Below are 62,701 nucleotides of genomic sequence, written 5' to 3'. Positions count from 1 at the left end.
ACATTGAATAGTATTAAATTCCAAGATATCCTCTCTCTCCCAATCTCCCTCTCATTTTGATGTCTGGTGACCGCCCCCGCCCCCGTCAGGGTTTGGCCCACGTGGGGTCCTAGTTCCTCAGCTGTGTGTGGTCAGTGATGGTCATCCTGTGGGGCTGGGGTGAGGGACCAGGGTGAGGAGATGGCCAGGACTGCTGCGTCTGGAGGGCTTGAGTCCCTGTGCCTCCTGACCCTGCCCTCTTCTTGGTGGTGGCCTGTGGCCATGGTGTCTGGGCCATAGTTGTCCCACAAAGGTCTGTCTGTACGGGCCCCCTTCTGACTCCCTTAATAAAATCAAACTCTGGAGCTCAGGCTGGCCTGGGAGAGGATGTGTCCCCAGGAGGTCCATCTCTTGTCCCCCAATGCCCCTTGCCCTTCAGGGAGGGGCAGGCCCTGGAACTTGGCCCACAGGGAAAGGCACTGCTTGTTTCCTTCCTGAAGATGCTGAGGGAGACCCCGTCCCCACCTTGGCGCTCAGAGCATTGCTTCTTTAAGGAAGCCAGCAGATCCTCCAGGGGCTCCCTGTGGGCCACAACTTGCTCTGAACGAGCTGGGGCGCTGGAGCCAAGCAGTGGCGCTTCCAGGGCCTTCTTTCCACGTGCAGTATGAGAAGGACCTGCCATTCGTTTTAATCATCACATCAGTCAGAGAACAGTTTTTCACCAGGTGCGCTTTCCCCCCAGGGGTCAGGCCTTCAGCCAGGCTGCCCCCTCCTGTGTTCAGGGAGATGAAGAAGACACAGCCGGGCACTCCCTTCCTCTCCTCCCACTGCAAACATCCGGCTTTGGAGTCGTTCTTGAAAGGAGCTCCAGGGGGTCCCAGCGTTCTCCTCTGCAGAAGACAGATGGCATCACTGCCCGCCCCGGAGTCACAGTCAGGCCCGGCCCTGGTCGGGGGCGCAATGGAGAAGGTCTCCATGCCCCGTTACAGCTCCCCCAAGGGCTCCCCAAACACCACGCCCAGTGGTCTGGGTGTGGAGAATGAGCTTCCTCTTGTCTTTCCTTATAGGAAACCTGCTTTTCCTGCAGTTCCTCTACCAGGGCCCCGTTGTGGTTTGGGGTCCAGTCCAACAGCGTCCGCAGAGGTTTGTGAGGGTCCATGAAATATTTGAGTCACCAGGATGTTCATTTTGCAACATTTTCAACATTTGTAATCCAGCGAAATATCAATAAAAACCCCACAGGGTTCTGGTAATAGGAAGAGTATGCTTTCCTCCGGAGACCAATCCTTTCTATTCAGACCACTTCCAGACCTGTGAGCTCACCTCTGAGACAGGCCAGCGCTCTCTGCCCAGCTGGGTCACACTGCCCCTGCCTGGTAATGACTCTACCTTCACACCTGCGGCCTTCATACCCCCTGCCCAGCCAGCTCCCTCCTGGTGAACAGCTCACAGCAAGGCCTGAGGCCCCAGCAAGCAGTTCTTTCTCATGGATGCGCTTGCTTTAAATAATTCAGCAAAATTCAGTCTTTTCAGAGATGATTCACCAAAGCTGCTCATTGAGGGGAAAGATCGTGAGCGCGGCGGCTGCACCAATCCCTCCTCTGAATGAGATGTTGGAGACTCGGCCTGGCCACATGGAAGCCGCAACAGGAAGGGCTGACTGCTATGGGCGCCTTGAGAGACGCAGCCCCAGCAGACACAGGCTCTGAGCTCTGAGACCCTCCTGCTGTGCCCCGAGAACCCAATGCCACTGTAGACGATGGCACCAGACAGCCCCCACGCAGGCTGCGAGGCGACGGGCGCTCCTGGGCATACGCAGGCTCCCCTGCAGGGCGGGGAGGTGACGGGCGTTCCTGGGTGTACGCAGGCTCCTCTGCAGGGCGGGGAGGCGCTGGCCCGCTTAGACATCTGGGGCCATCGCCGAATGGAATGCTGAGGGCGGCCTCGAAAATCAGCACAGTGTGTGGACCCCCAGCCTGGCAGAAGGGAGGAAGTGAAATGGGGGGTGCACCCAGTAGAGACACCTCCCCAACCCCAGACCCAATGAGCCCTCTGCAGGCTCCTCTCCTCTAGCCCAGCCAGTGTCCACGGTGGGGACGAGCTTGCTGAGCTCAAATTGCTTTCCCTCCTCTCCCTGTCTGCCAAGTGATACAATGCACACCTTCAACACAGCATGTTCCACCCTGAAACAAGATCACTGCCCATCACGTGTGTCTAAGGGCCTACCACAGCAATTCCATCGCTCCTTCCTCTTCTTGACACTGTTTCTTTTTTGACACCTTTTCTAGTTTCTTTGTTTGTTTGTTTTGAGATGGAGCCTTGCTCTATCGCCCAGGCTGGAGTGCAGTGCCAGAGATTATATGGGTGATAGACACCCACTGACAAAAGGTGCAGCCCGCACAGGAGCCAAAATATGTTCAGCAGGCCGGGTGCCACTCTGAGTTTGCCCATTTGTTTGTCAGGGAACCCTGGATTGATTCCAGCTTTTGGCATTGTGAGTGCCACTCTAAGCCTCCTGGGGCAAGCATCTCTTTGAGTCCCTGATTTCAGTATTCTGGGTCTGTCCTAGGAGCAGAATTGCTGTGTCACGTGACAAGTCCATGTTTCATATGTTTAAGCTTTTGAGGAACTGTCACATGCTTTTTTAAAAAAAAAACCTGGCATCTGGCCAGGCGTGGTGGCTCATGCCTATAATCCCAGCACTTTGGGAAGCCGAGGCAGGCGGATCACGAGGTCAGGAGATCGAGACCATCCTGGCCAACATGGTGAAACCCCATCTCTACTAAAAATACAAAAATTAGCTAGACGTGGTGGTGTGTGCCTGTAATCCCAGCTACTCAGGGGGCTGAGGCAGGAGAATAGCTTGAACCAGGGAGTTGGAGGTTGCAGTGAGCCGACATGGTGCCACTGCACGCCAGTCTGACGACAGAGCAAGACTCCATCTCGAAAAGAAAAAAAAAAAAACCTGGCATCTGATATTTATAAATCACCATTGAAACAGTCATGATGGAAAACTAATGTATGAGTCAAGTGGGAAGGTGGCCGGTGGTCGCTGACATTTCCTGCCAGTCACAGGGAGGCCCCGGGAAGGGGCCATCTCCACTGCCCCAGACACTGTGCAGGGAAGGGCTGTCTGGGGCTATCAGTCAGATCTGGCCCAGAGAGTGGAAGCCACTCCAGGTGTTCCGAGGAGAAGGGTTCAGACGCAGGTGCTCAAAGCCTCTCACAGCTGCTGGACAGGACCCTAAGGAAGGCCAGGAGCGAGGTGACAGCTTTCGAGCACTCTTAGGAACCTTGGGAGTCCCTGCCGCGGTGACTCCCTGGGAGCTGCTGCCAACCTCACATGTCACCTGCTCAGGAGGCCAAGTTGCCTGCCTTCCCCGTTGCCCACAGCTGCCTCATTGGTGACGAGGGACTCAGAGACATAGCCATCTCTGCAAAGTCATAGGGCTACAGGGAGCCATGTGCACTGGGGATAGGGGCGCAGGGAGCATGCAGGCCTGGATGAGGGCAGCCTGGAGGGCAGGTCAGATGCTGGAAACATCGTCCAGGTGGGGCTAGCACGACTTACTGATGGACTTGTGGGGACACAGGGTGAGGGGAGGAGAAGGACCTGGTGTTTTGCTATGGACACGTGTTGGAAACCCTTGGCAGGGCCTTGGATGCCCGAGGAGGGCACCTCATGCAGCATATGGGAAAAGAAGCCTTAAAAATGGAAAGCACATACGCTCTAGGCCCCCCCGAAAATCCTGGGCCTGGAAGGGTCAATGAGAGAGAGGGAAACAGCCACACGGGACAGCTTGAGGCAGAGGGAGGCTGCGTTCTGTGCCTGCAGGAGAGCCGTGCTTTCACGCCCTGCCACTCAGGGCTGTGCTGTGGGGCACTCTCTTTGGAGAAGTGGCTAGCTCCAGGGTGGGGCAGGTGAGGTCCTGGTGTGCCTGACACCTGGTCATGCCAGAGGTGAGGACACTTGCTCACGTCCGGCAGGGTGGACGGCTGGGCCACCAGGGGCTCCCACTGGCCAAGTGTGGGTCATTTGGAACATTAAAAAGAGCAATTGATTATTTTGATCGTAAACTAGTACTAAATAAAAATCTGGCTCGAGCCTGTAATCTCAGCACTTTGGGAGGCCAAGGTGGGTGGATCATCTGAGGTTAGGAGTTCAAAACCAGCCCAGCCAACATGGTGAAACCCCATCTCTAATAAAAATACAAAAATTAGCCAGGCGAGGTGACAGGTGCCTGTAATCTCAGCTACTCGGGAGGCTGAGGCAGGATAATCGCTTGAACCTGGGAGGCAAAAGTTGCAGTGAGCTGAGATTGCGCCACCGCACTCCAGCCTGGGCGACAGAGTGAGACACCACCTCAAAAAAAAAAAAAAAGAAAATATCTGTAAGTCCACAGTGACAGCAAAGAGAGAGCGAGGGGGAAGAAAGCAAATGTCATTTGTCACCCGGAGATGACATCCTGCGAATCCCTCCCTCTGAAGATTGGCTTTGGAAGGAAAGTGATCACCAGTCACCGGCCTTTTCTAGTTAATGAGGAACAGCTTCTCCTTACAGAAAATGCCAGCTAAGAAGTGTGGCAGGAACAGCCGACTGAGAACGTCTCCAGACACCAGCCCCCTCGGGGAACGGCTGATTCAGGCAGGGGTGAACACAGGCTGCCAAAACCCTGGGGGTGTGTGGGAAAGCCGCGTCTGTGGTGCTGCTGAGCCGGCGACTTGCTCACTGCCAAGGACCCTCACAAAAGAGAGCTCTCAAGGTCACCAGCCCCACCAAGCGGTCCATTTGGTGTCCCCGCCCATGGGATGACCCACACCGTGGCCTCACATGAGGGCAGCGTGAACCTCCACAGGACCCTGCACACGTTCTGACCTGGATGGATCCTCCAGACCAAGGTTGTTGGGGTTTGTTTTGTTTTTGTTTTTTGAGACAGGGTCTCGCTCTGTCACCCAGGCTGGAGTGCAGTGGTGCGGTCATAACTCACTGCAGCCTCAAATTCCTGGGCTCAAGCGATCCTCCCGCCTCAGCCACCTAAGTAGCTCGAACTGCAGGCATGCACCACCACACCCAGCTAATTTTTTATTTTTAGTAGAGACAGGGTCTCCTATGTTGTCCAGGCTGGTCTCAACCTCTTGGTCTCAAGCAGTCCTTCCATCTCGGCCTCCCAAAGTGCTGGGATTACAGGCATGAGGCACCGTACCTCACCATACTGACTTCCTAACATTGTTTTAATTTGCTAATCTTCTCTGTATTGTTCCAATTTTAGCACATGTATTGTCTAAGCGAGCACATTCTTCACATTTTTATGCCATGGCCCACCTGGTTATCTGCTGAGCCCTATGTACTTCTTCTCAAATGATGTTGAGAAATCCGTAAGATAAAACACATCTGATTGCAAAGAAAACCAATTAAAGTGAAAAAGTTATCGAAATATTAAAGTAATATGTTGGCGCATTTAATAACAAGACATTGCATGCACACATAGGCAGGTTAGAGTTAAATATTGTTTCCTGAAGGGCAGCTGTGTGAAGGCCGTTGTGTGGCTGGATAAGAACTCTGCACCGTCGGGTGGTCCTTGGTGAGCTCCCTTCGTGTCTGATGAACAAGGGCTGTGACTGAGGACACCGAGAAGCAACGTCGGCTCCTGAGCTGGCGTGGGAAGACAGTGTGGGTTTGCGGTGACCAACCAGCCTGGTGCGGGTGCCCACCCACGGGAAGCCGATCCCGCCACTGGGGCACAGTCCAATGACCACTGAGTGACTCCTGGCGGCGAGGGCAGTGACAAGCGGGGTTTTCTTTCTTTCTTTTTTTTGAGACAGAGTTTCTCTCCGTCGTCCAGGCTGGAGTGCAGTGGCGCCATCTCGGCTCACTGCAAGCTCCGCCTCCCGGGTTCACACCATTCTCCTGCCTCAGCCTCCCGAGTAGCCGGTACTACAGGCGCCCACGACCACGCCCGGCTAATTTTTTGTGTTTTTAGTAGAGACAAGGTTTCACTGTGTTAGCCAGGATGGTCTCGATCTCCTGACCTTGTGATCTGCCCACCTCAGCCTCCCAAAGCACTGGAATTACAGGTGTGAGCCACCACGCCCGGCAGACATGCAGGATTTTCTAACAGCCTTCCTGGCATGTGGAAGCAGCTGCGTTTCACGTTGCCTGAGGGTCACAGGCACCGCCGACAGTGGGGTGGTTCCCTCTCCACGTCCATCACCCAAAGCAGCACCAAATCCGAGAGGGAAGCCGGCAGCCAGGTGACTTCTCTCTCCACGCTGCCGAGACGCCTGCTGTAGACAGCACTGCCTGTTTCAGGAGCACTGGGGAGGGCTGTGCCCTGGGTGTGCCTTCTCTTCTGAGTCAGTGTCCTCAAACTGTCACAGAGGAGGAAAAGTGGGGAGGGCTGGGGGCTTCTGCCCCAACAGGGACAAGAAACCCGCGGCCAAGGAGAGCGTGAGTCTTGGCGCTGGTTTGGAAAAACACCGCGTGTGACACGCTGGCTCAGCTGGGAGCCTGAGTGTGGACTGGATATTGGGCTCCAACAGAAAGACACTGCTGTGAATTTCCTTAGTGTGGCGCCAGCACTGTGGCTTTGTGGAGAACGTTCCCATTTGAGTAGAAGTGTGGTGATAACCTCAGTTGTGTCTGCGGGTAGAGGCCATGGGGTGTGGGGTTCTCCTGTGTGGACTCACTTGATGCCCTGGGGGGTCTGGGAGGTCCGAACTATTTTCATGGCAAGACTAAGATGTTCCTCGAGATGTTTTTTTATAGGACTCACATTTGCACTGTCGATGGTACAGAAGCGATGGCAGGTAAAGCCGGGGGTGCCGGCAATTCTGACATGTGGGGACATTACGCTCAGTCAAAGAAGCCAGGCACAAGAGCCAAATGCTGTGTGACCCCACTTAGGTCCCTAGAGGAGTCTGACCCACACAGACAGCAGGTGAGGCGTAGGTGCCGGCGGGGGGTGGGGAGGGAGTGTTTCACGGGGACGGAGTTCCAGTTTGGAAAGCTGAAGCAGCTCCGGGGTGGTGAAGTTGCACAGCAATGTGGATGCTCTTAGTGCCACCGAATGGGACCCCTAAACATGGGCAGGATGGTGAATGTGTATTTTACCACAGTGTGCTTTTACACTGCTGGTGTCTTAGCACAAATCAAGGCCATGGCCCCAAGCTCTACTAACGGACATCGGATTCTTCATCAGCAAACACCTGACGTGCTTGATGGCCTGGAAGTATCAGTTTTATCAAATCTTGACACTTGAATACGGGCCTTTTGGGGGTGGGGGGGCGTTGTTTGTGGTTTGTTTTTTGAGACAAGGTCTTGCTCTTTCACCCAGGCTGGTGTGATCTCGGCTCACTGCAACCTCCACCTCCTGGGTTCAAGTGATTCTCTTGCCTCAAGCCTGGGATTACAGGCACACGCCACCACGCCCCATCTCTCCATAAAAATTCAGCAGAGCAGTTGCTAGGTTATAGGGTAGTTGTATATTTAGCTTTATAAGAAATTGCCAGATCTTGTATCAAAGGGATTGTACCATTTACACACCCATCTGCAGTGTGCAGCAGGGATTCCAGGGGCCTCCACCACAGCTAAACACCCCATCATTTTAGCTTTAGCCTTTCTGATGACATACCTCATGTGGTTTTAACTTTTATTTCCTCAATGTCTGATGATGTCAAGCACTTTTTCATGTGCTTATTGGCCATCTGTGTGCCATCTTTTGTGACGTGCCTGTTCAGATTGTTTGCCCATTTTTAGTTGCCTTGTTTTTCTTTTTATTGACAAATGTGTATTTTACAAATATTTTTCTCTCAGTCTATGGCTTGTCTATTTATTTTGTAATGATGTCTCTTAATAAGCAGAACTTTTCAATTTTGATGAAGTCCAATATATCCAATTTTCTTTTATGGTTCTTGCTGTGTCCTTTCTTTTGTTCTTTTGAGACAGAGTCTCACTCTCTGGAGTGTAGTGGTTTCATCTCGGCTCACCGCAACCTCCACCTCCCAGGTTCAAGGGAGCCTCCTGCCTCCGCCTCCCGAGTAGCTGGGATTACAGGTATGCGCCACCACGCCCAGCTAATTTTTGTATTTTTAGTAGAGACGGGGTTTCACCATGTTGGCCAGGCTGGTCTTGAGTGCCTGACTTCAACTGATCCACCCACCTCAGCCTCCCAAAGTGCTGGGATTACAGGCGTGAGCCACCACGCCCGGTCATCACTGTATTTTTTTGTTTTGTCTTTAATAATGTTTTAAACTGAGACAGGGTCTGACTCTGTCATGCCCAGGCTGGAATGCAGTGGTACTATCTCAGCTCACTGCAACCTCTGCCTCCCAGGCTCAAGCCATCCTTACACCTAAGCCTCTAGAGTAGCTGAGACCACAGATGAATGCCACCACACCTGCCTAATTTTTGTATTTTTTTTTTTTGCTAGAGATGGGGTCTCGCTATGATGCCCAGGCTAGTCTCGAACTCCTGGGACCAAGCGATCTGCCCGCCTTAGCCTCCCAAAGTGCTGGGATTACAGGCATGAGTCACCGCACCCAGCCAATCACTGTAATTTTTTTTTTTTTTTTTTTTGAGACGGAGAACTGTTCTGTCGCCCAGGCTGGAGTGCAATGACGCGATCTTGGCTCACTGCAGCCTCTGCCTCCGAGGTTCCAGCGACTCATTCTTTCTGTCTCAGCCTCCCGTGTAGCTGGTGCCGGCTGAGCTTGCTGCGGCCCTCCCTGAACTGCTCCTCAACCGAGACCCCACCCCATACCCCACACACCCAGATGCATCTCTCTCGGCTCAAGGGCCCTGTGATGTCCCTCCCGTGGGACAGGCTTCCCGGCTGCTTCTGCTCGCCCCGGGGAAGCCCACCAGGGATGCGTAGGCCTGAGGGCTGCCTTCTCCAGAGGGCAGCTCAGGATCCGGCCCAGGGGTCTGACCCTAGCAGTGGGTGGACATGGCCACCTCACACGGTCACTTCCTGGTCCCCTTCCTGGGCCACCTTGTGCTAATTTGCTGCTTCTCCTTCTCTTCTCCTCTCAGGCTTTAAGCCCCTCCCAACCTTGGACCTCAGCACCCCCAGTTCTGCCCCTCTGTGCAGCCCTAAGTTCGAGGCTGAGGGCAAATGCAGCCCTGTGCCAGGGGAGGGGCGTGGTGGGAGGGCTCCTGTCTCCTCCGGCCTCCCCACGCCCCTTCCTCAGTGTGTCCACAGCGGGTCGGGAGGGTCTGTGCTGGCGCACACAGTGAGCAAACAAGATGAGGGATGGCGGTCACGCTGCAGTCCCCTTAGCACTAGCTTCTGTGATAAAACCCTCTTCTACTAACTGGTGTAGCCTTTCCACATGAGCCGGAACCTGCAGGACTCGCCATCCTGGCCCTGCAGTCAGAGATGTGGCACCGGGCGCTGGATTTCCACGAGCGGGAACGTGCAGGACCCGCCGTCCTGGCCGTGCCGTCAGAGACCTGGCGCTGGGTGCTGGATCATGCTCTCCTTGTGTACGGGGCTGTTGAAATTCCTCTCTTCTCGGGTTACCGTATTTGATACCTGCCTTGGCCGGGTTCTCAGCAAGCCGAGCTGGTGCGGGATCCTGCATGGGGACATCTCACTGTGGCCAAGTGAGCCAGTGGGTGGCAGGGGCCACCTCCCTGCTGGGCACCACTGGGTACTGCAGGCAGCTCACTGCTGGTGCCCCTGAGAACCCTGCCAAGAGGCCAAAGGAGCCCCTGAGCCTGGGGACAGCTGCTCCCAGGGCAGTATGGGGAGGGGTGGAGATGGCTGAACCCCCCAGTTCCTGATGGACAAAGTTCTGCCCTAACCTCCAGGTGAAGCTCCGGGGGCCAGGAGGTGCAGCGCTGGGTGTGCCTTTGCCAAGCTGATCTCCCCATGGCGGGGCCTGGAGACCCAGGCTGTGAGAGGACACGTGGAAGGCACCCCCAACCCGGAGGGCAGGGCGGTCGCAGGGCCCAGGGAACTTCCGCCCGGAGCCCCCCACCCTCACCTTCTAGACCACATTCCAGGGCCCCAGACAGAGATTTCTCTGCCCAAAGACCCCAGCCGACCTCTGGGGTCTGCATGAGCCTCTCCCAGGTCCTTCCTCCAAGGGGACCACCCCAGGCCAGAGGGGCAGCCAAGGACAGCTATTTGCTGAGGGCTGTGGTGGTGCCGGAGGGTCCTGGCTAGGAAGAGGAGGCTGCAGGCTGGGGCTGGGGCCAGAGCTCCTGACGCCATCTTCCAGAACCCAACTTAGAGCAGCCCGTTTCCAAGTTCTAACGGGCCTTCCGGGTCTTCGTGGAAATATGCGTGTCCAGTAGGAGGATGGAAAAGATCTCACGAATGGTTTGTTAGCTCATTTAGGACTTTTGTGGATTTAGACATAGCCGATGGTCTGCAGCCATTGAGCCATCAGACAGTGGCACCAGCCTCAGTTCCACATGGCCCTGAAAAGCAGCTTGAGAGGCTCTTCCTGGTCTGGAGCTGGAAGAGGTGGAGCCGCACCCACCCGGACGCGATCCAGGGGCCTCTCCCCATTGGGCACGGCGCCTGCAGCGAACACGGGGCACTGTCAGGGAGGCGCTTGATAAACATCCAGAAGGAGGAGGGACCTGCACACATGGAGTGCCTGCTGTGTGCACGCTGATCCCTGCACACATGGAGTGCCTGCTGTGGGCACCCTGCTCGTGTGTCACCTCTTACTCCTCAGAACAACCCTGGAAGGTAAGCATTGTGATTCTGAGGCATTCTCATCCTCACTTTGTTGATGAGAAAACTGGGATGGATTGAATGAAAGCACTGGACAGCCCCTCACTGCTCACAGGCAGGGGCTACTCTGGCCCTTGGCTTCCTGCCCCAGGGATGGGGGTGATGCTAAGCACTATGGCCAGGGTGGGGTGCAGGGCTTGGGATGAAGGCCTCCTGAAAACAGCACAAACGCGAGTGTGGCTTCCATGATGACCACTTCCATACTCCAACTGCCTGCCTCAGAAAACCTCCAGGATGCACTTAAACACCTATCAATGCAAGGGGCAATGATGTGGAACATAAGTGACTTTGTCTTTGATCACTGGGAGGGCTCATCATTGCCTTTGAGCTTCAGGGGAGTGGCTGTAAACAGCTCGCCAGATACTCTGGACAGAACCACTGATGGAACGTTCCAGTTAAGACAAGACGCTGGAAGATCCAGGTTCCCTGAACTCCACACATAACCAAGCTGTCTAGAAATAGACCCAGCAGTGTGGGTGTGGAAGAGGAGACACTGGCTGGGCTGTGAGTCATCTCCAGCTCTTCAATGCCAACACTTCTAGAAACAGATATTTTGGGTTCCCTTGGAAAGCAGTTTTAAGGAGTCTGACTTGTGACACTGTTGATCCAGCGAGAATCGAGGACCCGGAAGGAAGGCGAGCCTGGCTTCCCCGTCCATCAGCAAGGGGAGAGGAGCCCCCAGCCTCGCTGATGGGACCTGGGTGTGGGGGACAGCCCCACTGCTCTCGGGAACCTTGGAGCAGGTCGGGTCCCGGTGACAACGAAAGCTGCTGGAAGACCCAGGGCCTTTGGCTGGGGGCCTGTCTGCACAGCCACTCTAGGCTCAGGTTTGCTGTCTCACCACCGAATTAGAAAAGGAGCTGAAATTGGACAAGAACCTCCCAGGGGCAGGTTTTGCTTTCTGAGGCCTCTGTGGGGCCACAGTTTATCCAAGATGAAGCAGAGGCCAAGGTTACCTGGGGATAGGATGGAGACCAGGGAAGAGGCCTCGGGGACATGGGGTTCACTCCCAGGCCCTGTGGTCAGCAGGCCCAGCCTAAAACCAGCCTGTGAACACCCAACCCTCAGCCGACCTCGGCCCTGACGACCCAACAGGACCTGAGGAGACCTACGAGGACTTGGGCAGGTGTCACTCCCGGCTGCTTCCATCGTGTATGGAAGAGAGCAGAGGCTGGTATACTGTGGCTGCACCTGGGGTCCCAGCTGCTCGGGAGGCTGAGGCGGGAGGATCACCTGAGCCCGGGAGGTCGAGGCTGCAGTGAGCTAAAATCGCACCACTGCACTCCAGCCTGGGCCACAGAGTGACATCCTGTCTCAAAAAAATAAATCAATAAATAAAAAGGAGCAGAAATAGGAGCTTTGGGGCCTTGAAGATGAGTAGCCAAAGCCACCTGGGTCTGAGGCCGGGGTCCCGTGGGGCAGTGGGTCCGAGCTCCAGCTCAACCACATCTGGAGGGAAGGCCTGGGCTTGCTCCTAACTTACAAGAAGCCCCTCTGAGCCGGGCACGGGGGCTCACGCCTGTGATCCCAGCTACTCGGAAGTTGAGGCAGGAGGATCACTTGAGCTCAGGAGTTTGAGTTCAGCCTGGGCAACATAGGAAGACCCCATCTTTTTTTTTTTTTTTGAGATGGAGTCTCGCTCTGTCGCCCAGGCTGGAATGCAGTGGTGCTATCTCGGCTCACTGCAAGCTCCGCCTCCCAGGTTCACACCATTCTCCTGCCTCAGCCTCCCGAGTAGCTGGGACTACAGGCGCCTGCTACCACGCCCGGCTAATTTTTTGTATGTTTAATGGAGACGGGGTTTCACCGTGTTAGCCAGGATGGTCTCAATCTCCTGACCTTGTGATCCGCCCACCTCGGCCTCCCAAAGTGCTGGGATTACAGGCGTGAGCCACTGTGCCCGGCGCAAGACCCCATCTCTCTTTTTTTTTTTTTTTAGCTTAAAACAACATGAATTTATTATCTTATAGTTCTGGAGGTGAGAAATCCAAAATCACAACCACTGGGCTGAAATCAGGGTGTCAATAGGGTTATGTTCCTTCTGGAGGCTATAGGACAGAATCAGTTTCATTGCCTTTTCTATATTCTAGAGGCTGCCTACATTCCTCAGCTCATGGCTCCATCCTTCATTTTCTTTTTTTTTTTTTTTAGTATTTATTGATCATTCTTGGGTGTTTCTCGGAGACGGGGATTTGGCAGGGTCACAGGACAATAGTGGAGGGAAGGTCAGCAGATAAACACGTGAACAAGGGTCTCTGGTTTTCCTAGGCAGAGGACCCTGCGGCCTTCCGCAGTGTTTGTGTCCCTGGGTACTTGAGATTAGGGAGTGGTGATGACTCTTAACGCGCATGCTGCCTTCAAGCATCTGTTTAACAAAGCACATCTTGCACCGCCCTTAATCCATTCAACCCTGAGTGGACACAGCCCATGTTTCAGAGAGCATGGGGTTGGGGGTAAGGTTATAGATTAACAGCATCCCAAGGCAGAAGAATTTTTCTTAGTACAGAACAAAATGGAGTCTCCTATGTCTACTTCTTTCTACACAGACACAGTAACCATCTGATTTCTCTTTCTTTTCCCCACATTTCCCCCTTTTCTATTCGACAAAACCGCCATCGTCATCATGGCCCGTTCTCAATGAGCTGTTGGGTACACCTCCCAGACGGGGTGGCGGCCGGGCAGAGGGACTCCTCACTTCCCAGACGGGGCAGCCGGGCAGAGGCGCCCCCCACCTCCCGTACGGGGCGGCTGGCTGGGCGGGGGCTGCCCCGCACCTCCTGGACGGGGCGGCTGGCCGGGCGGAGACGCTCCTCACTTCCCAGACGGGGCAGCTGCCGGGCGGAGGGGCTCCTCACTTCCCAGATGGGGCGGCGGCTGGGCAGAGGCTACAATCTCAGCACTTTGGGAGGCCAAGGCAGGCGGCTGGGAGGTGGAGGTTGTAGCGAGCCGAGATCACGCCACTGCACTCCAGCCTGGGCAACATTGAGCACTGAGTGAGCGAGACTCCGTCTGTAATCCCGGCACCTCCGGAGGCCGAGGCAGGCAGATCACTCGCGGTCAGGAGCTGGAGACCAGCCCAGCCAACACGGTGAAACCCCGTCTCCACCAAAAAATACAAAAACCAGTCAGGCGTGGTGGCGCGCGCCTGCAATCCCAGGCACTCGGCAGGCTGAGGCAGGATAATCAGGCAGGGAGGTTGCAGTGAGCCGAGATGGCAGCAGTACAGTCCAGCTTCGGCTCCGCATCAGAGGGAGACCGTGGAGAGAGAGGGAGACCGTGGAGGGAGAGGGAGACCATGGAGAGGGAGAGGGAGAGGACCCCATCTCTTAAAAAAAAAATTCGTGTTTTTTTTTTTTTTCATCAAGCATTTTCTGTAGATTTTTGGAAGAAAATCTTTCTCCTGTTGAGGTCATTGCTTTGTTGAATTTTATTGAATATCAGCTATGAACCAGCGGATACAGGCACATGTCTTTTCTCCTTTAACTGGTGAGACTGTTTGGTGCATTATCTGGGTACCTTTTGTAATGTTTTACTAAACCTGAGTTCCTGGGAAAAAATCCATTGCTTGATGAATTTTGCTAATATTTTCTTTGCTGTTTTGAAAAGTATTTTTCTAATAATTAAGATTGGCCAGTAATTATCCTTTCTTGTAATGTCCTCATTTTTTTGGTGTTGAGATTACATTATCTCATAAAATGTGTTGGTCACTTCTTTTCAAAAAGAGAGGCCGGGAGTGATGGGTCACGCTTGTAATCCCAGCACTTTGGGAGGCCAAGGCGGGGGGATCACGAGGTCAAGAGATCGAGACCATCCTGGCCAACATGGTGAAACCCCGTCTCTGCTAAAAATACAAAAATTAGCTGGCAGGGAGGCGCGCGGCTGTAGCCCCAGCTACTCAGGAGGCTGAGACAGGAGAATCGCTTCAACCCGGGAGGCAGAGGTTGCAGTGAGCTGAGATGGCGCCACTGCACTCCACCCTGGTGACAGAGTGAGATTCCATGTCAAAAAAAAAAAAAAAAAAGAGAAATGGTGCCTGAGTTCCTGTTACTGCTGTAGTGGCGAATTACACAAACCTGGTGGCTCGAAGTAACAGAAAAGGATTCCCTCGAAGTTCTGATGTCCAGAAGGCTGAAACCAAGGTGTGGGCAGGGCCCGGCTCCTTCCGAAGGCTCCAAGGAGGATCCTTCCTGCCCCTCCCCTCTTCGGGTGACTCTAGGCGTCCCTCGGCTGTGGCTGTGTCACCTTGACCCCTGCCTCTGCCGTCCATGGCCTTCTCCATGTGTCCCTCTGTGGCCTCTCCTCTTCTCATAAGGACACCAGTCATTGGATTTAGGGCCCACCCTAAATCCAGGATGATCACAGACTCTCAACTAATTACACCTGCAAAGACCCTTATTCCAAATAAGGTGGAATTTGGAGGGTGTTCTGCTCAACGTGCTGCAGACAGCAGGAGACACTTAAAAGCTCAGATCGTCATCGGAGTGGTGTTTTTAGGACGGTGCAACCTTCGTGTGCACAGGACATGCTGCTGATGGAAGCAAGTGCGGGTCCTCATCTTTCCAGACATCAGAAGCTCGGCCCGTGTGGGAAACACAGGCTTTGCTTAACCCAGAATTAACTGCAGTCTATGCAGGGGTGCGGCCCCTGCAGGTGTCCCCCGTATCATTCAGGGCTGCCAGCCCAGGCTGCAAAGGCCTCAGGGGTGGGACCCCAGAACTGGACAGGTCTTAGAGGTCATCTTGTCCTCCACACACTTACAGAGGAGGAAATCAAGGCCCAGACAGGCAGGGAGACTTGGCCCAGATCCCAAAGTGGGAGGAGGACGTGGTTCTCGGAGCTGTTCTGACCCCCGAGCTGCTTGAGTCTCTTCAGCAAGCCCCATCCATGTTCATAGCTCCCCACAGTGACAGCCCTGCCTCCCCGGACAGAATCCCAGACACTCTCCTCCCAGCCTCCACTGCCAGGACCCAGGCGTTGGTCAGGCTCAATTCGATGTGCCGTGAGAGGTTTTGATTCAGAACCGTATCCCTGGGGACCAGGCATGAGGCTTCTGCTGTCCTGGTGTGGACAGCACCAGGGGAGGTGGGACCTGAGCCGGTATCTGGGCCCACACAGGAAGGCCGGCTCAGGCACGGTCTGCGTCCCTGCCAGCAACCCCTTCTCGCACCTGGTGAGTTCACACCCGAGGTCGCAGAATCAAGACCAGGGCTCAGGCTGCCACACTCAACTCTTCCAGGATGCAGTGGCTCCCCATGGCCTCTCCAGGACGTCCGTTGTCCTCTCCAAAGGCTGAGGCCAGCTCAGGACTGCACAGCCACAGCCTGCTCTCCCTCCCTCCCCTTCTCCCCACCCCCCCCCCTCCCCTGCGACTGCACCTCCCCACCCCCATCAAATGTTGGCATGTGGCCGCTGGGAACCTGGGCCGAGATGCAGGGTCAAGCCAAATCTACTCCCTCTGGAAAGAACTGTCTTGGTTACAAAGGAAATGGGAAACTAAGGCCCCTTCAATGAACTCCCTTCTAAATGGAGTTTGATCAATTCTTCTGCCAAATGAAGGTGCCTGCAAGACCTTGTTCTAACAATCTCCTAACAGTTTTACGCTATTCTATAGAGGACAACCTTCTAGGGGCAAAAGAATGGCTCAGAATTTAATCCATGAAAGGTTGCTGAATATTGGAGACCCTGTGAGCATTTGAATTTGACGAGGAGTTGGGGGAGGGAGAGAGTTCTTTTCAACCAACACAGCCCATGGGGAAAGGGGAGCAAACTCACGAACCATGGCAGAGCCCTCCCACCCAGCTCTGAGTTTTCCTGCTGGAAAACCCCACCACAGCAGGAAAGATGAAGAAAAAAAGACATTGCACTCATGAAACAGGAACAGGAAGCTGTAAAAAAAGAACAAGCAGAGAGCAGAAATGAGCTCTTGGAAATGAAACCTGGGAGGGCAGAAATTTAAAATGCAGGAGGAAGTTCGGACATTCAAGAACATCTCCCAGAAAGCAGAACGAAAGACAAGGCGGTGAATGTTGGGGAGGAAAATAGGAGGAGGAGAAGTTCCACCTTCCAACTGCAGAGCTCAGAGGGAAGACGGGGTCTAAGACAGAAGGGAGCTCACACAGCACATTCCCGAAGCTGCAGCACTGCTCTGCAGGCTGAGGGGGTCCTTGGTCTGGACAGAGGGTAGAGGCAGACCCCACCCACCAAGCATAAAGCCTCAGGCTTGGAGATCACAGGAAGTGCCTGTGTGGACTTGTGTATGAGTGTGTGCACGTGTATGTGTGTTTGCATGCATGTATGTGTCTGTGTGTGTCTGCGTGTGCTTGTGTGTCTATGTGCATATGTGTGCTTGTGTATGTGTGTGTGCATGTGGAATCTCAGCACTTTGGGAGGCCAAGGCAGGAGGATCACATAAGCTCAGGAGTTTGAGACCAGCCTAGGCAACACTGTGAGACCACAATCTCTACAAAAAAAAAAAAAAAAGTTTTAAATTAGCTGGGCATTGCAGTGTGCACCTATAATCCCAGCTACTCAGGAGGCTAAGGCTGGAGAATCGCTTGAGTCCAGGAGGTTGAGGCTGCAGTAAGCTGAGATTGCGCCACTGCACTCCAGCCTGGGCAATGGAGCAAGACCCTATCTCAAAAACAAAAACAAAAACAAAAACAAAAAACACAACGGAAAGTTAAAGCTTCCACACTGGAGAAGCTATCTGGGGTGATACAGAGCAGAAAGGAGACCCCAAAAGAGGTAGAGTTGGAGAGGAGGAAGCCAGACTGACAGAGAGATGGACAGACAAGGGCACGGCCCCCACCCAGGCCCGGGGCAGCCCCTGGGGGCCCAGCTCCAGGGTGAGTCCATTTCCTGCACACGCAAGCCCTGTGCACACCCACAGGAGGAACTCTCAGGAGGCCACGCCAATCTGACATCAACAGGGCCCCGCCACCATCGAGGCAGCTTTCATGATTGCCAGCCATGAAACCCGGGAGGAGGCTGCCAGCAGGCTCCAGAGGCAGATGAACCCAGCCCCTACCCACCTCTCCAGGACACAGCCGTCCTCGGACATGGGCCACCACACCTGCTCCAGCAATCAGCAGGACAGAGACTGAGACCTTGGCCATGGCATGGAGCTGCCGCACAAAGAACACAACAGATGCTGCTAGCGTGCACTGGCACGCATTCTACCACGTGTACCGAAACCAGCAGGCTACACTCCTGCTCTGATCACAAACACACTGCCTTGTGGAGGGGGCGGACACAATGCTGGCTGCAGCTGAGACGCCCACCGCACCAGGCCTTGCCGAGACTGGGACCCTGGCTGTCCCACCCCAAGCCCACAGGGTCGGTAGGCCTGTCTGTGACACTATGTGGGAGGAGGGCGCCGGGCTGGCTACCCAGTCGAGGGTGGGACCACAGCACTGAGGGGAAGCCCTGGGGATGCCCACTGAGCCTCCTGGTGCAGCCCCTCAGAAGCCACTGCCCAGCTAACACACAGCCACCCAGTTTCTGGGGCGGAGCCAGGCCTGGGGCCAGCGCCCTCCTGAGCCGGCACCCAGAGGGCATACAAAGAGGCCCCAGGAGAAACACTGACCCTCACAGCCCAGAGGAGGCCTTTGTGTGGGAGGAGCTGCCCTGAGCTGCCTTCGAGCCTCGAAAGGTGTCACCCTCTGGGGCATCAGACCACAGGCAGCCCCAGGTGTGCTAAATGTGCTTCCCTGGCCCCTCCAGCATCCTCCCTGTGGTCTGTCCTGCCACGCCTGCCTGCTGGTTCCAGCCGGGTGACAGTGGGCACCTGCTGAGCGGGTCTCTGCAGCCACCCTGCACGGCGAACGGCCCGGCCAGTTGGGGTCTCCAGTGGCCTCGCTATGACCTCAGAACCAGGGACTGGGTCACAGGTCAGGTTGCACCTCCTCGACCCACAGAAGGCGGCCACCTGCCCCAAGCCAAGTGTGCCCAGACCTCCGTCCTGAGCTCAGCCTGCAGCAGACGGCGCTCTCTGCTGCTCCCCTTCTTTCCTTGGCCCCCCCAACCATGGTCCCCCAGGCTTTGCCTCGTTTGGTGCCCCCAGCCCTCCTCCTAGGCTGGGCCTCCTGCAGGCCATGCAGGAGAGGCCTCTTGTCCACCTGTGCCCTGCAGAGGCACCCCCCCACCAGCCGCACAGAGCTGCCGTCCCTGCTAGGGCTGGGGCCAGCTCTGGGGGCAGACCCCTCGTGGACAGAGGCTGTCTGGGGCCAGAGGGGTTGGGGAGGGGTGGAGGGGAGGTGGCTGATGGGTCAGTCCCTCCAGCCTGGGTCTAGGAGAACCCACAGCAGGCTTTGTGGGGTGCCTGGTTGCCTCTCACAGGGAAAGTGTCGGAGGGGCAGTGGGGGTGACTTCCCGGTCAGGGGGAGAGTGGCAGGAGGGGCTATGTCATCCCCTAGCACCTGCTGGGCGGTAGGGACAGGTTTTCTGGCCCCACAAGGGCCACACGCCCCAGGCCAGGACCTGACCTGGGGCCAAATCTCCCTAGTAGCTCCTGTGTCCGTTCACCACCTGGCTGAGCTGGGCTGCGCCCTGGCGGTGGCTGAGGGTCCTGGAGGCGGAAGTGCACAGGGCACAGCAGCTCACCCAGAGATCAGGCCCTGTTAACCCTCAGCAGGAGAGGGAGGCAGGGGCCGGGGCTGCTCCACCCAAAATGCCACCCAAGTGCGGCACGGCCCAGGGTGCGGAGGGGACTTGGTGACCAGGGCTGGCGTGTGCCCAGGGTGCGGAGGGGACCGGGTGACCAGGGCCGGCGCGTGAGAATAACGTGTGACCGACACAGGCAGCTGGAGACAGGAAACGCATAGGGGGTCGGTGTCCCTCAGACAGCAGAGACTGTCACGGGCCGAACTGTGTCCCTCAGACAGCAGAGACTGTCACGGGCCGAACTGTGTCCCTCAGACAGCAAGGGACTGTCACGGGCCAAACTGTGTCCCTCAAAAATCCGAACGTGGGAGTCTTAACTCCCCCAGGATCCCAGCTGTGACTGTATTTGGAGGTAGGGTCTTAAGAGAGGGGATTAGATTAAAATTAGATTGTAAATCAGCAAATTGTATCTTAAATATATGATCCTTAAGTGTCACAAATACCTTAATTTAAAAAAAATTATTGAGAAGCCAGAACATGAAAAGTTTTTTAAGTTAAAATAAGGCTATTTGGATGGACCCCACCCAACCTACCTGTGTTTTTATAAGAGGCAATGAGGACACAGACACACAGGAGAACGGCCCTGTGAGGACACGGGGAGGAGGCACCAGGTGCCAGCCCAGGAGAGAGGCCTCAGGAGCCAGCCCCACTGCACCCTGGCCTCGGGCCCCAGCCTCCGGGACTGTGGGAGAATCTATGTGGGTTGCTGAAGCCCCAGCCTGTGGTCCTTTGTCACGGCCACCAGAGCAGACTCACACAGCGGCCTCAAAGGATGGGGCCACTTGTTCTCTCCGCCGCCCCCCTGCCCCGCCCACCCACCTTTCCCCTGCAGCCACGCCCCCTCACCGGTCGCCTCCCGCCCCGCCCCACCCCGCCCACCCACCTTTCCCCTGCAGCCACGCCCTCTCGCCGGTCTACACACCCGTGCACCCCTGCAGGGCCTTGGCACCGGCTACTCCTGCTGCCAACCCCACTCTGCCCCAAATATCCACTTGGTTCCCGGCTTTGCCTCTGTCAAATATTTGCCCAAAGAAGCCCTCCCCTGACCACACACTCGCCCTCCACACGGCCAACCCTTCACCTTGCTCTATTTTCTCCACTGCACTTACTGGGGGCTTCAGGTAGTCTTCCTGCTTCCTTCCTTCCTCCCTCCAAAACAGGCTGAGCCCGGCTGTTGCAGACCCTTGCCTTAGGCAAGAGGCAGGAGTAGGACATCATGTGCCAGGCACAGTGGCTCACACCTCACGAACATTCATCTTGAACAAACCTCATCAAGGTTTTCCCCACATCTCAATGGAAGGGCAGCCCATGGCTGATTGACGGGTTGGAGGGGTGCCCAAAAGACAACCCTCCTGCCCCAGCCAGCCCAACTCCAGGTGCTCCAGGGCTCCCAGTGGGACCAGGCTGTCTCCAGCCAAGCCGACCTCCTGGCCTGGCTCCCTCCCTCTCCGGAGAGTGCCATGATCACCTCACACAGGCCCCAGCAACTCTGACCTAAACCCCAAGGGCCAGAATACGGTGTCACCACCCACCCAACCTGACCCTGGCCGAGGGAGCTGGGAGCAGAAACTCAGGATGTGGAGGTGAGGGGAGCAGAGGCTGGATTCAATTCAGCCGAATTCCAGTTGGGAGAAAAGTGAACTCCATCCGGGCTTGCCTGGAAGCCCGTTTCCTTGGGAACCGCAGGGCTGAGAAACAGCCTGGCCAGGGAAAAGGCAGCTCCTGGCGGGCAGCCTGGGGCAGCCATGGGTGTGCAGACCTCGGCCCCTGTGAGCAGCGGAGAGAAAAGGACAGGTGGCACTGGGCTGTGGCTTCTCCATGTCCAGGAGACCCAAACAGCTCAGAGCCTTCAGGCAAGAGAAGGACATTATGGGCTGGGCGCAGTGGCTCACGCCTGTAATCCCAGCACTTTGGGAGGCCAAGGCGGGCAGATCATGAGGTCAGGAGTTGGAGACCAGCCTGGCCAACGTGGTGAAACCCTGTCTCTACTAAAAATACAAAAATTAGCTGGGCATGGTGGTGTGCGCCTGTAATCCCAGCTACTCAGGAGGCTGAGGCAGGAGAATCGCTTGAACCCGGGAGGTGGAGGTTGCAGTGAGCCGAGATCATGCCATTGCACTCAAGCCTGGGTGACAGAGCGAGACTCTGTCTCAAAAAAAAAAAAAGTAGGACACTGTTGTCTGTCCAAGGGAGGGACAGACCCCAGGGCAAGTGGCACAAAGCAGACAGGGTGCCAGGAGGTGCCCAAGAGGTGCCAGGGGCAGGGTGAGGACCTGGTGCTCAGACTCGAAACCTACACTCAGGCTGGCTCCCAGTCGGCCAGCCCAGGAGTCACCCAGGCACACCCTAGGGGAGGGGACGGGGCTGCCTGCTGCCTGAGCCCTTCACTCCCCTGGGGAATGGGACCTGTGCCCCACAGCCTAGGGACAGGGCCACTGGCCTTAGGACAGACCAGGCAGCAGACAGGCCACAGCACCATAAGCCCTATACTCATTCCCGGGCACCACCTGCTACTGGCCAGGCCCCACACTTGGTCTGGCCTGACCCTGCCCTCAAGTGCCCTGAGGGTGACAGGGGGGCCCAGGAACTGCTGGGGATGAGGATGAAGCCTGACTGTGAGGCGGGGCAGACTGGGCGGGGGCCTGGGCCTCGCTGGGTCACCTGGGATGTAGGTCAAGGCAAGGAGGGAGGACCTGGAATGCCCCTCCCCTGCCCCTGCCTGGCTCCCCAATGCCCTGGCCATGGGAATCAGGTACTGTGGCACCAGGTGGATGGTCTGGGTGTCCAGGGAGTCTGGGGCCACTTTTGGAATCTGCCAGTGCCTGCCACGTACCAGCGTTTTCGAATCCTCTCACTCTCCGCCAAACCACCCAGAGCAGAGTTTTCCAGGGACAGGAGAGGGAAGGAGCTGCCCATTGCGCTGCCCCTGGCTCAAGCTCTGAGAGGGGCGTAGGGCTGGGGACAGCGTCCAGGACTCTGGGGCTGCGGGGGCGGGTTCTGGGTGCATCATGGGGTGCGCCCTGCTTTGCCCGCCCGAGTGCGGGGCCTGACCTGACCAGGTGAGCCCTTCTCTGAGGAAGCTGATGAGGGAGAATTTCTCCTGCTGGCACTGAAGAAGCAAAGTGTGGGGGTGGGGGAGCCTCGGGGAAGGGGGCTGTGGGCACCTCCAGGATCTGAGGGAACCCCAGGAATAGCCCGTGAGAGAAACGGGAGGCCTACAGCCAAGAGTGCATCCTCTAGAAGACAAGGAAGAAAAAAGAATGCACCCTCCCAACAGCCAGGGAGTGTGGGAGAGGCCCAGCCTCCAGTGCCTGGCAGCTTCAGCACCCACTTCAGCCAGGGAGCCCTGGGCAGGCCCAGCCATGCCTCCCAAACCCTCGTCTACGGCTGGGCGCTGACATGCAGTGGTGATGAAGTCACCAAGTTCAAGGTAATTTGTTGCACAGCACGGGTATTTAATGCAGGAGGGACTCGATAAACATTTAGGCAGGAAAAGAAAGAAGAACAAAGGAGGGAGGGAGGAGCCACCAGGAAGGAAGGAAGGTGACTGCCGAGACCGGCCCTGGGCAGCGGTACCAGGGGCGCAGGGAGCCTGGCCCGGCCCGTTGTCACTGGAATTCATGCCATGCAGACTTCTACATCAAAGGGAAACAAGGTCGGAAAGGTCGAGGGGTCCACAGCACTCCGCACCCACGGGGCCAGGCTGGCACAACGCCCCAATACTGCAATCCTGGGAAGAGTCACACGCGCCCTCCCGGGACCCACGTGACCATCAAGGGAGTGTGGAGGACACATCCCTCGGGGGTGACGCCCCTGCAGATGGAGTTTTCCCATCTGTGCCACCCTTGCAAGGCCTGGGAAAGGCTGCGGGGCCAGGCGGCACCGGGCAAGCTGAGTGCCAGGTGGTCGTTGCAACACACCGGGCAAATCTGAAACCATGGGACGGACGAGCTGCACCCCTGGGAAAGAGGACAGAGGGAGGCCAGTTATCAACGTCCTCCTGTGCCTCAGTTTCCAGAAACAAGCCAGACTCAGTGCCTCAGGGAGACCCCGTGTGGCCTCCAGAGAGCACACCCGCCCTTTGTGCAGGTGAGGAAACCGAACCCCAGAGCAGTGAGGGACTGGCCTGGGGACCCTGGGCTCAGCCCTGGGCGCCTTCCCTCTGCCCATCTCAGACAGGGGCACAGCCAGCACCGCCTCACCCCAATGCACCTCCAGACTGGCCCTCCAGGGGCCCTCAGGCACAATCCTCTCACTTTCCTCCTCAAGCCCCCGCCTTCCCCCTTCGCACTGTGACCCAGGGGGCTACTAGCAGCTGGGCCGGGCTCCAAAGCTTGAAGCTGCTTCTCCATGTCTCTTTCCAGGGGGCGGCGGATGGCTGCTCACTCAGGGATGCCAACACCAACAGGACGGGACTCATGTACGGATCTGACTTCCCTCCCAGGCTCTGCCTTCACTCAATGTCCCTGTGGGGCAGCTGGGGATCCCGGCCGCCCTCCCCTGCCCACAGCCGTGAGGTTGCTTCCTAGGGTTCTGTTTTCCCCACAGTCGGAACTGAGGTGCTGGGAGGCTCCAGAAGAGGGATGGGGTGGAGCAAGTGGCCGGGTGGAGCAAGTGGCCTGGAGCCCCCCAGGGCAGACCCCAAAGAGAAGGGTCAGAAGTGCCCTCTGGGGCCTGGGCAGCTGGGCGGAGCCCACAAGCCTGAGACCCCATGGGAAGGAAGTGTCCCCACCCTGTGGTAAGAAAGGGGCTGGTAGAGGCTCCTATGTGGCTCCCTCTGTCCCCTCCCAACCTCTGGCCAGGCTTGGGATAATCCCTGAGTGGACACAGGTGCCACAATGGGGTCTCGGGGGTGAGGGCTGAGGAGGCTGAGCCTCCAAGGACCCCAGGGTGCCTGTTCCCACTGCACACCCACCGGGGCACAGGGTAGGGATAGTGCCAGGAGGGCCACAGCTGCAGGGTCCACCCCAGGCCGTGGTACACAGGTAGAGGTGGGTGCCAGCCTTCGTGAAGCACCTGCAGAGGCTCCACTCAGGGAGAGAACGAGGCACTCACCCAAAGGGATCCTGGGTCACACGGGGCAGCAAGAGAGGGTGGAGCAAGTGGCCTAGAGCAAAGGGTTGGAGAGGCCCCGGGCGGCGCGTTCTCCCCCAAGCCCATTCCAGGGCCATGGGCACCCCCCAGAGGCAGCTGGTGGGACTGCCGCCATGCAGGTCCTAGAGGGCAGGTGACAGGGGACGTGACAGAAGGGGACAAAGGGCCGGCAACATCCCTGGGGGAGGCACAGAGAGGGCCAGACTGCCCTCTGTGGACTGCGGAACCCAGAACCCAACGGCCAATCCTCCCCCTACTCCTCACCCACAGTAAGGGGCCAGGGCTCCATGCAATGAGAACCCACGGGTGATGCCACACGGGGGAGAAGCCACGCGGGGGAGAGGCCATGCAGGGCAGAGGTTACAAGGGGGAGAGGCCGCGGGGGGAGAGGTCGCATGGGGCAGAGGCCACGTGGGGGAGACGTCACATGGGGGAGGACACGCAGGGCAGAGGTCACATGGGGGAGAGGCCACGCGAGGGAGAGGCCACGCAGGGGAGAGGTCACAATGGGGAGAGGCCGCAGGGGGGAGAGGTCACATGGGGCAGAGGCCACGTGGGGGAGAGGTCACATGGGGCAGAGGTCACATGGGGGAGGACACGCAGGGGAGAGGTCACAAGGGGGAGAGGCCGCAGGAGGAGAGGTCACATGGGGGAGAGGCTACACAGGGGAGAGGCCGCACGTTGGGGAGATGGCCCCTGCGGGAAGACTCCGAGGCAGTCTGCTGCAGCTCCTTCCGGCTGAATCCGGTTCAGGAAGTAAAACCAGCCCTGTGTAGAGGTAAGTGATGCTTGGAGGGATAATCTCCGAGCAGCTCACCGCGGTGCTGGCCATTGCCGTTCTCTTCACGGTAGAAGAGTCCATTTGGGGAAAAGGTCCCCATCAGAGATGGAGACGTTCCCTTTCAGACTCCGGGCTGAGGCTGTGGGGCCGGCTCCCTACCACGTGGGCTGGGGGCTGGGCACACGCACGCCCACTCCTGGGCCCTCTTCCTGGTAGGCCACAGCACCACACACACTGCAAACCGGGCCTCTTCTTCATCCACCACCACCGTCCAGGCCTCAGCATCACCACGCTGGGGTCTTGTGCCCTCTGGGGGAACTTCTGGGCTAATGAGGGGGGACAGTCCCCATTACCGGTCTATCTTTATAAGGCAGTATATGCAACACTGGAAGTTCTGTGAGACATGTTCCAACCCCAGGGCTGCTGGCAGAACTGTCCCCAAACCCACCCTCGATCCCACGGCCAGGAAGTGGGTCCAAAATTGCCTGGCCAGGTCACACCCCTGCGTGAACCGTCCCACAACACCCAGGGCGCTGCCTGACCTGCCGCCCACCTGTCAGCCCCTCCCCTCACCCCTGCCGCAGCTGCAGGGCCTGCCCTCGCCGGGGGCTGCTCCCTGCTTACCTCCCTCGCCCGTGCAGTGCCTCTACTGCCCGCAAGGCCCACCGGGAGAAGTTATAGGTCACGGTCATATCTGAGTGTGAGAAGCTCATGCAGAGAACATTCTGGCTGAGGGAGAGGTCTTGGGGTTCAAGGCTGTTTCTTGGCTCTGCTCAGCCACGCCAGGCAGGAAAATGGGCACCTCTGGTGACCCAGGCTGGCTGAGAGCCTGCAGGGAAGAGCCTTTGGCACGTGAGCCACTGTGGGCTGGCAGGACTGCAACTTGGGGTCTCCATCTACTGGTACCGAGGCAAGGAGGAAAAAGCAGGGGGGCCCGGAGACGGCCCCTCTAAGTCTGTAACTCCAGAACTGCTGCTCAGTCCCCAGAATGTCACCTCCGAGCAGAGCCTGTGACAACTTCAACTGTGAAGCTGTGGCGTGGGTTGCTACTGAAGCTCTGAAGTCAGCGGGGACACAGCATGTTTGTTCTAGACCGTTTGGCTGCTGGAGGAAGCTGCACACGCACACACTCGCCTCACCACCCTGCGAGTCCACAGGCCCCTCCCTGGAGGCACCTCCAGGTAAAGGGGGCCCTGCATCGGGCCTTGCTCTCTGGGGCGCTGAGACGCTCTACAATGAACTGTGCTGCAGTGCACGGCCGCCCGACTGTGCACCCACAACAGGGAACTGAACGCTGCATGAATTACATCTCCAAGTTGTTCTTTAAAAAGGCTTAGGGTCCCTGGAAGACCCTCGCCCACACCCAGCGTGGAGCGTTGTTGCTCACGTGGCCGCACCTCTCGGGATGGCCGTGGGTCTCCGTGATGGGTGAGTCAAGAAGTTTCTTTTCTTCCTCCTTGTGGGCTTCAAATGGGGAGGTGGGGTGCTGCCACTTGCCAGGTCAGCCTCTGAGCTTGGAAGAGGAGCATCCAGGAGACCCCCGCTCACCAGGCACCCCCGAGCTCCCTCAAGCTCCCTCGGGAGCCTCAGACAGGGCCAACAAGGGCAGAGCTGCACCATGGAGGCGGGGGGCCACGGCGGCCCAGGCTGGGTGAAGAGCGGGTGTCCTGGTGTCAGAGCCCCACAGGAACCGGGGGCCCTGCAGGAGGTGGCGCAGCTGGGTGTGAAAGCAGGTGACCAGGCAGGAGGGTTCCCGCGGGGGTGGCAGAGCCGAAGGTAAGGAGGGCACCCACGCGGGAAGGGGCGCAGCACCCACTTCCGGCCTCGGTTCTGCATGAAATGAGCATCGGGGGTAATGGAAGCCAGAGTTCCTTCAGCAAAGGGAGGTTCAAACACAGAAGGGAAACCCTAGAATACACCCTGGGTGTCCATCACAGCTGGAGGCACCGCCTCTCCCAGAGGTCAACTCCTAACACGAGTGGGGCAGGCATAGGCAGCCGATAAGACAGTGAGCGGCCAACGCTGCAGCAGACCCCGGTACCCAGCTTCGGGTGGAGCGCCCCGATGTTCCTGAGGGTGTTTCCAGGATGAGGCTGATTTGAATCAGTGGACTAAGGAAAGCAGGTGGGCCTCCGCAGAGGGGGCCTCATCCAGTCTGCCTGGCCAAGGCCTTAAAAGACCGGGGTCCCCTCCCCTGAGGACGTTCCGGGGTCTCCAGCCGGCCGCCTGCCCTGCAGAACTCCCAACTGCCAGCCCCAGTCCTGTGAGCCGACTCCTCACAACAAACAGGGCACTCTCCCCTCCACCACCATCACACACACACGCCTGCTATGGACAGGACTGTGTCCCCTGACAAGCACATGTGGAAGCCCTAACTCCCCGTGACTGGAGATGAGGCCTCTAAGGAGGTGACCAGGGTTAAATGAGATCACAGGGCGGGGCCCTAGTCCAACCTTCCTGACATCCTTGTAAGGGAGGTCAGGACGGCCGGGCGCAGTGGCTCACACCTGTAATACCAGCACTTTGGGAGGCTGAGGCAGGAGGATCATGAGGTCAGGAGTTCAAGACCAGCCTGATCAACATGGTGAAACCCCATCTCTACTAAAAAATACAAAAATTAGCCGGGCGTGGTGGCACACACCTGTAATCCCAGGTACTCAGGGGCTGAGGCAGGAGAATCGCTTGAACCTGGGAGGTGGAGGTTGCAGTGAGCTGAGATGGTGCCCCTGCACTCCAGCCTGGGCGACAGAGCGACACTTTTTCTCCAAAAAAAAAATAATAATAATAAGGTCAGGACACCGTGAGAAGGTGGCCATTGATTAAGATAAGCCAAGGAGGGGGCCCAGGAAAAGCAACCCTGCCGACACTCCCTCGGAATCCTCCAGAACAGAAACTCACCTTCCCAGGCCTAAGCTGCCCAGTCCCTACTATTTTGTTCTCGCAGCTGGAGTGGACAGACACACACCCCATTCATTGGTTCTGTTTTTTCTGAAGACCTTAATCTAGACAGATGGAGGGTGGCTGGCGGGACAGATAGAGAACAGGCATGCGCTGTGCACACTGCCCCAGCTCTGCCAGCTGAGAACGCCTGTGAACAATGAGATCGGAATAGCAAGGGCCCAGCCAGATCGGCTTCTAAACACCACCCTCCCCTCACAGGAGCTAGAGATCTTCAGAGAAATGAGAGAATCTGAACAGGGCCCTGGGGCTGCAAACGACTTCACTGAGACAACTAAGGACTGAGAGTTTGAGGGCTGGACACAGTGAGGTATCCACGCTAACTCCCTGATTTTTCCTGGTTTGAGACGGGGTCTTGATGTTGCCCAGGCTCACTCAAATTCATGGGCCCAAGCGATCCTCCCGCCTTGGCCTCCAGGGTAGCTGAGACTACACACACGTGCCACCACACCTGGCTCTAGCTCCCTCTGTGACCGCTGTGCTGTGGTTAAGGGAATGTCTCTGTAGGAGGAAATGCGCCACAAAGTATCCAGGGTGCTGGGGCACCAAGTCAGGAAGTGCTCTCAAAAGGCTCGGGGGAGAAATGCTCTGTGTGTCTGCAATGTTTCTGTAAGGTTGAGAGATTGTTTTTCCAGGAAAAAGCAACATCATCCTCATCCCAGCCCTGTGCTGTTACTCCCACTCCACAGGCAGGCGAGTGGAACCACAGGTGCTTCCTGTCCTGGTCACAAAGTCAGAGTGGCTGGGCCAAGTGTCCTGAGAAAAGTCACCTCCTGGGATCCCATCAGCCTGGCCATAGCAGAACACCTAGACAGGGGCCCATCCCCGAGGCTCAACTCAACACATGCAGCCACTGTAGAAAAGTCTGGAAAATAGTTCTTCAACCGACTAGACATGGTGAGCCCAAAACCCAGCCATGACACTCCTAGGCATCTGCCCCAGAGGAATGAAAGCATCCGTCCCCTGCAAACTCATCCTTACGCAGCAGCATGACTCAAGACGGCCAAAGGCGGAAACACCCCAAACGTCCATCAGTGGACAAACGGGCAGACGCAATGCACTGTCTGTACCGTGGGATGTCACTCAGCCATATGAAGGAAAGACTCCACTGTGGATGAGCCCTGGAACCACGGTGCTGCGTGATCCCGTAACACATGGCCAGAACAGAAACGGCCCGGAACCTGAGGCCGGGAAGATGCGTGCGGGTGGCGGGGAGACAGAGGGGCAATGGCTAAGGAATACCCAGTTTATTTTGGGCTGAAAATGGTCTAAAGTTGACTGTGGTGATGGCTGTACAACTCTGAATATGCTGAAAACTCGAATTACACACTTCAGTTGGGCGAACTGTACTCCATGTGAATTACCTCTCGATGGTTCCTCTCCTGGGCTCAGGCGCTTCTCCCACCTTGGCCTCCTGAGTAGCTGGAACTACCATTCATGTGCGGAAATAAAACAACTCGGTCTCAAAAAAAACTCAACTCAAAACTCAGTCTCAAAAATAAAAAAATAAAAAAGTAAAAGAGGCTAGCAATAGGAGAGGAATTCAGTCATTCATGTCACAAGCACAATGCGGTTATTTAAAACAATTCTGAATATGGGGAAACGTGTACCCAGCAGGGCCTGGAAACAGCCAGAGTGTGACGGTGCTGGCACAGCCATGAAAACCCCTCCCTGTGAACACACACGTGAAAGAAGATGCAAAGTCACTGTGGCTTCCAGTTTCACAACTGCAATTCGGCATCTCTAATTTGCTTTTTTCCAGAAACTTCTGTTAGCATGGTTGTTTCCTTAGCTTTTGACCAAAGAAACTTCAAAAATAAGAAAGCGTTATTATGCACCCCGTTCCCTTCCAAAGGCCTCCAACTGCAGGGGCTCCTCCCAACAGGCCCTGCTGGGGGTGAAGAGGCCAGGCCCAGGGGAACACTGACCAGGCCCAGGGGACACTGCCCAGACCTGACGCTCGCCACCGGCAGTTTACGTTGGACACGCCTGTCTTTTTTTTTTTGAAACAGAGTTTCACTCTCGTTGCCCAGGCTGGAGTGCAGTGGCATGATCTTGGCTCACCACAACCTCTGCCTCCCAGGTTCAAGCAATTCTCCTGCCTTAGCCTCCCAAGTAGCTGGGATTACAGGCATGTGCCACCACGCCTGGCTAATTTTGTATTTTAGTAGAGATGGGGTTTCTCCATGTTGGTCAGTCTGGTCTCAAACTCCTGACCTCAGGTGATCCGGCCACCTCGGCCTCCCAAAGTGCTGGGATTACAGGTGTGAGCCACTGTGCCTGGCCACACTTGTCTTTTTAAGTTCCTTTGGGGAAAGAACCCTAACCCCTAGAACAGGGGCCCTGGCCTTCCCTCTCCTTGGCCCCTAACTGTGCCCTAAGCCTGCCCCGGCCGCCCAGCTGAGTGGGACTGAAGGAGGTGTCACCAGGTGCCACCTGCCCGGGGTTGGGGACACTCAAATGCAGCAGGGCTTTGGGGAACCGGATGCAGTCCAGGGTCTGCACAATGCCAGCCACAGCCTAGAGGTCCTTCCTGGTCCCAGGCCCACTCCAAGCCCTGGCCTCTCGCTGGATCCCACACGGCCTGGCTGGCTGGGCACCCATGGAACAGAAGATGCAGGCAAAACCCAACGCAGCGGCCCCTTGTCACCTATGCAGGCTGTGGCCACAGCGCTGGCGGCAGACAGGCCCTTGTTCCATGCAGGTGGAAAGCCCTGGGCTACTGTCAGGTCTCCGTCGCCACAGTGGGGACCTGCCACCTCCCTCACAGGGTCCAGCAGGTGTGAAGGGGAGAGGGGCAGGGAGGACGCTGAGGGTGACCTGGCTGAGGGAAGGAGGTGCGCAGCCTGCGGACCCGCGGGTACCCAGGATGACGGGGCGCTCCTACCTCCAGGAACAAGGCTCTCGCGGAAGCCAGGTCTTCCCACCACACACACGCTCACCCCGGGCAATCCAGGCCTTACTGGAGCTGAATTCCATGCACAACTCTAGACCCCAGATTGAGGGGGAAGCAAAAGAGCCCCGTCCAGACAGCCCTGTTAACACCTGGGCGGCTCCGTGAAAGGAGAAATGTCTTGCAAGATTTTTCCACAAACATGAATATAAACCACCACACTGCTCAGAGGCTGGCGCCTGCCACCTCCCACACGTCCGTAGGACACACCCGAAGCGACACTTCCCTGGCAAGGGCTGCGCAGCATTTTATTTTCTGAACCCCCCACAGCGGGGGCGGCCAGTCCTGCTGCAGGCGGAGTTTCAGTCTTCAGAGTTTGACCTTCTGGCCCAAGGTCATCACAGCCACAGGCGGAGGCTCTGGGGAAAGGTCCGGTTCCTGGGATGCTGGCCCCTAATGACGGGCCCATCTCTCCAGTGCCGCCCTTCCCTCCCGCCTGGCACAGGAGTTCTGGAGCCACGGTCCTGAGTCTACAGAACAGACCGGTCGGCCTCGTCCCTCGGTGCAAGCGAGGCCTGGCCTCCCTCCCTGCCTGTCCTTGGCCCGGCCACGTCACTCCCTGCGTTTCTTCTTCTTCTCCGGCTCCTGGACATTGGCCGCCTTTGCTCGGGCACTGGCCAGGGGCCGAGGTGTCCTCCTCCTCTGGCGAGCCCCTCTCTGGCCACGGCCCCTGGGCTGATCTTGGAGCAGGGCCCGCTCAGCTGTGCCTGGCTGCTCACCAGCCTCTGCCCGCGCCTCGGGGTCGGCCCCTACACCCCTCCTCCTGCTCCTCTTCCTCTCCATGCCCGGGCTCGGGGGCTCCTTCTCACCTTTCCCTGACAAAACAGCAAGACCCCATGAGACAAAGAATGCCAACATGGGCTCCTTCCACTTACTCCAACTCAGGCTGAGGATGCCAGCACCACAGACCTGGGAGGACAACACAGCCACAACAGCCAGCCAGACGCATCCCGTGTCCAGTGTGGGCGCCAAGCTCCATCCACACGGCTCAGGACCTCAGCGAGGGCTGACCTCAGAAGGACCAGCGTGAGGACAGGGTCATGAGACCCAGGAGCAAAGGCACAGAGGAGTAGGCAGGACTGGGCTCAAGGCAGAAGGGGAGGTGGAAGAACAGGACGCCAGGCAGTGCCAGGTCCTGAACGCCAGGGCCAACAGCGTTCACACAGCCAAGGGCCGGCTACAAAGAGGAGGCCACTGCCCCATGGGAAATGAGAGGGACAGCTTCAATGGCACGGAGCTCTGGGCAAGGGAAGGGGTGAATCCCTAGGCCCTGGGGCCAGTTTAGCATGGAGAGAGTAACAGAGAAGGCTTCCCAGTGTGGGGCAAAGCCACCATCTCCCTCCTATGCACCCCATTCTTGCCATGGGCCCCCTACCCTGCCCGGCACTGTGCTCAACCCCCTCCACTGCAGGTAGGCAGCTCCAGGCCCTGAGTGGTCTGCCACGGACCCAGGGTTGCCCCTGGTGAGGGCATCACATGCCAACCACACTCGTGTGGCCAGAGGCCCGACACGGAAGGCAGCCCCAGAAATCAAGGACAGAAGTGGAGGGAAGAAGTGGAGGGAAGAAGGGGAAGGAAGATGTGGAGAGACTCAGGAATCTCTGGAGGGTGCGGGAGAGGAGCGGACAGGGCTTGGATCTAAGACGGAGGCACGGAAGGAGGCAGCCCAGCCAGGAGGATGTCTCCAGACCGGGAGGGAGGGCAGCGCACACAGCTAGGGGGAGCTGCAGGCAAGGAAGGTGGGTAGGGGAGGCAGGGAGAGGCCTACAGGAGGGATGCCGAGGACAGGGCATTTCTGGGATGCGTGGATAGCAGGCACCCAGGATGGGGGACTCGGCACTCATGCTTCAGGGGGAGACACTGCAGGTGACCCCCATCCAGGAGACAAGCAAGCAGGTGAGGACGCCGGCTCCATGACTGACACACCCCCTAGTCCTACCTCTCTCCTGCTGCAACCTGAGCAGACGCTTCTGCTTCTTCGTCTTCTTCTGCCGCCTCCCTTCAAGCAGACGCCTGCAGGCCTTCTCTGGGATCTCATCCTCAGGGAAAATGCCTGAGAACCAGGGCAGAAGTCAGGGGGCTCTCGGGGGCTGGGGACTTATGGTTTGAGGCTCGCTGCTTCCAGCAGGCCCCAGCCAGCACCACCTCCCGACAATGTGTGTGAGAAAGTGCCCTGTTCTAATGCCCAGGAGCAGCGTGTTCAGTACCCGCCACAGCTGAAACGAACCAGCTCAGACCCAAGCCCATCTGGAAAAGCCAGTTCCTGGAGCATCCAGGACACAGGTAGAGCACAGAGCATCCACGAACCCAAATGCTTGGGACCAGCAGTGCTTTGAATGTCAGATTGTTTTGGAACGTCTGCATCATATTCACCAGTTCAACATCCCTAACCTGAAAATCCCAAACACAAAACATTGCGACGAGCATTTTCCTGGAGCTTCCTGTCAGCACTCAGCTTTTGACTTGGTGGCATTTTGGATTTGGGGTTTCCGATTAGAGACGCTCAATCTGTACACCAAAGTCTATGGCCTACAATGCCCACGCTGGCGGCACAAGGCAACTTTCTGCATCAAAACCTGCCACATGCACACAATCCTCACACACCTCACTGACGCGCGCTGTCCTGAAAACCCCAGACGACCAGCCGGGCAACACAGCGAAACCCTGTCTCTACAAAAAATACAACAATTAGCCGGCGTGGTGGCGTGCGCCTGTGGTCCCAGCGACTGGGAGGCTGAGGTGGGAGGATCGCTTGAGACCAGGAGATCGAGGCTGCAGTGAGCTGAATCACACCACTGGCACGCCATCCCGGGCAACAGAGCGAGACACCGTCTCAAAAAATAAAAAATAAAAAATAAAAAAACCAAACCCTGGACTACAGCTGATGACGCGCCCGCTGGCGGATGCAGGGGGTGTGATGCTGGGATAGAGGAGCTTCACACAAGGACAGGAAGTGCTGATGCTGGAGGCCGGCGGGGACATGCAGACATCCACTATAAAATCCTTCCAACTGAGCTGCAGGTCTGAAACTTTTCATAAGGAAACACCGGGGGAAACGCTTACGTCTCTAACCATCGACGCCCACTAGGAAACCGTCCTTCCGATAACCTATGCCAGTTCCATCCGCCATGCACTGCCAAGAACAGACGTGTGCTGCACAACAGACCAGCAGCAGCACCGCGGTCAGTGCTTGGGAGCCCCTGAGGCCAGCACCCCGTCTCTCAGGCTCTGGGGCACTCCAATGGACACTCAAGTCTGAGAACCACTCAGCAAAAACCACAAAAACGAGAGCTGTGGAACCCTGTGCCCTGCCTCCCTGTCCCCCAGAAACACCACCAGGCCTCTCTGCAAAGAGACTCCACGTGCTATGAGACCCCTGGAACCAATCCACTCCCACGAGGATGGAGCTCCACCTCCAAGGTGGTGCCACTGTCAGTGCCCGGCCGATCCTCACCTCCTGCCAGGTCCTGCAGCCTGAAAGAGTAAGACAGATACCTACTTACCACAGCTGCGGCTTCCACAGGAGGAGGAAGCTCCAGCTAGAGCGGCTGCAGGGTCCTAGCCAGGGGAACCCCAGGGGCTGTGGACGGGTCTCAGGGTCCTAGCGGGGATCACCCCGGGGGCTGCGGAAGGGCCCAGGACAAGGCGAAGGCACCCAGATCTGAGGAGGAAAGGGCAACTCCAAGGGGAGCAGGGAGGACGCAGCGCCCTCACACACTCACTTCCGGATCACTTTGTAGAGACGCTTTCTGTTCTGAGAAGGGGTGCTCTGGCGGCTGGCCATTTCAAACAGTCTGTTCGCAACTGCCTCGTAGTCAAACTGTTTCAAAAGAGAGATGTCACAGGCAAGGTCAGCCACGCTTTGTGTGCTCCGAGAACGTGGAACCCCTGAGACCCAGCCAGCACTTGGCCCCACTTGCAGGTTCTCCACCTGGCTCACAGGAACACAGCCCACCCTCACTGAGGGTCCTGCAGCTCTACCCACTCTACAGCACAGCGGGCACCACACAAGCTGCGGGCGCACTGGGGGGCACGCACTGCGGGGCACACTCTGGAAGATGCACACTGCGGGGCACACTGCGGGGCACTCTGCACGGCACACGCCCGCCAGTCGCCTGCCTGCAGCTTTACCACTCTAGGAACCACACACAGACAAGCACGAACAACATAGGTTAATTTGATCAATTTTAACCCAAGATAGCCAAATTTTATTCAGTCTGCAGATAATCATATTTAAAACTTAAAACATTTAAGTTTCCAATTTGCCTGAAGTCAGACCCCACTGGCTGAGTGGACTCCTCGCTGGGACCCACAGGCCAGCCGCTTGGCACATGCCATCTCATTCCCGACCATCACCCCAACGAGGCGGCCGCAGGAAATCTGGGGGGCTGCCCGTGTGTGAGGCAAGAGGACAGCGTGAGGTGAGGCCAGCCCTGGATAATGCAGTTCTGCCTGAGCCCACCCTCCCAGGCCCCAGCCCCACTCTCAATGATCCCACTCATCTACAGGCGGGCAGGGTTGGGGCACCCATCCCTCCTTCAAAGCTAACCCCCGTCCGGGTAACTCTCCATGCCAACGGCTGCCATCCTCCCTCCTAACGCCCCCCTCCTCTTCCAGAGCAAGCGGTAGCACAGGGGGGCAAAGGCTGAGGGCACAGCCACGAGCCCAGGGCACCCACCTGGAGGACGGGGCCACCACTGTCCCTGTCGTCACCTGCCTGCTCCTCACCAGCCTCAGGTTCAGCCCTGCAGATGGAGCCTGGAACAAAAGGGACCCCATGAACCCTACCTGTGCCCAACGTGTGCCGGCCCCAAACACCCAGGAACGGAGAGCCCGCTCCGTGCACCCTGGTCGGAGCGCGGGCACAGGCGGGAAACACCCGGGAACGGAGAGCCCACTCCGTGCACCCTGGTCAGAGCCTGGGCACAGGCGGGAAACACCTAGGAACGAAGAGCCCGCTCCGTGCACCCTGGTCAGAGCCTGGGCACAGGCAGGAAACACCCGGGAACGGAGAGCCCACCCTGCACCCTGGTCAGAACATGGGCACAGGCGGGAAAGCCTGCAGCTCAAGGCAGATACTAGGTGCCATGTGACCTCTAATCTTGTATGGACAGGATGAGAGGTGTCACCTCAGGCCTGCAAAGGAAAAAAAGATGTCCCAGGGCACAGGTGCCTACACAGCCCTGAGTGGCTGACTACAAGCTGGCATCTTGGGCAACAAAGGCCATGTCAAAAGTTCTGGAAGTGAGGAGCCTCAGGGTGGCCTGGTCCAGAAGCTTTGGGAGCTGATGTTTCGGCTGGGTGCTCGAGCTAGGCTGGGCATTTGGGGCTTTGATGGCACTGTCTGCAGAAGAAAGGTTTCTGGGCAACAGGCAGCTGTGGGGCAGCATGTGACAAGGGTCTGCTCTGTAGCTGGCAGCAGGGGGCCAGCAGCAGGCACTAGCGGACCTGCCAGGCACCTCAGCTACTGAGAGAGAAGGGCAAGGCAGAGCCCAGGGAGAAGCATACAGGGTGGCCGGGCCAAGAGCTGGGGGCGGTGGGGAAGGGGTCTTCTGATTAGGAAGCCAAGGGGCACAGTGGCCACAGCACTGATTTTGGGCATACTGGGGTCCTGAGCGTGGTCAAAGACACGCCCTCCACAGCACCAGGATGCCACACTTAGAGCTCAGACCACCCAGCAGGCTCGGACAACGAGTGCAGCATCAAAACAAAAAACGGGCCAGGCTGGACCCCACGGCTGCCCCCAGAGGCCTCTGGCAGGCAGTGAGGGGCAGGTGAGTACACCTGCCCCTCACACACACTGCACACAGAGCAGTCAGGTGCCCTGAGGTCTCAGGCCTGAACCCAGTCATGGTGAATATGGACAGAGCTTGCTGTCCTCTGGGGAGACGGGCCAGGAACGAGGAACATGAGGAGCAAGTGATTCACATCCCGTGCCACAGAGTGACGCTATGGGGAGGACTGCGTGGGGGGCTGGGAGAGGCCAGGAGGCTGAAAGAGTCCAGCCCCAGAGAGTGATGGGGGGAGAGACGGTGGGAGGGACGGAGAGACTCGGCACCAAGGCAGGAACAAGTCTAGGGGGCCCACTGAGCCAGAGGCATGGGTTAGACCGAGGAGCCCAGGGGTCCGGAGAGGGCGTGGAGCACATCAGAGGCTGGGGGTTGAGGGGAAACGACGTGTGCTTGGTGCCCACAGAAGTCACTCTGGCTTCTATGCTGAGGATGGACTGTGGGGAAGGGCAGAGACAAGGGGACCAGGCAGGAGGTGGCAGGAGCAACCCAGCAGGAGACCGCACTGGCTCAGCCCAGGACAGGCCCCGAGGAGAAGCCAGGCGCAGTGTGACCCCCACCTGCGGGCGGCTTCTCAGACCTCTTCTGGGACAGCGCATCTCCACGCTCACCGCCCTCAGAGGACTCATCACTGTCCGACGCCACCTCCTCATCCTGCGCATCCAGTTCATTCAGGAGGTCTTCAATGGCAAGCGGGGCCTGCTCCACAATCGTCTCAAAGATGCCTCGAGTGATGTTGTTCAAAACCAAGGAACTGAGGGGCAGAGCAGAGGCCGGCGAGCAGGCCCGTTAATGCTGGATTCCCAAGTGGAAGCTGCCGACTCCCCTGCAACCTCTCCCCACCCACACGGCCAGCGGCCACTCTGAGACAGATTCATCCCTCGAGGGAGCAGCATCCCCACAACAGCAGCCCCACGGAAGAACTCAGTGAAGGAGTCGGGCCCGATCAGGCCACCCACCACTTACTCCTTGGTCCGGGCAGCGATTCTGCAGAAGGGGTCGATGAACTTCAGGTTCTGGTCTGCCGTAAGCTACGGGGAAAGCCAGCGGGAGCTCAGTTCCTCCTCCACAAACGCCCAGCTCCACCGCCCCGTCGGAGCCCAGCCTCACCTCCTCAGCGCCCACTTTGGTCAGCTCCTCCAGGAAGATCTCGATGAAGTGGCTCTTCACCCCATTGGGGGCCTGGCTGCTGGGGTGCAGGATCTCAGTCATCAGCAGCTCTAGCAGCTCCTCGATCTGTCTGAGGAAAGAGAAAGCAAATATGACAGGCAGCCTCGACGAGCCCCAAGACAGCCGTGCCCCCCACTCTCCCATGGTTACACGCTCTGATGGGAACCTAAGTGCTGGCAGGCGCCACTGTCTGCAAACATGCCAGCCTTAAAGTCCACGCAGATGATATCAACGATCCTGGGTCTCCTCCAGCGCAAAGCAGTCTTGCAGTCAGGGAGTTATGTGACCAGCACCAGCACCAGAACATATGGCCTGAGTGTGCATGTCAGCTACAAAATGCAGCACGTGTCAACATTCAGACAGGCCTTCCCTCTGTCCTCAAGATTGCTAGCAGAGAGAAAGGCTTGGCTGAGACGAGACGCCCTGCCTGGTGTTCCTCTCCACTGTCTCCACTGGGTACCGCTGGGGAAGACACGTCAGGACGGCACAGGCAGAGAAAGGAAGGTGGAGGCCCAGAAAGGGGCCGAGGACCATGAGCCACCTGCTGGCTTCCTGGGCCCTGCCGCATGACGCATTCCATCTGTGACGTCCACCAGAGCTCTCCCTGGCAGGCGGGTTTGATGGCATCACAGGCCCTGGATCTGAAGACTAGACAGCCCCAGAGAATAATCTGTAGCACCTACATGCATCTGGACCTCCAGGGGTGCTTAATAACGCAGCTGCCTAACTCAGATCTGTAAACTGTGTGATCCTTAGGAAGCTCTGTAGCAAGGCTGGAGAATCACTGGTGATGGAAAGGAAAAGTGATGCTCTCTAAGGCTCAGGAAAAACGAGACAGAGGCAAGAACAGGTGCTGAGACCAAGAGGAAGACACACAGATGTGAGGGACCGACTTCCCAGGCCAGTGGCAATGGCGTGGATATTAATGACAGCCTGGTTATGCCTGCAGGAGATCCAAGAGGGCGGGAAGAGCGGACCCCACTGTCAGCACTGGGACCGCAGCAGGCACTGGGGGAAGGCACCGAGGTCTTCCACATGATTCCTGTACTGAATTCTCAGTTACAGGGAGGAAAAGTACTCTTGTAATAATAAGCCAAAAAAAGTTAACACAAGTAAAATCATCCCTTTAACATTTAATTCAGCTTAAGCCATGACACCCCTATGGGGTAATCCACAATGCTAAGGCCTAGAATGAATGAGACTCCTGGCATCAGAGTCCTGCCAGGGAATACAAGAACGAAAATCCCTCCAAACCAGAGGCACCGCTGCCCTAAATGCAAAATCACCCATGCAACTCAAACCTAGAGAAACTCAGCAGCCACAGTTCAATTCCTGCTGATTCTTTACAAAAACAACAACAAAAAACCAGAATCTCACTCTATCACCTAGGCTAGAGTGCAGTGGCTCAGTCACAGATCACTGCAGCCTCAAACTCCTGGGCTCAAGAGATCCCCTTAACCCACCATAACCAGCCTGCTAATTCTTTTCTATGCATTTATCTAATTTTTGTACTTTTAGTACAGGGTTTCACCATGGTGGCCAGGATGGTCTCGATCTCTTGACCTTGTGATCTGCCCGCCTCGGCCTCCCAAAGTGCTGGGATTACAGATGTGAGCCACCGCGCCCAGCCAATTTACATATTTTTAGAATTAGGAGCAATTAACATTGCTTACAACTTGGGAGGCCTAGGCAGGCAGATTGTTTGAGCCCAAGAGTTTGAGACAAGCCTGGGCAACAGGACAGAACTCGTCTCTACCAAAAAAAGATACAAAAATTACGTGGGCCTGGTGGTGCGCATCTGCAGTCCCAGCCAGTTGGGCGGCTGAGGCAGGAGGATCACTTGAGCCCGGGAGGTCAAGGCTGTAGTTGAGCCAAGATCACGCCACTGCACTCCAGCCTAGGTAACAGTGACACCTATTTCAAAAAAACAAAAAGCATTGCTAATGAAGCGGAACATGCCGTGTTTTTATAAGAAGCTCCTCGGCTGGACATCCTTTCATTAAAAAACCCCCTTCTGACTCCCAGCGAGAACTGGCCTCCAAGCCTGAGGATAAATGGCATCATTTCCACAAACACACAAACTGATTTTTACTTTGAAAACTATCTTCTCTCTAAGCACGATTGGGGGCATGCGTTAATATAAAGGCTAACATCTCCTTATGGCAAAGAATCAAATGACAAACACATGACTGCGGTTCCCGAGAACAGCGTCCCCCCAGAGCAGGCCCGCCTCGCACCCACCTTTCTTCCCAGCCTCGCATCTTCAGAACCTTCAAGGACTCGTTCAGGACCATCCGCATGAGCTGTGACACAGAAGGAGGTTGGCGTTAGCAGAAGCCCAGCCCTACTTCGCCAGACCACCCTTCCCCACGTACCACCATCCGCTGCAGGATAAAGTCACGGCTGTGGTGACCTCTGCTGGCCCCAGCACACAGCCAGCCCCTAGAGCTGCTGACAGACAGACGCTGGAGGACACACCACCAAGCCCTCAGAACCCTGGGCTGAGAACACGCCCTATCCCCGGCTCCAAGGCCCCAGCTGGCAGGAAGCAGGTGCATGGGGGGCGGGGGGTAATAGGGGACAGTCCTACGACTCCAGTCCATAAACCGGGGCTGAAACGGAACAGTCCGATTCATAAGGGAGAACCAGGAAAGAGGCACGGCTACCCCCACGGGCGGTGGAGCCCTCCGCAAAACTGGGTCTGAAACACGGCTGGTCCTCACCAGCAACGGGGAGAACGTAGCTCACTTCCTCTGCGGTACACTACACAGCGAAGGCCCTCCCGCCAAGCCTCACCCGTGAATCAACCTCCAGATCTGCCCCACAATGCCATTTCCCTCCATGGGGCTCAACACCCTTCTGCAGTTGTCCCCCCTTTAGGCTACTGACCCAGCATGCCCACACGCCCAGACTCGGGTCTGAGCTGCAGTCAGTAGCAGCAGAGGACACGCGGACCCCCAGGAGCCCCGATGACAGAGCACAGCCCAGCAGCCCGGACACTGTTCTTGTGGACACGGGAGGCCTATCCCCCACAACACCCTGCGGTGCCACCGAAGCTGGCCCTGACGCAAGGCTGTGCTGCCGGACTCAGCCACACAAGGGGCACCCAGAAACGAGCCATGGAAAGCAGCAGAACGCATCCATCCAGGGACCCAGCAGCCACATCTCAGCAAAACAGCAGGGCGGCCTCCCTGCAGAGCCCCATTGTCCCTAAGAGTCTGCACTCTGTCCGAGTGCATGGCCGGGCCCCCGGCCTGCCCCGGAGCCTCCTTCCTTCTTGAGCTCCAGGCCTTTCCCGCCCTGGTCTCCACTTCTAGAATCACTGGTATATATGCTGTCTGCACAATCCTGGCCCGAATCTGAGCTGGACACTGAAGCCAGAGTGGCAGATCAACATCTGTCCTCAGTGAGACCCGGACATGGCCCCTTTCAGTGTCCCCACTGGGTGACCGACTCCTACACAGTGACAATGTCCCTGTATCTCAGGCCTGCTCTAAGGTTACAATGACCACCACCTTAGTAACGAGACCTCACGGTTCAACAAGAGGGAAGGAGGGAAGGAGAGAAGCAGGTTCGGGCAGCAACACGCTGCACCTCTAAACCCCAGTGTTCCCCTGTATTCTCAGGGCAAATCAGTGCCCTGAACGGGGATACAATGAGGGAGGAGGGAAAGGAAGTCCTGCACTGTGACCATCCATCCCAGCCTCGCAGGCTAAGCACTCCAGGGCTCACGCCAGGGCGTGACCGCAGCTCCTCTGCTGCGCCTCCAGACTCACTCTGCCTCTTTGACAAGGTAACAACGGTGTCACCATCGACTCTCACCAGGAGAGCAATCGTCACTTTCCTTCTCTGAACCAAAAGTTTGTGTGGTGTTTTAAGGGTCGAATTCCTTGCCCATTCAATGACCCTCAGAGACTGGACAAAGCTGCAGAGTCCTGGTCAGGGACCGCCCAGAGTCTCGGCTCCACCTCCCACCCCTGGCTTCAGGGTCGCACTGCCTCAGGTTGCCTCCCTGCCCAGGTGCCGCCTGTCTCGCTTGGCCAGGCACTGAGACCCGCGCTGCCCCCGCCCGCCGGCACCCTGGTGGCTGCCTCACCATGTAGAATTTATCCAGGCGCAGCCTGTCAATGCCCGTCCACTCGCGATTCATGGTCTGCCAGAAGGCCTGAAGGAACAGGTGCTCTGGAGAAGGAATAAGCCAGAAGAGAACCACTGAGGAGCACGAAGCCACTCTGGGAAGTGAGGTGAGAACATGGAGGAACCCTTTCTTTACATAGCTATAGATAAAAAAAAAGCTGATGCCCAGGCCCTATCCCCAGAACTGGGTTTTGCTGGACCAGGATCTGGACATGAGGATTTTTAGAGGCTCCTCAAGTGAGTCCCACAGACAGGCAGGGTAAGAACTTCTCAACTCCGGTCACCAGAGAACAGAGGAGTCAGAAAAATCAACTGCAGGAACCTCAGGACCATCAGGCGGAATTCAGTCAAATCTCTTGGTGACATTATCCTGGCCTTTCATTTTATTTTTAAAGTGTAAGATATTAGCCCATTAGGCTCGAAATGAGGGTTTTGGGTAAATGAGCTAATCCACGTTGAATACTTACACCAGCACTGCACACACGCTAAGCACCCACAGACACCAGCTGGCGCTCTCTTGCCCTTAGGCATTCCTTACTCTGGACTTGAGAACACAAACCTCCTGGGTCTGGTGGCTCTGATGCTCAGAGGTTCTGACATCTACAAATGCACCCAACTATGGCAGAGCATACTCACGCGCCTCCGTGGTCTGAAAAGCATGAACGAGCTGGGAAATGGTCCTTCCTAATTCTTCCTGTGTAGGAAACAACAAAAACGCCCTCAGCCCCTGAAGCACCAGGCTCTCACAATGACACACACACAACCACCCACTCACTCACTCATCACAGAGAGTCGGCTTCCAGGGGGTCTCAGCTCAGTGCACTGGAGGTTTCACCCCTGCTCCAAAAGACCCCTCTATAGCCAGGGTCAACAGGCTCTCACACAACCACAGCAGGCCCCTCTACAGCTGGGGTCAACAGCCTCTCACACAACCACAGCAGGCACTGCCCTCTTGACAGGGGCTGTGCCCTAAGCCACACAGTCACAGTTAAAGAGGGACGTGGGAGAGCGGAAGGGAGCCTTGGGACTCACGGCCCCCTAACCATCAGGAGGAGGAGGGCTGCGAGACCCCATAGATCACTCGCTATCTGCCTACATCACCGTGCCAGGCATCGCCCAGGGTACTTGCTAAGGGACATTTCACAGCCTCCCCTTGATAATTCAATGGGCATGGAATATGGCCCAGGAACCTGAATTTAACTAAGTACCCTCACCACCCAGGAGATTTTGAAGGAGAGCACAAAATTCACAATTTGAGAAACAATGTTTGAAAAAGGCTAGCGGGAGACGTCCTTGTCTCAGGAGCCTTGAATTCCGCCCCTTGGTTTCCACTATTTCAGCACTTGTTTGCAACCCAGGACAAACACAAAACCCAGTTTTCACCCATGCCAGTGCTGCTGCAGTGCACGGCTCAATCACATCAACACCTCAGCAAGTGTAAGACTCACCTAACAAAGGCCCAGGCCCACCAGCCGTGCCGAACCAAGCGTCAAGGCTATACGACCTCCCCACGGTCTCTGGTCATATTAAAACTGGGTCGACCAGGCCAGGCGCGGTGGCTCATGCCTGTAATCCCAGCACTTTGGGAGGCCGAGGCAGGCGATCATGAAGTCAGGAGCTCAAGACCAGCCTGACCAACATGATAAACTCTGTCTCTACTAAAAATACAAAAAATTAGCCAGGCATGGTGGCAGGTACCTGTACTCCCAGCTACTCAGGAGGCTGAGGCAGGAGAATTGCTTGAAACCGGAAGGCTGAGGTTGCAGCGAGCCGAGACTGAGCCACTGAACTCCAGCCTGGGCAACAAGAGCGAAACTCCGACTTAAAAAAAAAGAAAAACTGGGTTGACCAGATGCCCACCCATCCTCCCCCGCTGCTTCTGTACCTGCTCTGCTGCTCCCCCCACTCACCTGGAGGAGTGGCTTGTCCTGCATCCACATGCAATAAAACAGTCCTTTCCACACCTTCAGCAGCTCACCGTGCGTAAAACCACCTGCATCAAAACAGCAACGGTTGGACCAAATGAATCCCACACCTTCGAGTGCCAGAAAGGAAGCCACAGAAACGTGACTGCCTGAATGAGACCAAAGTCCCACTTACGGTAAAGGCAACTGGGGGGCGGAATCTGGCCCTCCCCTTCAAACAATCCTTCTAACCCAGAACCTGCCACGCCTGTGGCTATGCGGCTACTCCAGGTAACTGCTACTTCACGCACACAGTAAAACCGACTGAGATCTACAAGGTATCAGGCACCATACTCCATTTTGGAAATTCAAAATTGCGAACCTTGACCGTTTCCTAAGCTGGACAGTGGCCACAAGGTTAATCTGTTGGTGGTAATTCATCCAGCATTATACTGAGGGCTTCTGCACTTTCCTGTAATATATCTCAAATACTAAAAGAAGAAAGTGAACTGAGGCATTCAGACTATGAGAGAAACAGAAATTACTGAGGCCAGGTGCGGTGGCTCATGCCTGTACTCCCAGCACTTTGGAATTGAGTGCTGAGGCAGGATCACTTAAGGCCAGGAGTTCAAGACCAGCCTGGGCAACATAGGAAGACCCCAATTTGTACAAAAAATACAAAACTTAGCTGGCCTGGTGGCACGGCGCCAGCAGTCCCAGCTATTGGGGAGGCTGAGATGGGAGGCTCACTTGAGCCTGGGAGGTAGAGGCTGCAGTGAGCTGTAATCGTGCCAATGCACTCCTCCACCACGGATGACAGTGAGGTCTCACTCAGAAAAATAACAAAAAATTTTAATTTAAAACATTACTCAGCTGACATTCACTGAAGTCCTATGTGTCTGGCAACCTGTTCCTGTAGCAGTGGTTCTCAGGCTGAGTGTGGGGAGGAGAAGCACTTGAACAGCTTCATAAAGCAGATGCTAGTCCTGATTTGGTAGGGCTGGGATCCTAGAACTTGCATTTCTTTCTTTTCTTTTGCGATGGAAATGGAGTCTTGCCATGTTGCCCAGGCTGGACTCCTGGGCTTTTGTGATCCTCCCCCATCGACATGCCAAGTAGCTGGGATTACAGGCTTGGGCCTCTGCGCCCGGCATAGAACGTGTACTTCTAACAAATGTCCAGGGGATGCTACTGCTGATGGGGGACCACGCTCGGAGAACCACCGGGCACCATGAACAAGAAGTAGATTCTCGGCCCTCAGAGAGGTACCCTCGAGTGGAAATCGGAAAACAATCCAATAATTAACGCAAACAGAAAACTGCAAACAGTGGGAAATGCTGCCATGAGGGAAAAATACTGGGTGCCCAAACAGCAGGGCAGCAGGAGTACATGGTCTACTGGAGGGAGGGGACGCCTGAGCTAGGAAAGGGGTTAGGGGGCTGGGGAGGAGCGTTCTTGCAGAGGGACCAGAAGTCACCGCACCACGAGGGAAAGCGGAGGCGGGGGCCGTGGGCCGGTAACAGCGGGAACAGGCCCGTGGACCCCGCCTGCCCGGCCCGGCCACGTGGAGGTTCCACAGGGCTCGGAGGGCCCCCAGCTCCGGCCGCCGCCGCCCACACCCGCACCAGCCCAGCGCAGCCGGCCCCCGAGACGCCAGCCGCCCACACCCCCGCCAACCTGCGGCCCGCTGAGTCCTGGCGACGATGTATTTCCGGAGCTTCCTCACCGCCCGGTCCCGGGTCACCTGCTCATTCCCCGCCAGGCGCTGAGCCAGCTGGATCTCAGGCGGGAGCTGCACGCGCGAAACCATGACGCCGACGGCCGAGACCCCCTGTCCCGGAGTCGCCTGGTACCCAGCAGACTGAGCACGCGCCGCCTGCGCCGCCTGCGCCCGCCTCCTCCTGGCCCCGGCGCGTGGCGTGACGTCACACCGCCCAGGCGCACGCCACCGCCGCGCAGTGGCCGAGCCGCGCAACTGCAGCCCCCGGAGGCCGAAGGCTACAGAGGGGGCGCGCGCTCCCTGCCTGTGCGCATGGGCGGAACCAGCGAGCGCGCGCCTGCGCCTGCGCCTCGCTGGGGCTGCGGTGGGTCGGGATTCTGAGCCAAAGATCTGTTGTTTTTTAATCTCATTTTATTTATAACCCCACTTGTATTTTTTTCCTGAGACAGGGTCTCGCTCTGTTACCCACGCTGGAGTGCAAGGCGCGATCTCGGCTCACTGCAGCCTCTGCCTCGCGGGCTCCAGGGATCCCCCAGCCTCAGGCTCCCGAGGAGCTGGGACCACGGGCGCCACCACTGTCGGCTCGAAACTTTATTTTTAAAACCAGGGGTGTGCCGGGCGCGGTGGCTCACGCCTGTAATTCCAGCACTTTGGGAGGCTGAGGCGGGTGGATCACGAGGTCAGGAGTTTGAGACCAGCCTGACCAGCATGGTGAAACCCCGTCTCTACTAAAAATACAAAAATTAGCCAGGCGTGGTGGGGGCGCCTGTAATCCCAGCTACTCAGGAGGCTGAGGCAGGAGAATTGCTTGAATCCGGGAGGCGGAGGTTGCAGTGAGCCGAGATTGCGCCGTTGCACTCCAGCCTGGGCGACAGAGTGAGACTCCGTCTCAAAAAACAAAAAAAAAAAGAAAACGGGGAGGCTGCATTTGGCCTAGGGCCATAGTTTGACATACCCTGAAGTAGAAAAATGTTCTTTATTTTTAGAAATAACTGCAGAACTCTTTGGTAAAGGTGACCTGTTATGATGTCTGTAATTCATTCTGCAAAAAAGTAAATCATTACACGCACATATGTGTATGCAGATAAGCAACTATGGCACACTGTTAACAATTGTGGCGTTGGCCGGGCGCGGTGGCTCACGCCTGTAATCCCAGCACTTTGGGAGGCCGAGGCGGGCGGATCACGAGGTCAGGAGATCGAGACCATCCTGGCTAACACGGTGAAACCCCGTCACTACTAAAAACACAAAAAATTAGCTGAGCGTGGTGGCGGGCGCCTGTAGTCCCAGCTACTCAGGAGGCTGAGGCAGGAGAATGGCGTGAACCCCGGAGGCGGAGCTTGCAGTGAGCCGAGATCGCGCCACTGCACCCCAGCCTGGGTGACAGAGTGAGACTCCGTCTCAAAAAAATACAATTGTGGCGTCTACAGGCAGGAATACAGGTCTTCATTGACCTATCTTCTGACATTTTCTGTGTATGAAATTTTTCATAAAAAGTTGAAAAGGCTGGGAGTGGTGGCTCATGCCTGTAATCCCAACCATCACTTGGGGAGGCCAAAGCAGGTGGATCACCCGAGGTCAGGAGTTCGAGACCATCCTGGCCAACGTGGTGAAACCCCATCTCTACTAAAAATACAAAAATTAGCTGGGCGTGATGGCAGGCGCCTGTAATCCCAGCTACTCGGGAGGCTGAGGCAGGAGAATCGCTTGAACACAGGAGGCGGAGGTTGCAGTGAGCCAAGATCACGCCACTGCACTCCAGCCTGGGTGACAGATTTTGAAACTCTGTCTAAAAAAAAAAAAAAAAAAGGAAACATTTAGCAACTGGTTTTAGAATCTGAATTAGTTCTTTTTGTTGTTGTTGTTGTTGTGGTTGAGACAGAGTTTCGCTCTGTTGCCCAGGCTGGAGTGCAGTGGCACGATCTTGGCTCACTGCAAGCTCCGCCTCCAGGATTCAAGCAATTTCTGGCTGATTTTTGTGTTTTTAGTAGAGATGGGGTTTCACCATGTTGGCCAGGCTGATCTCGAACCCCTGACCTCAGGTGATCGGGCTGCCTCGGCCTCCCCAAAGTGCTGGGATTACAGGCAGGAGCCACTGCACCCGGCCAGCCTCTCCTCTTCTTTTGAGGACGCCAGTCAGTGGGCTTAGGCCTGCCTTAATTTAGCATGACCTCATGTTAACTAACCATGTCTGGAAAGACCCGTTTTCCAAATTAAGGCCACATTCCGAGGTTCCAGCGGACATGACTTTCCGGGGGACAAGCACGAATGAGAAGAGGCCCTGCACTCACACAGTGGGTATGTCGCACGCACACAGTGGGTATGTCACGCACAGTGGGCATGTTGCACGCACACAGTGGGCATGTCAGGCGCACAGTGGGTATGTCGCACGCACACAGTGGGCATGTCAGGCGCACAGTGGGTATGTCGCACGCACACAGTGGGTATGTTGCACGCACGCAATGGGCATGTCAGGCGCACAGTGGGTATGTCTCACACACAGTGGGTATGTCGCATGCACACAGTGGGTATGTCGCATGCACACAGTGTCAGGCAGACAGTGGGTATGTCGCACGCACACAGTGGGTGTGTCACGCACAATGGGCGTGTCAGATGCACAGTGGGTATGTCGCGCACAGTGGGTATATCAGGTGCACAGTGGGTATATGGCACACACACAGTGGGCATGTCGCACACACACAGTGGGCATGTCAGGCGCACAGTGGGCATGTCGCATGCACACAGTGGGTATGTTGCACACACATAGTGGGCATGTCAGGCGCACAATGGGCATGTCAGGTGCACAGTGGGTATGTCATGCAAACAGTTGGTATGTCGCACACAGTGGGTATGTCGCACGCACAGTGGGTATGTCTCGCACACAGTGGGTATGTCTCGCGCACAGTGGGTATGTCTCACGCACAGTTGGTTGTGTCATGCACACAATGGGCATGTCAGACACACAGCGGGTATGTCGCACACACAGTGGGTATGTCGCACGCACAGTGGGTATGTCCCATGCACACAGTGGGTGTGTCGCATGCACACAGTGGGTGTATCGTGTGCGCAATGGGCATGTCAGGCGCACAGTGGGTATGTCTCGCACATAGTGGGTATATCAGGCGCATAGTGGGTATGTCACACCCAGCTGCTGAGAACAGGGTGGGAGGGACTAAGCTGTACTAGGAGGGTGAAGTTGTGCACTGGGGAGCGCACCTTCACACCAGGCTCGAGATGCCAGGCTTCAGACGGAAAGGACATGGCAGGTGGTCTCTAAAGATATGGAAGACTAAGATTTGGAAATCGAATAAAGTGGCTTTAAAAAATCTCTTCTCGGGCTGGGCGTGCTGGCTCATGCCTGTAATCCCAGCACTTTGGGAGGCTGAGGCGGGTGGATCACGAGGTCAGGAGGTCCAGACCTCGTCGGTGAAACCCGACTCTACTAAAAACACAAAAAACTAGCCGGGCGTGGTGGCGGGTGCCTGTAGTCCCAGCTACTTGGGAGGCTGAGGCAGGAGAATGGCGTGAACCTGGGAGGCGGAGCTTTCAGTGAGCCGAGATCGCACCACTGCACTCCAACCTGGGCGACAGAGTGAGACTCCGTCTCAAAAAAAAAAAATCTCTTCTGCTGGCATGACCTGTTGAAGGCAGAAACAAAAACACTCTCCAGGGTAACCTCCTCCCCCTTTTTTTTTTGACAGTCTTGCTCTGTCACCCAGGCTGGAGTGCAGTAGCGTGATCTCAGCTCACTGCAACCTCCGCCTCCCAGGTTCAAGCGTCTCCTGTGTCAGCCTCTCGAGTAGCTGTGACTACGGGCGCCCACCACCACACCTGGCTAATTTTTGCATTTTTAGTAGAGACAGGGTTTCACCATGTTGCCCGGGCTGGTCTTGAACTCCTGACCTCAAGTGATCAGCCCACCTCAGCCTCCCACAGTGCTGGGATTACAGGCGTGAGCCACCACGCCTGGCCACAGTATAACCCATTTCTGACTGAAAGTCACACTAGGGCTCAGCCGTAAGGAAAACTAAGTTTAAACCTCTTTTTCACTGTATTTTCTCTTTTTCCCCCCGGGTAGAGGTGGAGACAAGAAAACATGACCTGGTTTTTAATGAATATTAAAGACCAAAATTTCAAATTTTTAAATGGCCTGAAATGTCCCACTACTTTTATTTTATTTTATTTTATTTATTTTTTTAAGAGACAGAGTTTCACTCTATCTCCCAGGCTGGAATGCAGTGTTGCAATCACAGCTCACTGCAGCCTCAACCTCCAGGGCTCAAGTGATCCTCCCACCCCAGCCTTCTGAATAGCTGGGACCACAGGTGTGCATCACCTCAGCTAGCTAATTTTTTATTTTTTGTAGAGATGGTGTGTTAGTCAGGGTTTTCTAGAAGGACAGAATTAATAGGATATATATATATATCCTATTTTATATATATATCCTATTTTATATATATATATATCCTATTTTATATATATATATATATACACACAAAGGGGAGTTTATTAATTATTAACTCTCATGATCACAAGGTCCCACAGTAGGCTGTTTGCAAGCTGAGGAGCAAGGAGAGCCAGTCTGAGTCCCAAAACTGAAGAACTTGGAGTCCGATGTCCGTGGGCAGGAAGCCTCCAGCACGGGAGAAAGATGTAGGCTGGGAGGCTAGGCCAGTCTCGTCTTTTTACATTTTTCTGCCTGCTTTATATTCTAGCCTTGCTGGCAGCTGATTAGATGGTGCCCACCCAGATTAAGGGTGGGTCCGCCTTTCCCAGCCACTGACTCAAATGCGAATCTCCTTTGGCAACACTCTCACAGACACACCCAGGATCAGTACTTTGCATCCTTCAGCCCAATCAAGTTGACACTCAGTATGAACCATCACAGATGGGGTCTCATTACTTTGCACAGTCTGATCTTGAACTCCTGGGCTCAAGAGACCCTCCCACTTTGGTCCCCCAAAGTGCTGGGATTACAGGCATGAGCCACCATGCCTGGCTGCCACTATTCATTTTCCTGATTGGTGATATGCTCTCGAGAATTATGAGTCAAGGGCTTAGCCTCAGGCTTATCTACTGTGGGTCAAACAATGCATGAACATGTTCAGAGGTGTTTGAACCAGAGTGACTCCATCTTGAATAGGAGCTGGGTAAAATGAGGCTGAGACCTACTGGGCTGCATTCCCAGATGGTTAAGGTCTTCTTAGTCACAGGATGAGATAGGAGGTCGGTACAAACTATAGGCCACAAAGACCTTGCTGATAAAACAGGTCGCGGTAAAGGAGCCGGCTAAAACCCACCAAAACCAAGATGGCCACAAGAGTGGCCTCTGGTCATCCTCACTGCTATACTCCCACCAGCACCATGACAGTTTACAGATACCATGGCAACGTCAGGAAGTTACCCTATGTGGTCTAAAAAGGGGAGGCATGAATAATCCACCCCTTGTTTAGCATGTCATCAAGAAAAACCATAAAAATGGGCAACCAGCAGTCCTCAGGGCTGCTCTATGGAATAGTCATTCTCTTATTCCTCTACTTTCTTAATAAACTTGCTTTCACTTTTCTCTGGGGACTTGCCCTGAATTCTTTCTTGTGAGAGATCCAAGAACCCTCTCTTGGGGTCCGGATCGGGACCCCTTTCCTGTAACAGTGTCAAGCAGGCCATGCTCTTAGAAGCTCCAGTTTCTCTTGTGGTCCTGCTTAGTCATCCTACAGCAAGACCTGGTCACACACTGATGTGCTGGGTACCACATCCCTATGACATAGCCCACAGTGCACTGCACACCCGCCGCTGACTGATCTGTCCGTCCCGGTGCCCATGTAGGATGAGAGTTTGATGACACTCCTGCCACCATCTTGCCCTTGTGTGTTTCGAATGCTGCTGAAGACCTGGGTTCTGAGTGGTTTTCCTCGTATTGGGTCCCACAGGCAAGTGCCCCACGGGCCTCCCTCCCAGGCTCACTGGTTGTTTCCCTCATTTTCTTTCTTTTCTCCCCACACTTGCATACTTGCAGTAGGAGCTCTTCAACAGCAAACGCAGACATATGAAAGGGACGCATGAGTAAGGCGCACAGCCAGATGCAAGGGTGAATAGTTCGTGCACGGTCTCAGGCCTTTGTCCTTGGAAGCCACTGCCTTTTGCGAAATCCTCAAATAGAAATGTGGAGAGTACTGGAATTCACGTTGCCATGTCGCAGCCTGAGTAGAAGTCTGCAGGGCTTTGGATCTACTGGCAGCTTTTGGAAGAAGGCAGGGCTTGCAGTGGGAAAGAAAGGCAGCTGAAACACAAGCTCAGCAAACAGGAAGGACCTGAGGTCCACTGGGACATCCTGCAACAGAGGGGTTTTGACCTCCTTAGCCCACCACGTCAGCAGTTTTCGCACCAGGCAGAGCTCCCCACAGCATCACCTGCAGGTTCATGAACAGGGTGCCAGGATGGGGCCCACAGTCCCCCTGCAGCACCTGGTGCCCACAGCCCCCAACACCTATTGCTTGGGCTGAGACCCTCTGATGTCTAGAATTTAATTAACAACAAATTCTCATGATGAAACTCTTGCATAATGGAAACACAAACAACTGATTGGAACCAGGAACAGGTGTATGAGTCACCTGCTTAGGAGTATTAACAGGAAGCCCAAAAAAACCCCCAAGAAACCTGATCAGCATGCTGAGGAAGAAGGCACATGGAAGAAAAATCAAGCAATCAAACACACTAGGGTTCTACTGACCCTGGGGAAATCCAAGATTTCAAAAGTGAGATTCTGAAATAGTTTAGATTTCAAACTTTGTTTCTTCTGAATACAGATTTCAAATGTAAGTGATGTTCAAAGTCTCTGAGGTGCCCCCAGGTCTTGTCAGTCCTTCCTTCCTTTCTTCCTTGTTGAAGGAAGAAGCTGAGGCAGAATTGATGCAGAGACTGTACGCGGGCTAAAGTTGAGGACTGCAAGACACACTTCCACATTGCCTTGGGAGTGCTGCTTTTGACCTTCGTGACAGCAGGGTTTTGTTTGTTTGTTTTAGACGGAGTTTCACTCCTGTTGCCCAGGCTGGAGTGCAGTGGCACAATCTCGGCTCGCTGCAACCTCAGCCTCCCAGGTTCAAGTGATTCTCCTGCCTCAGCCTCCCAAGTAGCTGGGATTACAGGTGCCAGACACCATGCTCAGCTAATTTTTTTGCATTTTTAGTAGAGACGGGGTTCCATCATGTTGGCCAGGCTGGTCTCGAACTCCTGACCTAAGGTGATCCACCTGCTTTGGCCTCCCAAACTGCTGGGATTATAGGTGTGAGCCATCACGCCCAGCCGACAAGCAGGTTTTTAAAGGCAAAAGGGGGACAAGGAGCAGGCTGATACAAAATTGTCTATCAGGAATTCTCATTGGTTTACAGAAATAATATTGATTAGTGATTGGCTATACATTGTATGGGATTACGGTGTCCTGTGTGCAGCATCCTTAGGTTCACTTACAGCTACTTGTGGTGAGAGGAAGCAGTCTCCGGAGATTGTGACACAGCTCTAAGAGAAACAGCATGTGATTGCTGTCTCATTTTAATTTCTCTCTGGGCCTGATAACTTAAAAGGGTTCGCTTTCAGCCGGGCCTGGTGGCTCACTCCTGTAATCCCAGCACTTTGGGAGGCCAAGGCAGGCGGATCCCGAGGTCAGGAGATCGAGACCATTCTGGCCAACATGGTGAAACCCTGTCTCTACTAAAAATACAAAAAAAATTAGCCGGGCATGGTGGCGGGTGCCTGTAGTCTCAGCTACTTGGGAGGCTGAAGCAGAAGAATGGTGTGAACCCAGGAGGAGGAGCTTGCAGTGAGCCAAGATCGCACCACTGCACTCCAGCCTGGGTGACAAGAGCGAGACTCCATCTCAAAAAAAAAAAAAAGGGCTCATTTTCCTCAGATAAGAAATATTCATAAATTTTTTCTTTCTCATTCTCTAAGTGGGGAGACAAAGTATTTGGTCTTGTCCCCTTGCCTTCAGTAAATGAAAAACTCTGGCATCAAAGAATGACAGGTAAAAGTCAGCATGGTTGGGCGTGATGGCTCATGCCTGTAATCCCAGCACTTTGGGAGGCCAAGGTGGGACCGCCCAACAGGTTCTTCCTGCCTGCTGTACAAAGGCCACGGCACTGAAGAAAAGAAAGTTAATTGTCGGGCACGGTGGCTCACACCTATAATCCCAGCACTTTGGGAAGCCAAGGCGGGTGAATCACCTGAGGTCAGGAGTTTTGAGACCAGCCTGGCCAACATGGTGAAACCTCGTCTCTACTAAAAATACAAAAATTAGCCAGGCATGGAGATGCATGCCTATAATCACACTTACTTGGGAGGCTGAGGCAGGAGAATCGCTTGAACCCGGGAGGCAGAGGTTGCAGTGAGCCAAGATTGCACCACTGCACTCCAGCCTGGGCGACAGAGGGAGACTCTGTCTCAAAAAAAAAAAAAAGTGAATTGATGTGAGGCTGGCCTGGCCATGCCACAAGGGAGATGGAGTAATTATTCAAATCAACCTCATCGCAGGCCTGTGGGTTAGGGTTTTTCAAAGGTGGTTTGGGGGAAGGGGTTGGGGTGGCTAGGCAATGAGTGCTTGCTGCTGACCGAGTGGGTCGGAGATGACACCATGGGAAGCTGTCCTTTTGCACTGAGTTGCTTCTGGGAGGGGCCACAGGAGCCATGGTCAGTGGGTCCAGGTAGAGCCATGGGTGTCAGACATGCCCAAAACCTGCAAAAGTATCTCATAAGGCCAGTCTACAATAGCGACATTAACCGCAGGACTAACTGGGGAGGTTGCTGTCCTGTGACCTCCAGAATAATGGCTGGCAATTGTTTGTCTACACCTTAGCTGAACCCAGGCTCCTCTCCTTCTCCTAGCCTAGTCTCTCATGAGTTTGGAAAGGTGGTTGAGTTTGGGGGAACGGCCAGTATCATCTAAACTATAAACTAAATGTCTGCCAAAGTTAGCTCAGCATAAGCCCAGGAATAATCAAGGCAGCTTAAAAGCTAAAGGCCAGAGCCGGGTTGGCTGGATCAGATCTCTCCCACTGCCACCATTTTCTCATGGATACAATTTTTGCAAAGGTGGTTTCAGAGGTAGGAGGATCACTTGGGCCCAGGATTTCAAGATTAGCCTGGGCAACATAGTGAGACTTCCATCTCTACAAAAAATTTAAAAAATTAGCCAGGCATGGTGGTGCGCACCTGTGGCCCCAGCTACTCAGGAGGCTGAGGTGGGAAGATTACTTGAGCCTGGGAGGTCCAGGCTGCAGTGAGCTGTGATCGTGCCACTGAACTCCAGCGTAGGCAACAGAATCAGACCGTATCTCAAAAAAATAAATAAATAAAATAAAAAATTCCAGGGCTTTTGATTGAAAAAGTAATACAAATTCTAGGTTGGCTTTGATTAGCATACTAATTAATAATAACAATAACTGACAACTCACCCTGGAGCTCAGACACTGTCCCAAGCTTTTTGTACTTAATTACTAATTCACTTAGTCCTTTAAAAAAAAAATTTGAGGTTGGTTATTAGCATCATCCCCACAGAGAGAGGCACAGAGAGTTTCAGCAATTAGTCCTTCACCACACAGCAGGTGCGAAGAAGGGCTGGGTCCACACTCAGGCAGCTGGGCTCCAGCACCTGCCCTCCAAGATGGTTTGAAAACATCTGCTTGCACCCAGACCTGCAGCACGAAGGCAGCTTTGACATTGCGAGACAATGAACACACAAACAGAAAACAGCCAGACCAAATATGGGAAGAGAACTCTGAGCCACAGTGACTGTCCAGAGGCCAAACCTCAACCTTCGCGGCTAGCCAGAAGCTTTCTGCCCAGGTTCTGTACATTTATTATATATTATATATTATATTTATTATATATTTATTATAACTAAGCATTCAGCAGAAATAGAGTTACAGGCCAGGTGTGGTGGCTCATGCCTGTAATCCCAACACTTTGGGAGGCCGAGGCAGGTGGATCACCTGAGGTCAGGAGTTCAAGACCAGCCTGGCTAACATGGTGAAACCCCGTCTCTATACAAAAATTAGCTGGGCATAGTGGCAGGCACCTGTAATCCCAGCTACTCAGGAGGCTTAGGCAGGAGAATCGCTTGAATCCGGGAGGCAGTGGTTGCAGCAGTGAGCCAAGATCATGGCACTGCACTCCAGTCTGGATGACAGAGCGAGACTCTGAAAAAAGAAAGAGAGAAAGAGACAGAGAGAGAGAAAAAGAGAGAGGGAGAGAGAGAGAGAGAGGGAGGGAGGGAGGGAGGAAGAGGGGAGGGAGGGGGAGGGAGGAGGGAGGAAGAGAAGGATAACTAAGCATTTGTCAGGCTACACTTTAACCCACTTCCTTCTAACTGAAAGTCACGTAGCGCTAGTGACTATCTGCACCCCTACTGTTCCTATGGACGGAATCTCTGACTTCAGAATCATGAGGCTTTTGTTTAAGAATTCCTTAAGACGTTTCAGATCCTTAATTCCAGGCCAACCAGTTTGAAGAGCCCCACAGAGGAAGTGAACCAGCATGAGAATACAGCATCTTCAACCCCACCCCATGACTCCACCCTGCTTCACCCTGCACTTCTCCACTGGTCAGCAGCCCCCGCCCTCAGCCCACTCCAAACCCCTGAAAGTTCCCAGCCCCAAACTCCTCAGGGAGATGGATTTGAGGTCTCCTCCCAGTTACAACCTTGCGGTTCAAACTGTCTGCTGCAAACCCTGGGTGGCAGTGTGCTGACTTCCTGCACCCTAGGCAACGGACCTGTCACGGTCACACTCCTAGTGAGCCCCTCTTCCGTCTCCCCAGGCCACAGCCTCCCTCAGGTGCACCTGAGCCTCCCCTTCCCATTCCAGGCTTTTCCCCGGCTCTGCCCCCGCCTGCTGAGGAATCTCGGTCAACACAAGAGAGGATGGCGACTCCCTTGTACAGCAAGTCCTGAATAAATGGTCTTTTGTTCTCATTTGCGTGGGCTTTATTTCCACAGCTGTTATCCTCCTATTTGTAAAACAGAGGCACCTGGGACCCAGCTCCAGCAAGGAGAGTGAGGATCCGACTCCAGGAGGCACCTCAGGACCAAAGGCCTCAAGGCCAACGCCTTTCACAGCACAAGCCCCACAGAGCTGCGGGACCCGCACAAGCAGCGGACCATCCCTTTCTCTTCTTGACCATGTTTTCCCCTGATGCTTTGCTTTCCACATAGAAGAGTTTTCCATTTTCGTGGGGTCAACTCTGCCTTCACTCATTCAACAATGATGGGGAGCTCTGCCCCGCTCCCCCCAGGCTTCAACCACACCTGACTGCCCACCCCTTTGGGCCCTTCCCTGAAGTGACAGACCAGGCTGTGCCCTGGCAGGTAAGGGAAAGGACCCCACAACCCATTCATGGGCCGCTCCAGCTGGGGCCTTGCATGCAGGAGCGGACCAGTCCCCCTGAGGGACAGCCCTCGGGTGGGGGCTCTGGGTCATTTTGAGGAGTCAATCACACCAACAGGTGCCTAGAACAGGCCCCACCCCCATCCCAAATAAGGCAAGCGACCCTTCCCTTCCCCAGGTGGTCCAGTCTAACAGAAACCCTAAACCAAAGGGCCTGAGTGGTGGCTCAAGCCTGTCATCCCAGCACTTTGGGGGATGGATCGATTTTAGCCTAGGAGTTCAAGACCAGCCTGGGCAATATAGTGAGACTCCATCTCTACAAAAACATTTTTTTAAAAAATTAGGGGTGCAGTGGTTTATGCCAATAATCCCAGCACTTTGGGAGGCTGAGGTGGACAGATCGCTCAGAAGTTCCAGACCAGCCTGGGTAACATGGTGAAACTCTCTGACTCTATATATGCGTGTGGTAGGGTGGGCCTGTGGTCCCAGCTACTATAGCAGCTGAGGTGGGAAGATCGCTTGAGCCCAGGAGGTCCAGGCTGCAATGAGTTGTGATCAGGCCACTGCACCCCAGCCTGGCCAACAGAGCAAGACTCTGTCAAAAAAAAAAAAAAAAAGAAAAGAAAAGAAAAGAAAAGAAAGAAAGAAAAGAGGCCAGGTACGGTGGCTCATGCCTGTAATTCCAGCACTTTGGTAGCCCGAGGCAGGTGGATCACGAGGTCAGGAGTTCGAGACCAGCCTGGCCAATATGGTGAAACCCCGTTTCTATTAAAAACACAAAAATTAGCTGCGCGTGGTGGCGCGCGCCTGTAGTCCCAGCTACTCGGGAGGCTGAGGCAGGAGAATCGCTTGAACCCGGGAGGCGGAGATTGCAGTGAGCCGAGATCGAGACATTGCACTCCAGCCTGGGCGACAGATCCAGACTCCGTCTCAAAAAAAAAAAAAGGCCGGGCGCAGTGGCTCACGCCTGTAATCCCAGCACTTTGGGAGGCCAAGGCGGGTGGATCACAAGGTCAGGAGATCGAGACCATCCTGGCTAACACGGTGAAACCCCGTCTCTACTAAAAATACAAAAATATTAGCAGGGCGCGGTGGGGGCGCCTGCAGTCCCAGCTCCTCGCGAGGCTGAGGCAAGAGAATGGCGTGAACCCGGGAGGCGGAGCTTGCAGTGAGCCGAGATTGCGCCATTGCACTCCAGCCTGGGAGACAGAGAGAGACTCCGTCTCAAAAAAAAAAAAAAAAAAAAAAAAAGAAAAGGAAAGAAAGAAAGAAAAGAAATCCTAAAACGCAAATTCCACCAGAGAACCCTGCCTTCTTCTCATCCCTCTGATCTACCCCCTGCCCCCACCCAGCCTGGGGCGCGTGGGCGCCGTCTCCCCCTCCCTGGGCCCCTCTGTCCACCCCCTTCAGCCTTCAGTGTTCTCGGTCACAAGCGGTGATGTCCACTGCAGCCCGCACACCTGCTCCCGCGGGGCCGGGACCCCTGGCCCCTGACCCTGCAGCGCTGCGCCCCCGCCCACCCGTGCCCTCCCTAGTGCGCGGCCCGGACCCCGCCACCCTGCAGGATTGCGCCTACTCCGACTGCCCCTCCCCTATCGTCCCACCCTGCGCGCCCAACCCACCGGCGACACCCTGCCGCGCCCCCGCCCCGGTCCGTGTGACTCGGCGCCTGGAAAGACGATACCAGCCCCGGGAGGGGGGCGCTCCCTCCCGACACCGGCGCTGGGCGCGAAGACCCAGCCTGCGGCGAGTGGTGGCCAGGCTCCCCGCCCCGCGCCCCGCCCTGCGCCCCGCCCCGCGCGTCCCTTCTTGCGGGGCCACCGCGACCCCGCAGGGGCCTCCCAAGCCAAGGTGCCTCCTCCCCGCGCCTTGGTTCCGCCCGCGCGTCACGTGACCGCAGCGCCTACTTGAGCTGAGGAGCCGCCGCGTCCCTTCGCCGAGTCCCCTCGCCAGATTCCCTCCGTCGCCGCCAAGATGATGTGCGGGGCGCCCTCCGCCACGCAGCCGGCCACCGCCGAGACCCAGCACATCGCCGACCAGGTGGGTGGGCCGCGGGGACGGGGCCGGCCCGGAGTCCTGCCTTAGCCTCAGGGCGCGGCCGCGGCTCCTGGAGCGAAAGAAGCCGCTTCGGCCCCGCTGCGCACCCCTGGGCGGGCGGGCTTGGCCGTGGACCCTCGGGCTGGCCCGGGCTGTGGCCGTGAGAGGCCTCCCTCCGCTCGGGCGCTGCGCGCGAGTGTGCAGCGGGGGGCCGCGCCTGGGGCGCCGCTGGGGAGACATTGGGCTCCGCTGAATACAGCAAGGGCGAGTGGGAATTGATAGCCCGGAGCAGGGTGCGGTCCCTGCATGGACAATCTCTGAGAGGAAACCCCAGGGATGAGGCGCTTCTGGTTTCAGGCAGGCAGGGTGATCGGGCGTCGCCGGCGATGGCGCAGGTGAGCAGCCGGCTCCGATCTCCACGGTGATCCGATAGCAAGCGGGTGGGAAGGGTCTGGCTAAACTGACTTAGCCAGGCTTCTTGCTAAAACTGGATTTTACAAGGAAGTGCGCAGGTGGCCTAGGCGCTTCAGGAGCCCGACTACAGTTTGGCCAAGCAAGAATCTTTGTCAGTATCCTCATCTAGTTCAGGAAAAAATCATGAGAGAGAGTGCAAGAGGTCCCCAGTGATAAGGCACATGGGTTAAAAACTTAAGTGTATCTGCACAAAAGGTCCACAGGTTTCTTTACATGCTTCCGATTCTAGCACTGTTTCAAACTGTAAGTCTAAATAAAAAGTTAAAACACAGAAAAACAAGATAAAAACCGGGCTGGGTTGCAGATGGCAACCTTCCCTGGTTCTCGGTTTCCTCGTCTGTAAAATGGACGTCCTGTTGCTCTGCGCCTGCCAGAAGATTCTGGAGGGGCTGAAATGAGCAGGTCATCTGTGCAAGAAGCCCCCTCCGGTGGAGCACAGGCCAGGCCCGCCTCGCTGTCATGGTTGGTGACCGACGGGATGCCCCAGGCAAGAACAGGTCCAGGCGATGCTGAGGCCTGTGTTTTTTGTTTTTTGTTTTTGAGACGCAGTCTCCCTCTTGCCCAGGGTGGAGTGCAGTGGCACAATCTCGGCCCACTGCAACCTCCGCTTCCCAGGTTCAAGGGATTCTCCTGCCTTAGCCTCCCCAGTAGCTGGGATTACAGGTGCTCGCCACCACGCCCAGCTAATTTTTGTATTTTTAGTAGAAACGGGGTTTTGCCATTTGGCTAGGCTGGTCTCAAACTCCTGACCTCAAGTGATCCGCCCACCTCAGCCTCCCAAAGTTCAGGGATTACATCCTTGAGCCACCGTACCCGGCTGGAACTGTTTTTTTCTACTTTATTATTAGGCTAACAGTTTAAATGTCCCTTCAGTTGTAAGAGACAATTGTGTGAAGAGCCAGTGTCAGAATCGTGTGTGTGCGCACATGCGTGCAAGTTACTCTAGCAGGAGGGAATCCAAGAAGCCACTGAGACATCCTCATTCTGTCCCTTCTGTCTAGGTGAGGTCCCAGCTTGAAGAGAAAGAAAACAAGAAGTTCCCTGTGTTTAAGGCTGTGTCGTTCAAGAGCCAGGTGGTCGCGGGGACAAACTACTTCATCAAGGTAGAGTGTGGGCCTCGGGAGGGCCTGCCCCGAATGGGTGCTGGTAGGAAACTGCCTCTGCAGGCCCGGGCTGTGTGGTCTTAGGTGCTGGGGCGCCCTGTGGCTGCCCCCTGAGATAAGCATCCTACTGTGTGTGTCCATCGGCCTTTCAGGAGGACTAGGGCTTCTGGGGAGCTAAGAACTCCAAGGAAACAAGTGTGCGATGTGAGGCATCCCCTGCACATGCAGGAGAAGACAAGATTTTCTTCAGCCAGCTGCTAATGACCTGGAGGGACGCAGCAAGGTGACTTGGGATCAGAGCCTTCGCTCACTCCGCTCTCTTCCCAGGTGCACGTCGGCGACGAGGACTTCGTACACCTGCGAGTGTTCCAATCTCTCCCTCATGAAAACAAGCCCTTGACCTTATCTAACTACCAGACCAACAAAGCCAAGCATGATGAGCTGACCTATTTCTGATCCTGTCTTTGGACAAGGCCCTTCAGCCAGAAGACTGACAAAGTCATCCTCCGCCTACCAGAGCGTGCACTTGCGATCCTAAAATAAGCTTCATCTCTGGGCTGTGCCCCTCGGGGTGGAAGGGGCGGGATTCTGCAGCTGCTTTTGCATTTTTCTTCCTTAATTTCATTGTGTTGATTTCTTTCCTTCCCAATAGGTGATCTTAATTACTTTCAGAATATTTTCAAAATAGATATATTTTTAAAATCCTTACAGATTGCCTCCTTTGTTTTAGATTTTTTTCTTCGTCTGAACCACCCTGGGCAGGTCCTTCCCCTCGGGGGCATGGAGGGCGGGGAGACTGCCTGGCTCACACAGCAAGCAGGTGGTGGACCCAGGATTCACACCTGCCCACTCCGGCCCGCGTTCCTAACCACCACTCTTTACATGTTGGTGCTTTGACTCTTAGGTCCTGGCCCCAAGCTTCAGTTTCTCCCATAAAATAAAAGAGTGTGAGTAAATCCAATTCCAGAGCATAACTGGCTCCAGATCTCAGATACATTCACGCACTTTATGCTCTGGTACAGAGAGGCAGCCACGCAGTGTCGTGCACGTGCAGAATAGCCTGCAGCCTCACTGAGTGCTTGCGGTGCGGGAGGCTGCCCATGGAGCCATGTGGGCTTCTAAAGGGAGGTATCTTAGGAGAGCGTGGCTGTTTTTAAAAACGCCTTCTAGTTTTCAACAGGGATTACTTCCCATTCATGGAATTGGTCCGGTGCCTTCCCACCTGTGATTCTATGTTAAATAGGACAGAAGAGGGAGCATCATACATGATAAGAGCTAAGACTGGGGGTGAAAGTCTCTGTGCACCGGGGTCATGATGTGAACGTGTTCCTGAGGGTCACTCTCGAGTGACAGTGTCATCTTGGTTGGGTCTCCTACCCTCCTGAGGGTGTTCCTGACGGTGTCCTGAGCTGCGCTTTGCCTCCGAGGCGTCCAGCAGCGTATGCCAGAACTGCAGCTGCAGGGTTCAGGCTGTCCAGATCGTGGGGGATCTGTGAAGACTAAGGAGGGATCTACCAGTGAGTCCACAGAGCTTTGAAAGTGATGTTAGGAAATTCTGAATCAGGCCAGGCGCGGTGGCTCACACCTAGAATCCCAACACTTTGGGAGGCCAAGGTGGGTGGATCACTCTGAGGTCAGGAGTTCTAGGCCAGCCTGACCCACATGGTGAAACCCTGTCTCTACTAATAATACAAAAATTAGCTGGGCGTTGTGGCAGGCGCCTGTAATCCCAGCTACTTGGGAGGCTGAGACGGGAGGATCACTTGGACTCGGGAGGTGGTGGGTGCAGTGAGCCGAGATCGCACTTCTGCACTCCAG

The 62,701-nt window shown here is 55.8% G+C and overlaps 3 protein-coding genes and 1 long non-coding RNA gene across 5 annotated transcripts; 3 read left to right on the top strand and 1 right to left on the bottom strand.

Annotated features, from left to right (window-relative positions):
- The first annotated feature begins 23,008 nt into the window (after positions 1-23,008).
- On the top strand, positions 23,009-23,917 carry LOC101126194 (uncharacterized protein FLJ46757-like). The gene is given in 3 exon segments (XM_019017731.4): positions 23,009-23,566; positions 23,569-23,688; positions 23,690-23,917. Coding segments are annotated over 3 exon segments (906 nt in total).
- A 96-nt stretch (positions 23,918-24,013) lies between these two features.
- On the top strand, positions 24,014-29,748 carry LOC134757881 (uncharacterized). The gene is made up of 2 exons (XR_010132421.1): positions 24,014-26,691; positions 28,911-29,748. It is a non-coding gene; the product is annotated as an uncharacterized lncRNA (long non-coding RNA).
- A 1,648-nt stretch (positions 29,749-31,396) lies between these two features.
- On the bottom strand, positions 31,397-46,115 carry RRP1 (ribosomal RNA processing 1). Of its 2 annotated transcripts, none has more exons than XM_004062885.4 (13): positions 45,852-46,115; positions 44,181-44,263; positions 42,907-42,964; positions 42,230-42,315; positions 40,375-40,436; positions 38,074-38,203; positions 37,930-37,994; positions 37,524-37,717; positions 35,853-35,932; positions 34,897-34,994; positions 34,629-34,648; positions 33,114-33,227; positions 31,397-31,989 (listed from the first exon to the last, which is right to left on the bottom strand). In XM_004062885.4, the coding sequence occupies exons 1-13, from the start codon at positions 45,982-45,984 to the stop codon at positions 31,727-31,729; spliced, it is 1,386 nt and encodes a 461-aa protein (XP_004062933.4). In that variant the 5' UTR covers positions 45,985-46,115; the 3' UTR covers positions 31,397-31,726. The 2 variants fall into 2 exon arrangements, with proteins under 2 accessions (XP_004062933.4, XP_063558763.1); XM_063702693.1 differs by having other exon boundaries at positions 37,575-37,717; positions 45,852-46,062.
- A 12,785-nt stretch (positions 46,116-58,900) lies between these two features.
- On the top strand, positions 58,901-61,591 carry CSTB (cystatin B). Its single transcript, XM_031005131.3, has 3 exons — positions 58,901-59,309; positions 60,782-60,883; positions 61,211-61,591. Exons 1-3 carry the CDS (start codon positions 59,244-59,246, stop codon positions 61,337-61,339), a joined length of 297 nt encoding a protein of 98 aa, XP_030860991.1. The 5' UTR covers positions 58,901-59,243; the 3' UTR covers positions 61,340-61,591.
- The last annotated feature ends 1,110 nt before the right edge of the window (positions 61,592-62,701 follow it).

This window comes from Gorilla gorilla, chromosome 22 (genome assembly GCF_029281585.2).
Source record: "Gorilla gorilla gorilla isolate KB3781 chromosome 22, NHGRI_mGorGor1-v2.1_pri, whole genome shotgun sequence".
NCBI lineage: Eukaryota > Metazoa > Chordata > Mammalia > Primates > Hominidae > Gorilla > Gorilla gorilla.
Note: the sequence above shows the minus strand (reverse complement) of the source record. Positions and strands in the feature narration are given on the sequence as shown.

Bases quoted from the DNA above. Each gene is read 5' to 3' on its own strand.
- RRP1 (XM_004062885.4), bottom strand. From the start codon at position 45,984: ATGGTTTCGCGCGTGCAGCTCCCGCCTGAGATCCAGCTGGCTCAGCGC. The intron at 40,437-42,229 runs GTGAGGCAGCCA...TCTGTGTCACAG, and splicing joins GCCTGGATAAATTCTACATG to CTCATGCGGATGGTCCTGAA. The intron at 35,933-37,523 runs GTGGGGGTCACA...CTTTTGTTCCAG, and splicing joins GTCTGAGAAGCCGCCCGCAG to GCTCCATCTGCAGGGCTGAA.
- CSTB (XM_031005131.3), top strand. From the start codon at position 59,244: ATGATGTGCGGGGCGCCCTCCGCCACGCAGCCGGCCACCGCCGAGACC. The intron at 59,310-60,781 runs GTGGGTGGGCCG...CCTTCTGTCTAG, and splicing joins CCCAGCACATCGCCGACCAG to GTGAGGTCCCAGCTTGAAGA. The intron at 60,884-61,210 runs GTAGAGTGTGGG...CTCTCTTCCCAG, and splicing joins GGACAAACTACTTCATCAAG to GTGCACGTCGGCGACGAGGA.